Source organism: Orbicella franksi, chromosome 8 (genome assembly GCF_964199315.1).
Source record: "Orbicella franksi chromosome 8, jaOrbFran1.1, whole genome shotgun sequence".
Taxonomy (NCBI): domain Eukaryota; kingdom Metazoa; phylum Cnidaria; class Anthozoa; order Scleractinia; family Merulinidae; genus Orbicella; species Orbicella franksi.
In genome coordinates, this window is record NC_138152.1 from 2,853,484 (window position 1) to 2,923,880 (window position 70,397).

A 70,397-nucleotide genomic window follows, 5' to 3' on the forward strand; every position below is an offset into this window, starting at 1 on the left:
CGACGAAAACATCCACGCAACGCGCGCGGCATTAATATCGTCGACCAAACTGGATACCATGTCTAAAAATAACTTGAAAGGAATTACTTGGTAGATAAAGCTTATACCATGTTCAAATGTTGATGTTTATAGTGGTCGATGCGCTTAGCTACACCTAGCTAGTTCACAAGCATGCCACTTAAACTGAAAGAAACAATATATATCAACTAAACATATTAGGTTTAAAAATCCCAACTGGCGGGATAACGCAGACCAGTTGGCTACTTACAAGCATGACTGAGGAGGTGAACTAGGGTCTACTGTGAAACAACTCCAGCTTAGTGGTCAGAGCGGGACTTTTCAAGTCCAACGCGCTAACCACTCTGCCACGCTACCTCCTGCCTCCTGCCTCCACGCTTCCTCCTTAACTATCATTAGCCTTCATCCTTTCTTAGCCTTTCCCAATTGCAAGAACACAACCGAGCGTTAAAACCTGAACGCGAAAAAAAGAAGGTGCAGGAGTTTCCCATACTAAAGGACTTGCAAATTTCAATTTGTTCTCAGCCTGCTTAATTAAGATCAGTGTGTCACCTTAATATTCTTGTTACTGTAGTCTTTCCAGAGATGCCCATCATTGCTCGATGTGATTTGCATCCATTCAATCGGCGCCTTTGAATTCGGATGACCTTGAGCTGATATCTATCAAATATATAATAACTGTAAGACGAGCGTTGTTAGTTATCATTAAAACGATAAAATGTCATCCAAGTCATTCAGTTAATTATAGATCATTTATGCTGAAGTTCTAAAATGGAAAGAATTGATATCTTGAAGTAAACACAAGTAATTTTTTCGCTAAAGCCAGAGCTTGAAAGCGTGTTTGAAAAATGTTTATAGGAATATATCTCGCTTAAGTACGGAAATCTAACACACAGACCATAAAGCCGCTGGGTTTTTCACAAATAACATTGTACTTTATTTGCACGTTTTTCAGGTTTATCTTACCATTTTGATGTCTTTAAGACTTCTGAAGTCGACCTGAACGTACTGCCTTCGGTCATGTGAAGAGAGACCGGCAGCTGGTGCCCAGTACTCCTCTCTATGTAATCCGGCGCCGTATGGCTCTTGACCAACTTTATGACTGAGTATTTGGAACACTGAGGAGACAATCAGCTGGCTTTCTTTGATGCTTCCGTCTGTCATCCCCAAGGGACCAAAGTTCTCACAGTCTGAAGAATTTAAATTAAGATATACGGGTTACTGACCAACCTTGAGGTCAAGATGGCTGGATATTGGCCAAGCTCTTTTTTTCATGTTTATGGACCGAGACGGAGTCGAGATCTATAAACGCGCACACAGCAGAACGAGCAGAAGCCAATTTCCAGCCATCTTGACTGAACAAACTTTGTCAATAAGGGATTTATTACATTTTCTTGTGGGACACAGCGCGTAATCCCAAGGAGTTGCCAAGATAGCGCCATCTTGACCCCTCGGGTAACCAATCACAGCGCAGGGATTCGATTCATCTTGCCCACTCACGGAACTAGCCGTATAATAAAAATAAGTAGCGTAAGTATTTCCTCGTTTTATTGTCTTTTAGGTTTTGTTGCGTTTGTTTGCTAGTTTCTTTGTTTCTTTGTTGTTATGGAAGGTGTTTAGAACAGCGCATGCCTTAAAATTTTAGAGAAAGGAAGCACTATATAATTTGCGAAACTTTGCGAAAAAAGTAGTATCTTTGAAAACGTTGGATTGAAAACGAAAAATGGAAGTACCTGGGCGCAATACAAGTACAATAAAGGGTGTTATAGCAGATACGGTTTTACATCATGTGTTCAATGAATTGCCTCCGCTATGATTGGTATTGCACTTTGAGTTCATTACAGCGCCAGAAAGCACACGTCTTACATCACTCAAGTACTGCATTGAGTTAAAGTGGACCATAATAGTGTACACAAGCTACGGGAACAAAAAAAAATATGCCGACTGCCGGAAAAAGGCTATGTTTTGTTGTCTAACCTGGGTTATACACCAATATTTCAAAGTTTCTGTAGGTGTGGAGACTTTGAGAGCACCCTTCAATTCCTCTTTGGTACAAAAGATCCACGCGACCTGCTGACGTACTCTCCTTTCCATTCGGCACGCGGTCTTGTTTCATCACGAGAAGCCTAATGTCGAGGTTGATGTTTTCAGACTTCTTGAAAGACGAAAACTAAACGCAATACCAAAAAAAATTAAGTTTTGATAATTGTCAACAAAGTTGCTAAAGGAATCTGGAATTGATTTCGTTTTGCTTCGGGTCGTTCTTTGGTTGGATTGAAAGTAATTTTACTGTTCAAGTTTAAGATTTGTTCGATTTCTCACAGAAAGTTGTAGTCTTAGTCGGACTGCTATGAATTTGTTGTTTTGTAGTGACAGCTGCGTCACCAAGCAACATGAGATTACGTGACTTGTTGGTGTCTCCAGTCTGAGTTATTTTTGGCCACATATAGGATTCCTCAGGAATATCCTAACACTTTGAACTTAAACTTTTCAGCGGAGGAGGTCAGAATCTTTCATACTACACAGGGTATGTCAAGCGATCTTTCCCCCAAAACTTTTGTATTTCGGGTTCGTCACGCGATCTTTCCACCCTGAACGACTGCTCGACAAGTACATGGATTGTTTCGAGCTCCATTTTCGATTTGATAAACCTTAGAAAACGTATTACAGAATTTGAAGACATCTGATTTACTACGGTTGCTTACCTGGAATACCAGACGGCCAGTGTTGTTACGAACTGAAGATAGCTCAACGGACCCGGACCTGGTGAAAGTTCCTTGGTAAACCAGGAAGTAAGGAAGGTTAAATGTCATTGTCAATGCCTGGATATCCTTTTTGTTGTTGTTTGTATCGTGACAATCCACATGAAGAGTTGCGTTTTCTCTGGAATAAATCGAAGCGATAAAAAGTTCCCACTGCTCAAAAAAGCACACCTTCGAATAAGCTGTCATTTGAAGTAAGCCCTTCTCCCCCCCTCCCCGATGATGCATTACCTTTTTTGCTTGAACATTAGTTATTAACTCAGGATCAGCAGGTTACTATTTAGCATGGTACCACGTGCATTTATAATGTGATTGTCTGAAGCAGATTTACTATTTTCATATGGCTCATGAAGACAGACTGTATGAAAAGTCCCACATTCTGTCTAAAGTCCGGTCATATGTCTAGTATCTGGATGGAGTGACATTAATATCCAAGAAGGATAATGATGCAAGTGGTAGTCTGTATCAGTCACTAGGACTATGTGTAGTCTAATAATAATCTTCAATTATATAAGACCTGAAAGTGTTTGAAGTGTGTTAAAATATGTTTATAGTATATTCCAACCAGGTTTTAGCCAGGATTTGAACAGTTGGTGAACCAATTTTTTTTTTTAAAACAGTTATTTGATAATGAGCATCTTAACAATCACCCTTGTAACAGGGAGCTTTAGGGAAACATAGTAGTCGGCCAGTTCAGAAAGCTTCCGTTTGAATAGTGTGGAGTTTGCAGAGTCAAGGTGTATGGACTGTATTTTCTAGCTCAAATTTTAAATATTGGGACTAGCTGCTGAGTTTTAGGAATATTTTATATTTTAATATTGTATTTATCTTAGCGAATAATTATAGTAATTGTAAGTAGTAATGTTATTGTAAATAGTTGTGCGTTTTTGTCATGAGCCCCTGGCTCGGGAGACTGGGCAACCACTCCCTACGTTTACGACTTAAAATAAAGTTACCTTACCTTACCTTACCCCCACCCCCTCCTCCATCGTTCTGCACTAAATTAGAGGGTGAACAATGATGATACTTAACCATTATGTAAACAAATCGCTAAAGCTTGTCGTGGGAAAGAGACATTTGTTTTCTTTTGTGAAGCCCATTAGGAGGAGTCTGAATATCACACGTCCCGTTTACTTTTGCTTAAATATCCCGCATCTCGTTTATTTAATATTTCAAACATTAGCAACTTTCCTTCTTTATATCCCGAGATATCTGTGCTCAGTACTTAGTAATTGGTGAATTCTTTGTCAAAACTTTGAGTTTTTAACCCGCGTCGCAGAAGAAGCATTCAATACATCGAGCTCAAACTCCCTGGAACAGTTAATCGTACTGTGTCCTCAGTTCAATATTCAGAACTAATGCTTTTGTAGCACCATCAAAAATTGTATCGCTTATGCTGCTGAGGCATATTGCAAACAAAGATTGTAAACAAAGGTATATTGTAAACAAAGATTTTCATATTCTCTGGCTATTTTCCATTCTAAAACACAACAGTGGGCAGGCATTATAATTCAATGTAGCTTACAAAAAGCTGTGGCTATTACAAATATTCTCACGCGATGTCTTAATGAGTGTATGTGATTGGTCAGTTTTTCAAAATCTGCATTAGAGATCAACTTGGTAGAGTTCGAAGTTATCTGTATTTGATTCCTTGATATTGTCTTGAATTACAATGAACGAGTTTATCCGTTGAAACTATTGTGCACCCTTCAAACAATTTTACTCCCACTGCGAGTTATAATAAGAGTGTTTTAATTTACTTTCTAACCTAACAATGTATTTATCTTTGTATGTAAATGATTTCAGCACAGCTATAGTCTGCTCTTTGCAGTTGGACAATGATTTCAGTTGTCTTGAAGAAGAAACAGAAACGTTGCGAAACAGCTGCTGCAAACCAGACTGCCAGATTGTTTTTAAAACTTAGGAATCAATTTTCGCTCTTACAATTTTACGTATCACTCACGTATTTTGCGGTAACCTTTGAAATACAGAAGTGTTTTTAAGAATCCAGCTCTATCGCTGACAATGCTTCATAAAACATTCCTGACCCATTTCTTTCAGGCAAGGGGAAAACAAATAATCTTGGTAACAGTGGTTGTACAAAATCAGGATAGTTATTCACAGAAAAGGATCCGTTTGTATTCTCTTTTTATCGGTATTATTCAGCGTGAAACTTCGAAGAAAAGAAGACGACACATGATCCTAAATCTTAGACAGAGCTTGATACAACCAAGGCAGCAGCTGGTAACTGACGCGTCAATACTTTCAGCTTTTTGCACGAACTTATGAAGAACTACAATGACTTCAGAAAAGCAGTTTTTTTGCAATACTTTTTTAACATTTATTTAGTTGCAGGTGCCCTGCAAAGTGTCCAACAATATACTGTCTCGCGTCGGTCTATATTTCCTGGCTATATTAATTGCATCTACGATTTCTGCCTTGAATTTTCCGGCCTTATTCCGACAGCAACTTACCCCGGAATGAGAGGCTGCTGTGTTGTGATCGATAGTTTGACGTGCAAGTCATCTGTCCCCTGCCACATATGCTGAGCTGTCACCTGCAGCACCTAAACGAAACATGCTTTTATCAAAAGGTATACGAATCCAAAAATAGGAAATCTTACTTTTTTTATGCCACATTAATTCTTGCTTTGTGCAAAAATAAGTTAAAATGTGCCATATCCAAGCATTTCGTTGGTTAGAAAAACAATTTTGCGGCATGCACCTATAGGAAATGTCAACCCATGCATACTTTTTGTAATATTAGAACTTGAAGTATTTCGTCTGTCTCATTCGCTGAAAAATCAAAAGTTCCCTGTGTGCTTTCTGAAAGTAAGTGATCTGCATTTGCATTTATCCAGGAGATTTACAGAAGTTAAATTAATTTGTCTGGAACAGTGCCGCAAACCTTTGCGGTTCGCTATGACTGATTCGTTACGTTGAATTGAACTGTAAACTTTAATAAATTCTTGTTAATTTCTTTGGAAATTGTTGATGGTTGCTAAACCGATTTGTTTTTAGCGACGTAAAATTCCTTATCTTGGCTTAAAAAGGAATAATTTTGTCTATATTGAAAGCAATAAAACATGGAAAAAACTCACGTGAAAGACGAGTAATCCAAAAATTGCAAACATGATTTTACACGGTCCTTTCTGGAATGGGAGTCAATTGGGTTTATTCTTGAGACTTAAATTATTAAACTAGATGACTACACCCATGGAAACAATTTACTGAAATGGTGACAATCCATTAATCCTGTCAAAGGACTTTTTAAGTGAACAGAGCGATTCGTTAATTATTTACTTGTCGTGTAAAATAAACCCTAGCGATTCAATTGTATTTATTTTCTCATCTTTCTTCCCAGAGTTTCTCACCTGCTACTGCTTAGTTCACAATCATTGATATGTAAATACATTTACTTATTAGCTTATTTTTGGTAGCTTTATTAGGGGGGGGGGTGGGGGGGGTGGTGAGGTGATGCACGCTTCTTTAAAATGGGATACAAATTTAAACAATAGGACATGATTTTGATTATTCCTGGTATGAAACAGTCAATGAGTTGTTTCAGGTTAACAATTAATTATAATGTTTGGAAGAGCTGTTCTTTTGAACGGTTAAATCAATTCAAAGTTATGAAGTACGGTTTCTTTTAATAATTCTTATACACGTTTAGGAGAGGTGTATACGAGTTCGGAAATCTGAAACATGCCTAGGCTGTCAAGAGGCGTTTGCCCTTGAAATATCAATTTTAGATGTTAGTTTTCTTTCAGATAAAGTTTCTCGGTCATTCATTTTATTACCCACCGCGTGCTGAACAATACAATGAAAAGAAATAGTGGAAGCGGCCACTTGTACAGCTTTGCGTGGAATTAGATGTCTTGAACTGAATACTCGTTGATCCCTATTTTCTTTTGATAGGTCATGCCATTATATCTTTCTACGCTTTGGGCACAAACTATTTTTTTTCCTACACGACATAGCCTGCAGAACAGGCAGATTTGCGGGGCAGGGCGCAATATGCGATACACGAGCGCGACGCTCTCGCCTGGCGCTGTACGAGGGCTGAAATGCGTCTTGAAGGGCTAATCATAAGGAAAAAGATGGAGACATTTAAAATTATTGACGCAATAGACCGGTCCACTTCTAGAAATTATAACTACAATACCAGAGTTTGTCTCCGTCGGACTCATCTTCGACATTTTTTATCTAAAACCATGGAGATCATGGTGCATTTCTTTCAAACTTTAAGTTATTTTTCAATACTTCAGTGACCCCCATTTTATCCTGCATTTCAGTAAAGGTTTCAAAAATCTGGAAAGAATTTTGAATACATCGCGTCGAGATCGAACGCTAAGGACTTTAGATTCGCAATTTAAAAACACTATTGATTCGTTAAAAACAGCTCTTGTCGATTTTCATTTTTATTTTCTCTAAATCGCTGTTTCAAAACCCTACGCGTTTAGTAAATTTCTGTCTGGAAAGTGACGCGTCACTCATCCCTTATCGGTAAAAAGAGTCCCCACCCTCCCCTTCCTCACTTAAATGGGTTCTGGTACTTTTAAGGGGTGTGGGCTCCCACCATACTGGTAATACGAGTTAACATACTTCAAGATATATCTCCTTACAACACCGCTTTTGAAAAGAAAAGCAAAATACCGTGCAGACTGTTCAGACTCTTTCTGTCGACAAAGCAAAAAGGAAGCGAGAGAATCAATGAAGGAAGCGAACGTGACTCGTGATTAGGCAAGGGAGGGTTGCGGGTCCTCTATTGGTTGCCGCTGCCCTCCCCTCCTACCCCTTGCACTTTCCAATCCTCCGTAGGAAAAACGATGGCGGCAGCACATTTTACCACAATACCATGTAAGCCTCGCACAGCCCATAAAGTACAAGAAAAGCAGTATTTTTGCAATTTATGTCCGAGGGCTAACGGCTTTAAAAACCGACACATGCTAATCGGTATTTGGATTTTCGCTCCCACCATGGGGAGAAGCACAAAACCGGCACTGCTTTACCCTCTTAAATCCGGCGTATAACCTCCCAAGTACAACTGAGCTAAAAGACAAAGAAATTAAACACTTGAACCGTGCTTTGGAACATCTTAAAGAATAAACCTGCCATAGAAGCAATTCCTTCCCCCAGAAGAATTAATAAATAATTAGCTAAAGACAATAACAAAGGCGATTATTATCGTTTGCGAAAAACTCTCGAGTCTTAGCATTCTAACTGCCATGATTAACGAAGCGGATAATAATTCTAGACCACTAACAAGCTAGACAACGTGCTATTCTTTTAAATTAGTCTCTTTTCATTATTCGAATTCCTGTTTGTTTTCAATTCCTCAATTACGCATGTTTATTCTGTATTTTTCACACTTTTTTCTGCTTATATTCATTCATTCGCGTCTTTTTGATCATTCGTCAAAGGCTGTAGCGTCTAGTTCTCTCCGGATTCTCAATCAAAGAAAACTATTGTAGAAGGAAGTAGAGGGCTGTAAACAGTCTATTTTCACGGTATGATAAATGCCTAAAGCCATTTTCATTGCGTGCAATATGTATGTCTTGGCGCACGTTTCTACCGAAGACCATTTGGTTACTTAGAGCAACAATTTTAATGCTAAGCTTGCAAATATTAATTTTGTTGATCCAGAACATTTAGACTTGCGACTATTAGTCTCCTGCAGGGATGGTGCTTGAAGTTTTCCTCTTTTTTTTTTTTTAATGAGTACGGAAAATGCTGAATGAGTTCAGGCCAAAAAGACGTAAAAACATTTATTTGTACTCCCAAAGTGTTGAGAAAATCTCAGATGTGAGGACATCTGCTCTCTTTCACATAACTTGTCTTTTTCACGTTATCACTTCATATTTGAATTTTACAAAATTATTTACATTCGGAAAATGTCAATATTTGGAGCTCTCGTCTGTATAAAGATTGTTGGAAATTTACCAATCACGAGGCACGTGCTTGTCATCTGTATTGACAATGATGTCAATAGGGCAATATCTATTCATTACAGGTAATACGTTGCTACAAAGAATAGAGACGATAACAACGAACGTATTTTCCTCAAAAGGCCTTTTTGGCTGTCGAAAAAAGCTGTATTACCGAAGATTTTCGCATATATGACGCAATAACATGGAGCTTCAAGTTACCTCTGGAATCGGTGATTGGCTTACTTGCGAGTTAAGATGTTTTGCTTACTGGGACTGCGGACAAATGAAATGTAAATGATTGAATGAATTCTTCATTTTGCTGAACTCCATTCCCTGTAAAATCAAGACTATTTGCGAAGAAGAACCTGAAATGTTGAAGGCAAAAGCGTTATTTTCCAGCCTTATTTCCCACAAAAGGTAAGGAAACGTACATAGTTACGAATCAAATTACGAATCTTTCCCGAAGAAAAATCGATTGATTTTTCGTGACGTCATCGTATGTTTATAACGCCCCCAACCAGGCCTGTTTGAAGGTTGTGAACTATTTGCATGGAAAAAAACATTTTGGAGAAAAAAGGTTTGGTTTTCGGCTGATGCGCCCTTAGCCTTCCTCCAATTAAATGAAAGCGTATTATGTACAGCCTTATAAAAGGCTATATATCGAGGTAAGACAGCTTTCTGAAGAGAACAGTCGGATTATCGTTCAACCTCGTGGCTTGATGTTGTTGAACTTCCTCTATGGTGGAACATACATCTGTAGATTAATTTATGCTCATTCATTTTTCCTGTTTAATAAGTTCAAACGCAGAAGAAGAACAAGAATCTGCATTCACTGAAGAAGCTGTACAATCTGGCCAGCTGAAGGCGAAGCGAGCAGGTTTCCGTTCGACAAGAAGCAAATCTGAGACTAGTGCTGTCGGTGCGGACGGCAATACCGCTCGCTATCTTTCATGGGAAAATGTGTCCTTCCTAGGGCAGGAGTTAAGAAAGACCGTTAGCAGAGGATTTCAGTGGATAGCCTCCCCTTCCCTTGGTAAGACTGAAAACTTAAAGGGTGCATCGTCGCATTTAAACAGAGAGCAACTACTGTTTGGTTTTAAGCTTGCTAGCGCTAGACGAAATCTGTCAAAGGATGTCATCTGAAATTTAACATACATGTCAGACACAATCTGTCTTGCAGACAATTTGCCTTTTTTTCATCGAAGTTCATGTACCTCGATAGCACGTACTGTTTACAGAATGTTAATTTATTTTCTGTGTATTTGCTTCTTAATAAACACTGTGAACGCAATGCTAGTTTTACTCGTATTGAACTGGCGTGGGTTAAAATTCACTCTAGCAACGAGAAGCCCTCGCAAAACATGCGAGTGTTGTTGTTTTCATAGTTATTTTAAAATACAATTATTTATGGTGGAATTAGGAAGATAAATAATTTAATAGACGAGATTTGTTTTCAAGCCCTGCTTGTGCTCTTGGAAATAGTCTTCTTGACATGTTTCGAAATGGCGTCGCTTTTGTTCCCTCGTCACAAACATGGTGGATGTTTATGCAACACAGCACCCAGTTGTACAGAGACTTCTTGTGAACGATTGATTTTACAGGGTCGTTTGGAATCTCTTAATCCATATTTTTAGGAAGCAGTCGGATATATTTTCATGGCGAGCAATATTATTTGTTATTTTCAATAATGTCAAGGGGAAGCCATTTTGTACGTTGTGGTTGCCAGCTAGAAAAGAAATCCTTAGCTTCGTGTTAAAATAGTTTTTGTCTCACAGATAGCGAAATGTCGGTGAAAGTTAAAAGAAAACCACCAGAAGGAACTAAGGAGTATCTGGTAAGTCTGCTTTGAGTGTGTAAAATATCTTATTTTCCTAAATTTGTTCAAGATAAGCTTAAGACAGCTCATGTCTTAGATCTTGGTTTAAAACTCAGCTTGAGATTGCTTTCAAAACAATGAACAGCTCTTACAATGCACTGTCTAATGTATATTTCGCACTTCCAAGCAATTGCATTTTGTAATTTGGCTAAAAGTTCGTCTGCCACCATTTTACAAATTTGTATTGAAGTGCTATATTTGGACTAATATTGGTCTTTAAAAAGTATGTACAGGACTATTATTTTATGTTCATTAATAAAACGCATTTTTATATCCTTAGCTGTGTTTAGTTAAATCTAACACACATTCTTATTGTTTGATTCATGGCCACATGGCAATGGCTAAATGCCGCCTAGTGGTCAACAGTAGATCTTTCCCACATTTCAACAAACAATAGTACCAAGTCAAATGTCTGAAAATGTCCACCCCAACCTCGCTCTGGAGCCATTGTTCGCACGCACTGAAGTGGAATGCGGGAAAGGTCTATTAAGCAATGGTTGCCCATATTGCCACCAATTAGAGGTTACTTTGCCTTCTTGACTTATTTCTTTACACTAAACTCCAGCTATACAACAAAACACTTACTGTAATTACTGGTCCCTTGGGAAACAATTAGATTTGTTTTCCCTCAAATCTCAGCTCTTCCCTCCACTTGGTCTGAGGAAACATCAAGATTCTCAGGGAAACAAAACTAACTTTTTCCCTTGGGACCAGTAATTAAGTGTATAACATTTGCATATTAGTTTGATATAAACTATATTCAATTAGTTAATCCCAGAATTTCTTATTTGGACTTTCTTTTCAGTTTGCATCTTTGGTATTGTAGTAGTGTTCTCCAGAAGTGCCAGCGGCCGGCATTTTCACCAGCTAGTTGCATTTCAAGTGCTGGCTATTTTTGTTAGACAAAACCACAGTAAATCATTCTTCTGTTTCTGTAAGACAGTTCTGAGCATAGCTTGAATTTGTGCTTAAAATCTCAAATTGCAAAAACAGTAAGCAAACATGTATTTCTGAAGGAAACGATAGCCAATAGCTATCTAGTGTCATAGACAAATAAGAATGAAAAATGTGTCAGATCGCGTCTCCAGCCACGTAATTTTTAACAATTTTCCGGGAGGGCAGGGGGTGGCATGTCCCTGTACCCCTACAATCTTGTGTCCTTCAGACGCTTGATTTGCAAGCGCTGGCTAATTTAAATTTTAAGCTGACTACTTTAAAATCTGTGGAGAACACTGCTGTAGATAAATATTGCAGGCTTGCTTAGGGGTCTCAATTTGATACTAATATTTTATAATAATTTGAGTTGGGTTTTACATGCACTCTATACAGGTTGATGCAACTGACACCTTGGCGAAGATTGCTCTCTCATTTGATACTACGCCTTCTGAGTTGACCAGAATTAACAAGCTTGCCTCGCGTATGCTTTTTCCAGGACAGGTGAGCAACTAATAGTTAAGGTATTTTTTCCAAGGTGAAGAAAACTCGGGGAATTTACATTATTATACATTAGTTTTGTTGATGACAGTAGCAATCTTGTTGACTGTAACCTTCCTTGGGTTTAGAGGTAGAGCAGAGGGCTATGAGAGATGTTATTTTCTGGAACCACACGGCTAGAGTCAATGGAGAGACACTGTGAGGGCACCTGTGTATTATTCCTCACTCAGAGTTCTCTGTAAGGACAAGTAACTGGCAAAACTTGTCATCCAGTAGTCCTGGCTGTGCCAGCTACTCAATATATATTTTTTTTTCTTTGAAGATGCTAAATGCAGACAAGAAACTCTCTGAAAAAAAATTCTGAGACTTTTTTCTTCATTGCATGTACATGTACCTCACCATGCTGGAGACAATGAAAATTTGGCTGAGAACTCAAAAACAAAACAACATCTGCAACTTTTGTCATGTGAATGAACAAAAAAACAAGACTCTCTTTAGTGGTAGCAGTTTATAGCTCATGTAATATATTGTATTGTGATGTGTACATCACATGAGAAAATGTGTTCTCATGGTAGTAACCACAATAATGATTTGCAGTGGTTACAGTGCCAAGTAAAGGAATTTGCTGAAGAGATAAATGCTTTGACATTCATTTAATCTCATGGAATAAAATGTTGGGTATTATCAGGCTTCCATGAAGCCTGATAAAAGCTGACATTTTATTTTCCCTTGCTTCTTTTTTGATCAGAAAGCTAAGAAAATGCTACGAGTGCCAGCTACTTCAAAATGTTCTCTGTTTACTTCAAATTTTCCAGAAAACCTGCTTGTCTAAAAACATACAAGGATTTTCGATTGTCACACATGAGATCAGATTTCTAAGGGTGCTTTTATTTCTATCTGGTAAAAAAAATCCTGTTTGAATTTCGGGGAATTTCCTGTGACAAGTTGGACAGCTTTTCATGGAATTTCTGGAAAAGTGGACAACCTTGTGAGGTATATAGAAATTTTCAGAAATTTCTTGCCTTGAATTTTTGTTTGATTTTACTTTCATCCGATTTCTGCGATTGAATGGTTTGCTTTTTGGGCATGCAACAATTTCCAGGTTTTCTGGAAAACTTTGCCAGGAAATGTCCATACCATTTTTCCCATTTCAAAATTTTCTGTTTTTTTCATTGAGTGGAAAGCACCCTAAATAACCTAGAGACTAAAACTGCAGATACATGTACACTGTAAACCAAGGAGCTGCTTTGTCTTCCAGGTCCCAGTTGTACAAAGGTTGGATGATGCTATCCACAAGATAAATCACTAAATCCAGTAGATAGTGCAGTTTGTTTTGTTAACACTTATCCACTATGTAGTGATTTATCTTTGGATAGAACTAGTAATATATATCTTCTTTTCAATACTATGTTTATGCTGTATACATGTACACTGTACATGTAACTTTTCTTTTTTTTTGGAGGGAAACACTGTTGAGAAATAAAAGCTAAATGAATGTGGAGTGAAAAAGTTACTCTTGGCTATCATTTTATGGCTCTGTAGTGATGAAACTTTCTAGCTTCTTTCAGGTGTTGTATGGTGGCAAAAATAAATAATTGAAGAGTGTCACAGGCAACTTGTTCAAACTATGGGATATCTATTGAAGAAAAAAACATGCAAATTAGTCTGATCACATGTCTTGTAGAATTTTCTGTGAGCCATGATAATTGTAGAGTGTATGTGGCCGAGGATTAACATGAAAGCTTGCTTTAGGGTATGTGATTGGGAAGAGAATAATTATAAAAAGGCTGTTGTTGTTTAAAATCATTTTCACTATTCTTGTCTCACATTATTTTGTAAGCTTTAAAGACTGTTTTAAGATTACTGTGGGAGACTTAAGTGCAGTGATGGAAGCATTTCCATGTCTTGAATTCTCTCATTAAATTAAGTTGATATATTTTCATGTATGGAACAATAACTTGGTTTGAACTTTAAGAGAGCACTAGCTTCCTTCTTCACTTGTAGATCCGGTCTTGTAGTTTCATATGATTGCCTTAACCTCAGCCAAGTCTTGTTGCCAGTGTTTTGTTAATATACCAGGTGCTCTTGTAACACCATGGCATCCACAATTACACGATACCATAATATAAATTGATAAGCTACATGTAGGTTTTGTTTCTGATATTTGTATTTTGGCTTAATGGAACACTTTCCACAGGTTTTTTTTTTTTATTTTAACTAGTATCCCTTCACATTTGAGAAGGCAGGTTGCAAGATTAAAGAAGACCATCAGCGTGGTGTAATTGGCTTTATGTGACATGAAATTCTCAGAATGTTTCTCTGAAAGTGTGAAATCCCAATCTAAATTAATTAAATTTGATTTTGTTTCCACGATACCAAACCGTCTTGTGTTCTTTGTATCATTTTAGCCTTTAAGTACTTTTGTTTTCACTTTAATGACTTTATTATCCAACTGCAGTTAATACCGTCCAAATAACAGTACAAATATACAGCAATATTGTACAGTTATTTATACAGTAGAAAACCTGTTTTCTGTACAGGTCAGCGTGTGCACGCAAAACTGTCACACTCTCCCTATTTCATTGATAAATTTATTGACTATGGCAGTTGGATAATAAATCTCTTATTAGATGTTTTGGTGTGTAGTATCGCTTTATATTTTTACTCGTTGTTTGTATTTTGACTCGCCCTACTGGCTCGTCAAAATATGGCTTAACTTGTAAAAATATACAGCGATACTACACACCAAAACATCAATAAGACAGATGTACTTACTGTGTAGGTTTAAATAAATATCAGAATTAACACTGAAATTTACTGGAGATAAGCTGATGGCCCTGGCAGAGGTCATTTTGCTCTGTTCTTGGGTAAGATTCTTATCTCAGACAGTGCCTCTCTCCAGGTAGAAGTTTCCTGGTGCCAATTGAGTAGTTGGGGTGACCAAATGCTGCCTGTGTAAGCCAGTTTTGTGAAAAAAAGAAATGCTCAATAACTTGTATGGTATTTCCTTGAAAGCATGTTGAATTCAACATCATTAATTTGAATTCAAAACAGCAAGTTTGTTGGGATTAATTCCTCAAGATGCACCATCCAAGACATAGCAACTTTGACCACTTTGTTTCTTTTGTTTTTTACTTTTCAGACACTTTCTCCCTCCCAGACATAGTGCCTTTAACTAGTTTTTGTTTTACTTTTCAGACACTTTTTGTACCAGACAAGAGACTGGAAGCAAGTAATTCTGCAGGAGAGCCATCTTCTTCACTGCCTGTTACAAACCCCCCACAGCCTTTACTAACAAAGGTATTCAACATGCATTCTGTACTGTTTTTAAAACATCACATTATACATGTAAGTAGATCACGTGGTCCTGGAGACCCTGACTAAAATAAGGTGGCTTTTCTTTACCAACAGTTTAATTCTAATTAGTGATTCTAACTTGATTATGAAACTCAACTCTTACAAATCTCAAGACATGAGACTGGAAATTTTTTTGCTAGTTATACCAAATGTTCTATAATTTCCATCAGGAGAATGGAAATATGCGCAATGGTGAACATGAAACTGTCAAACTGACTAAAGATGTGTCATGGGAGGAAGAGGAAGAGGAAGTGACTGAGCATTACCTCAAGATTTATGCCAAATATATCACTGATGGCCAGGTGAACAGTACTTTTAATTAATCATATAATCCAACAGAATTCTTTTAGGTCCTCTAGATCTCTTTAACTTGTCTAATGCATTGTACACAGGGGTTTCATTGATGTTTTTAGCAGGAGGACACAGGTGGCCAAAACATTTTGAACTGAACTTCCCTATGTGAAAAAACTTTCCTCTAGATGGTCAAACTAGGTGGGCAAACTTCTCCTCACCGCTGGTCAATTTGTCTGGTGCCCGGGCCTTAATGAAACCCGTTATTGTACAATGTCTCAGATAAACCTTGTTCATCATCAGTTTGAAATAAAATAAAAAATGGATAGGACTCATCCAAAATATGTATTAAACTATTTGAAATTTCTGAAACATGTCCTCTTTACTTGTGATGGATTTGCTTCTCATCTGGGGGCACAGTGATAACAGAGAGATTAAACATGACGTTAACGGCAGACAGCAAACAGCAAAGACAACTTCTGATTTTGAGTTCTTTTCTTCTAATCTGTAAATAAAGCACACAAAAATGGAATAACGTCTCCTACGATTCATTGCAAATACAAAATATAATTTCACTCTACTGTACGTACAGCTAAATAAAGACGGCAAAAGTTTCATTTGTGTCGTTTTCCGTTTGCTATAAATGTCATCCTTAACCTCTCTAATGATATAAACTTGCTTCTTACTACACAAACTACTAGATAGAACTTATTTTGTGTTAACAAACCATTGACCGTGGCTAGAACAAAGCAAGATTATTTTTTGACAAGTTACTGTATGTGTATTTGTATGCGCATGTATTGTTAACAACTTGGTCATGTAAGATGGTTGTGTTGACATCTTTTACAGGGTATCGCAAATGGTGTTTTACTGATCACACCACACTCTGTCATGTTCAAGCCTAATGTGTCTGACCCGCTTGTGATGGACAGGGGTCAAGACACGTACAGCATAGCCACACTCATGACATCAGTCACAAGTGCCGCAATGTATACAGACATTGCTGCTATGGCAATCCATGATCCCTTAAAACCCGGCAGGTAAAGAGAGCAGTTCTTTTAATGTACATGCCTTCCAAGTCAACCAGTAGGGAGGAGACTGTTTTGAGTGTACACATGCATGTACATGCACATGGGTAGGCTGAGGCTTGCGCCTTTGTTTTTTGATGTACTCATGGTTCATGTGTAGCTATATGGGCCTGTAAAATACAAGAGGTTTTGGGGAAATGATTATGAATTTACCACAGAGTTTAATTTGCACATAAACACAGGTTTACTTCTGGCATTGCTGCATGTCTCTACATGTAGCATCTACATGTAAAAGTTTTAGTTTCTGTTGGCAACCATTTTTTGTTAAAGATGTTCTGACTTGTAGGAGGTGTGTTTTTACAGTGTGGTTAATTAGTTTTTGTAGTTTTTCTGTGGCCTTCAAGTGAGAACTTCTTGTTCACATGCCCTGTCACTTTAAAAAGGAGCTGGACATCAATTCCAGTATTGTAACTGAGTAGATATACTTTACAATTAGCTCATCTATCCAAGTCTTAGTGCTCTTCTATGTTATTCCAATGACAGTCGCACAAATTGCTTTGTTGTTATTTCCTCTTGCAGGTTTTATTTAGATGCTGCAACTGCACAGACATTGAGTCGTCAAAATAGCTCTACAAGTGATACAGAAACAGCATCTTCTTTGTGTAAAAGTTGCGGTGAAGTTTCTACTAATCTCAATGAGATCACTGAACCATCACTCTCCTCACAGGAGGATAAAGTCAAACACTTGAAAAGTGAAAGCCAGACCCCTGACTTTGCACAGAGTTGCATGTGTAATGCTGTAAATGGTTCCCCAGCAGTGGATGATGAAGGCATAAAAAATGTTATACATGAAGTGCTCAATAGTATTATAGATCAAATAGCGGAATGCCAGGATAAGCATGTGGGGGAAAAGATAGCCAAATCTAAAGGAAGTCCAATGCTTATGCAAGAAAATCTCATGAGCAGAGATATTCACTCAGTGTCGCCAGTATCAGAAGATTCTGGCATTGGATGCTCTCTGAGCCATGCAGATGATGGTAAAGCTGAAGATGCAGACCTCACTGAACACTTGGAGCACAGACACAACAACCAGGTCAATGATTCTGCTGTAATGCAGGCTTCAAGTGACAGTGCAAAAACTGAATGCGATGAAAATCAATCAGCTCACCCTCATGAGGACTCTGAAGGGTTTGGACTTGATCACCCAAGCTCATCCTCACTATTTGCTGCTTTAAGTAGTAATGTGAAATACTGGCTTGGCCAAGGAACTTATGGTAAACATGGTAAGTTCTGCTTGTTCACATTATTATTAACCCGAGGCATGTGGACTGGATTAAGGGAAGATAAGCTGGGATTCAATTAAGTTCTGGGCACAAGGCAAATTGACCAGCTGCGAGGATGATTTTTCCTGCCTCGTTTGACCATCTAGAGGATAGTTTTTCTTATCAAGAAGTTCAGTTCAAAAATTTTTGCTTGCCTGTGAAAACCAGTTGCCTTTCTGCTGAAAACATTATTGAAACCCCTAGATAAGTGAATGTATTGAAGGGGAAAAAATCAATACCCTAAAAATTAACATACTGTACTCATCTGCAGTAGTTTATTCAAATCCCTTAAAACTAAGTAAGATTATGGCTGCATGAATTCCAAGCATCTCATCCAATTGCACACTTAGTTGTCTAAAAAACACAAGAATTTGACCAGTTAAATTTGAAAAAGAAAAAAGGAGAAAAGAAAAGAAAAGAAAAGAAAAGAAAAGAAAAGAAAAGAAAAGAAAAGAAAAGAAAAGAAAAGAAAAGAAAAGAAAAGAAAAGAAAAGAAAAGAAAAGAAAAGAAAAGAAAAGAAAAACATGTGAGATTTTGACTTACTTTCCAGTACAGGGTGTAATTTGAAAATTACTGGATCACATGTTTGTAAAGAGGTCATATTATAGGGAATGGCATGACAGGTTTTTCATTATTATTATCTTTTTTCATCCCAGAACGACATGGTAGTGAGAGTGATGATGACAATACACATATAGTGCCAAAGCCTGCAGCCCCTTTGAACCACCAGCCCCTCTATCTGTGCTTGAGAATCAGTAAGAAACACTGGTGTCGTCATCACAGTGCCCCAGGTAAAATACTGCAGCAAGGAGAAGAGCTTCATGATCGAGATCAGAAACGGAGAGAGTTCTGGTTTGCTATCCCACCATCAAGGTTTGTGGCATAATTATTTTCCAGTACATGCGTGTGCATACTTTGAGTACATACCAGAGCTCGACGTTGCAACCGCTGGGGTTGCCAATGCAACCACTTTTTTTTTTCACTGGTGACTAACAATCCCTGCTTTTCACTGATTGAAACACTTTTGCTGGCAACTAAATCTGAAAACTTAGGGGCCAGCTGCCCTGAGGTTTTTTCCTGAAAGTCAAGCCCTGCATACAGTTCTTTATGGCACTGTGGAGCAAGGGTGGTACAGGGTTGGTGCAGAGGCGAGGGTGCTGACCTCCTGCCACTGTGGGCTGGGTCAAATCCTAGTCCTGGTACTAAGTGGGCTCCCTCCACAGAAACTGTACATTTACATGCATTATGTTTTCCTAAACTGTACAATACCATCAATACAATACAATCCTTTATTTACCCACACAACGTTTAGGAGTAATAAAAACTTGTTAAAACATGTGCATGCGAAAAAAATTGGAAACAATAAAGTAGTCATTCTTGGTACATGAATACTTTGTAACAAGTTAATGGGAGTTCTTTCCTGCTTTGTCGGTTATTACATTGTATATTTATATACAGTGTATGTTACTAACTGACCTCATGAAACAAGTTCTTTTACCCTTCAAAGCTGCTTGGGTATGAATGTTCACGTACAGTGTACTTGTCTACAGGCTATTTTGTACCTTAAAAACTCTTAAGCTCAATGTCTTTAGTTATTTATATATGCAGCTGGCATGTACATGTTTGTGTGGGCATGTACCTTGAGGCTTTTATTTATTTATTTTTTTGTTAATTTGTTTTTCGCTTCTTTTCTTTTTTTTTTTTTTTTCATCATAACAGAACAGAACAAGTTTACAGGTTCTTTCAGCAGTGGTGCCCCAATATCCACAATGCGACAGATGAAGAAAGTGATGATGACATAGCTTCTCCAGGATGTTGTGCGGCGGATGAAGAGGTTGGCGTTGTTGATTTAACATGTTGATTGCATGTTGCTGTAATGCACTCAAAAATCCTAACATTTCTGTAGACTTTCCAAGTACAGTGTGCATTGCTTAAATTTGTACATTTCTACCCACAGGGCTTACATTTGGTGGAGACATTTTATTCCAATAGTCCCCCAACTCATTCACATCCCAAAGTAAGTAAAGTGTCATGTACTTGTAAGTGCGTCTGTGTTGTGTTCTTGTATTTCAGGTGACTGTAGACCACTTAGTTATTTCATTTAATGGTAGTGTAACTCCGGTTATTTTAGGTTTGGTTCAATTGTCAAATATGTGTCAAATGTAATTATACCCATTTGAGTCGTCTCAAATAGTTATGTTGAACAGTTGATTCAGATAGTAAATGGTTTGAACCCAGGAGTATCAGTAGTTCGTATAGTGTGATCGTCCGGGTGAGTGTAGTTCTGAAAAGAACTGTTGTTGGTGACTAACGTTTCGACAACCTGAGCGGAAGTCATCTTCAGAGTCAAGTGAAGATGACTTCCGCTCAGGTTGTCGAAACGTCAGTCACCAACAACAGTTCTTTTCAGAACTACACTCACCCGGACGATCACACTATACGAACAGTTGATTCAGATGTTGAACCTAATGGCGTCAAATGTAATGGCTAAAATCTACACAGAATCTTAGAAGTAAAATGTTATTTAATATTAAGTATCCGTAATGTATGTAATCTCATTAGATTCAGCACATGTCAAGTTCCTTGTCTGAATCAAAGTCCAACTTTTGCTTGTCCTATTCGACTGCTGTAGGTGAAAAGAACGACAAGTTTGACCCAATTACAACTGAACTATGTTGATCACAGTTCTGATTCTGACATCCAACTTTAGGTATACGTAAAAGTGACAATAGGTTCAGCACGTGTTACTAAGTTCCACATTTGAAACGCCTTAATGAAATGATTGTCCTTACAGATCTCTAGAGCATTCAGTGACAGTGACGTGCTCAAAGTGAAGAAAGGTTTACGCGGATTTACAACAAAACCTGGAAAAGCTACGAAAGTTATGACAAGGTAGGTTATTCCGACCATCGCCTTTGTGGATTTCTCAACTTGCTTTATTGTGGATCGTATCCTGCACCATGATTGGCCACCCGAGCAAGTAACCCTAGCCTGCCCACTCAGGATTACATGCTGTGTCCCGCAAGAAAATAGTGTTCTTTTCCCATATAGTAAATCCTTTGTTCACCAACCTTGTTCGGTCAAGATGGCTGCATGGAAAAAAAAAAAAAACTTGCACAATATCCAGCCATCTTGACCTCACGCTTGGTCAATAGCCCATATGTACAGTGTATATATCGTCCTGATGACAGTGGCCTTCGTTAACGGTGCTTTGTTTCCTGTTGTAGGCCTAAGCCATCACCTGACTTTATTGAAGACCTTCTACCAGACATGGATACCAAGTCTGAAATCCTTAGTGAAGAGCATCTGAGAACAGTAAGTTGGTATTGACTTAATGTATCTCCTGCATGTCTTCTGATTAGGCCGAGGGTGGGAGATTACTGCCATTTCGGGCCGATCTGAAACACTGCATTTTACTGTTTTGTAAAATGTAGCCAAGCCTCTGCATGAAAGTGAGGTTTGGGCTGATCTTGTAATGATAAAGATCTGTTTAACAAACTGACTTCAGTTTTTCATGCATCTGCCCTGATATTGACATTGCATTTTGTCGTAACGTTAAAGTAGTCTGCGAATCCACTCGGCTATCACTAATAACAAATTGTCAAATTGTCTCCTCTCGCTCATAGACGCATCACATAAATGATAAATTCATGTGTTTGTCCACTTATTGACAATGGAAATTAGCCAATGAGCACGCAAGGATTCCTGCAGTTGTTTTTAAAAAGTACTTAGGTATGATACATCTAACAGATTAATTTACTTCCTCCACAGGCCTGCCAAACAGAAAAGAAATAAATTAATTGTTCCACTAACGAGAAATATTTTTTGATTAATCACTAAATTCCCTGAAGTAGTATTAGAAAGTATGTCTATAAATCAGTAAGGAGAATTCATGTCTTGAGCTGACATCTTGTTCCGTCATACAGTTAAATATCAACCTTCCCTCGAGGACTATTGGTCACTGCTGGGTGCTGGTATACAGTACATTTCAACATGGCTTCTCGCTCAAGACGCTGTACAGGAAGATGGAGTTTTATGATACCCCGGTGCTGCTTGTGGTTATGGATGATGCACACCAGGTAAATACTAACGCAATGCTTTCAAGTGGTTTACCATGGAATATCCCACAAGTCACTTGTATTTTCTCTGTATGCACCTGATTGAAAAAACGTTGTCTGAGCAAAAGCAGAAACCATAAACTATACATGTACGTCTTTATAGAATGATGGCAAGACTGAGAGAGAGCATGTGCATGATCTGGATATTCAAGAGTTTTTCTTCGTGGCATTTAGTAAAGTCCGGTCGGCTGCCCAAAGTGGTGATCTAGAAGAACATAGAAACTGCCCATGCCTTCCTACACACTGTAGGTAGCTACATGTAAGCTAGAAAACAAAAGAAAATTTGAATGCTTAGAGTTTCGATATATGCCCAAGTTTGCAACAGTACCGTTAGCGAACACGAGATTCGTTTTAATCAAGAGGCAATCTTCATCTGTTGGTTTTAATGCATGTACACGGTCTGTAAGAATGCAAACTAGTGCATCTTAGTTCGTAATTTTCCCAGAAAACCACTGTGTCGTATCGTTTATGGTTTATACTTTTTTCGTGACATTTCTTCAATCAGGTGTACACACATGTCTTTAGGCGAGTGTGTATACAGGGAAAAAGCTAGTGACAAGTGGGATATTCCATGGCATTCAAAGAAAGAGCATTTCATAACCATTTTATACCATGCCCTAGAAAATACAGTGGACAAAATCATTCAAGCGCACAATGGGAAGGCTGAGTTTGATACGGTCGAGTATACAACGTTTTTTTCCTGTATTCTGAGTAGCTGTATTTTTCATGGTGTATTAACGTACTGTAAAATGCTTTTAGGTTGTTACATTTCATGTCATTGGCCTGGATTTCTTCTTTGCTGCTAAAATACCAAAATTCTCTCCTGTTTTTGTTGCCTTACAGATCTTTGGTGCACTTTGTTCTTGTCCACTGAAAGTCAGTGAAGGGTTTTATGGCACTGGAGAATCCTTTCTGTACAAGTTTGATCAGAATGTCATACAGGTGCATGTACAATGTATTTCTTTTTCAATGATTACTGTTTGTTTGGTCAATCTGGTCACTGCTTGTTATTTATAGTCAGTTAGTCAGCTTCCAGTTGTTTGTTCACTCAGTCAGTCAGTCAGCCGGTCAGCTGGTCGATAACTTTGCTTTTGTTTGGTTGACCTATCTGTCCATTTGTAAATGCTGGTCAGTCAGTCAGCTGTCTGTCTGTTATTTAATCAATCAGTCAGTCAGTCAGTCAGTCCGTCAGTCAGTCAGTCAGTCCGTCAGTCAGTCAGTCAGTCAGTCAGTCCGTCAGTCAGTCAGTCAGTCAGTCAGTTGTCTCTTGGTAATTCCGCTGTTTATCAGTCTGTCGTATATCTGTCTCTCTGTCTGTATGTCCGTCTGTATGTCAGACACTAGAAAAATTATAATAATTAAATAACTTTAATTAGGTGTCAAATGTATTAAGCACTTTTGCACTAGTTGGGGACACTCTAAATAAATAAACAAACGAATGTTGCAAATAGAACGTAAACTGTTAAGAATCCCAACTGGTAGAGACTAGCCAGTTGGCTATTTACATGACGCGGTCGAGGACTACCGAGAACAAATCCAGATAGCCGTAGGGAGAAGGATTGTCTTTCAGACATTCTTTCAGGCAGTCAGTTATGTCGATGGTGAAATTGTTTCTACCTTCTTTTGTTCCAGTCGTTCGGATGGTCCGGTGACAACCACTTTTTTATCAAGGGGTCCAAAGACAGCTTGGCTATCGGTAGTGGAGGGTAAGAGAACAAGGAACACTTGTCATTTTGTTTTCTTGATCAATCCGTGTTGGTAAAGACTTGAAAAAGGCTTTCAAACCTACATCCAAACGCAGTTCTACCTAGGCGCGATTGCCAGCCGCTGTTGGAGAAAAGGAGTCCACACTCCTCAAAGTGTGTTCTGTGCCTCATAGTGGCAACCTGTAAGAAGCATGACGCTCCGAAAAGACGACAAATTTTTACTGCGTTTTACTTAGGGCCATTCCGTTATACAGGATTGTGTGGGTGTTTTTGTCATCTTTCTAGCCTGTGTTTTCAGGTTTTCGGTCGGTAAAAGTCTGTCCCGGGTCAGGGGCCAGTTTCTCGAAAGCCTCTTAAACTTTTCGGGCCCGTAAAGCCGTTTTTAGTTCATCTGTGTCAAAAAACGGAGAAGTGTATATGTCTGAAACTTCTTGTATGAAGGGAACGGCTGTTCATATTAAGAATATGTGAATAAAACAGTTCTGTAATTATAAGGTTTGAGATTTTGCTATGGCTTTCTGGGTGCGAAAACTTTTCGGGACCTTCGAGAAACGGGCCCCAGGCTCAAAGCAAACCACATACTACTGCAGACTGACAACCCGGGTACGTGTGAAGAATTTTCTAGCACTCTCTGTGGTGATTAATCTCGGGCTAAAAATCAGCCCAGGCCCTGTGAAGAGGCCCCTACTGGTGACTTATTTTTTCTCGTCTCCCATCCTAGACCTGCCTCGAGGATACCGGAGGAAATTTATTTTTTATCCTCAAGTAGCGAAGTCACAATTTCACATCCTTCCCCCTTCCGGAAGTTCCCATAACCCCCCCCCCCCCCCACCCCCGGGACAAACAGTTCGTTTGCCCCTGCCTGCAACCTGAATCGTCACTTGCCAGAGATGTTGTACTTTTTGCAACCTTTCCTCGTTACCACCTCGTATATACATCATGGTTTTTCTTTTTTTTTTCCTCTCCCCAGTGGAAACTTCGGTCTGTGGCTGGATGAAGACCTGTATCACGGCAGCAGTCATCCCTGTACCACATACAACAACGTACAGCTGTCCTCGCGCGAAGACTTCCTGTGCAGTGGACTGGAAGCGTGGACGTTCGTCTAATCCTCCACCCCACCCCACCCCCCAAAAGAACACTCCACTTATCGCCGTGTCTTGTCGTAGAGACAAGTCATTGAGCGGATATGAAGGCTTCAGAGCCCTCAGCCACATTGATCACGTGATATCACTGAATTGGTGGCAAAGATTAACTTAAATTAAAGTAAACATGACGTAAATTTTCCATTGTAAGATCGATAGGCACGATTTCAGACACGATTTCTGTGATAGAGTCTCAATGCTACAGGTCGTTGATACCGTGAACGTCTACAAGGTATCTGAATACGTTGCGAACTCCACCCCTGCGGACACCCGGCTATTATTAGTTCCCGCTGTTAGAGCTTACTAAGTTCAAACCCTCGCTTTGGTTTGTCATCAGTTTGTCGAGCGCTCTGTGCAAAATTGAACATTGGGAGATTCATTTTGTTCGGCCCAAGCTCGATGAGAATTGAAGAGAACACCTAATGTAAATTTTAGCCTTGGACTCTCGGCGACTGTTGTTCCCGAAGGTGTTCTTAATGGCAGAGGCTAGTTGTATTCAAGTGGTTTTTTGTATCTGGACTGCGTGCTTGAAGAATAATTCAGTCTGACAGTGATATTAGCTAAAATTAATCTTCGTAATACCTTTCGTAACTAATCAGCTCTTTCTTATAGTTTAACCAGCTGGTAACCACACTTGGTACACGTTAAGAGATTCGACTGGAACTTAACCCTGTCCTGATTTAAACTAACATTTTCAAATTGCGTCGCTCGAAGTGCGTTCTACAAGCCTTCTCCAATCTCAACCATCCTTTTTTCTCTATCGTTAGTGTTTGTCTTCTTTTTTCAAATTCGTCGTTTGTAATCCGTGGAAATCTTCTCCATCCTTAGCCATCCTTGTTCCTTTATGGTTTATCATTATCTATTTGGCGTTTCTCTATCTTATTAAACTGTTATTTCCAGGTTTCCTACCATTTAAAGTTAATTTTGTATGTGGGCAAAATAACTGAAAATACCGTGACGGAGCCCCTTTCACATTCAGTAGTTAACGTGAAGATGTCTACTAATCCTTTCGGCGTTGCAACATGGCTGACTCTTGTTGTAATATTTACTTTGTGATGGTTGAAAACATTGTGGCGATGTTTGGTGTTGGAACAGTTTAACCCAAGTGTAGAATTTCTAAGACCTGTTCATACGCACAAGTATTTGCTACCTGTTTTCGCTTTCTCTCGAAAAAGTTATAGGCACTTCTTTCTTCTACAACGAAATTTTGGAAAGGAAGAGGGAGATATTTATATATCAGTTCAGTTAGTATTTAAGGTTAAAATAATATCAAGAGGAAATATTGGCGAAACGATGATGTAATTTTAGAATAAAAGAACTGAAAATTTCCATTGTGTAGGTGACCTTGATAAACACAGCAGAGAAAGCCAAAATGTTACCATGATACCATTTTGATGACAAGATGTCAATGGATTCTGTCTAAGCCATATGGCTCCAAGGAACCTAAAACTTGTTTGACCGGGAGAGGAGTAGAGCAGACAATACAAGCAGGCTTCGCACCCAACCTCCCGCGAGTTTACCAAAAGTCTGTCCAGACCCTCTCTTTCGTCTTGAGTTTGTCGACATCGCAATGAGCAAAAGTATTAGCCGCAGGGGATTTGAAAAAGCCTGAACGCAAGGGGTGGCGCTGGGGAAAGACAAAGAGCGCTCGCACGCTCCAAAGAGAAACGACTTGTGGTAACAAAATTCAACGGCTGTGGACAGATAAGTTTACGAGCGACGCTTGGAGGGCTAATTGACTAGCACCATCTCGTCTCGCGGCTTCGCCACTCGCACCAGTGGCCCAGACACGACTCTTCTGCTCGGCTACGAGATTCCTAACTGGCTTGTAGACGCCTATTAGTTTCTATCACGCGGAAAAATAGTGGAGTTCTGCTTGCAGGTTAAGGGACTGCGGGACCATGTGACTGCGGACTGTGTAACTTCGGGAGCAGTTGTGTAATTCTTCACATCGAAATTACTTTTAGACTTCCATTCGGGAGTGCGGGACTGACCTCAAAATGAGCTATAAGACTTCACTTCGGTACCTTAGGAGCAATACGTTGATAACATTTAAATTAAATTAACTCTGACAAACTCGCTTGGCTAGCTTGAGGGTAGAAATTTGTCACTAATTCCTGGACACCGGTGATCTGCGGTAACTGGACAGACCAAGGACTCACACTGAACTTACTTCACGTACAGTCGAACCTCTGGTTGCGACCTCTCCTCAGCGACCAGTTTTCCAAAATACCAAAAGTTTTCAAGTCAAATCACTACATTTAGAACCACTTGTAAGCGACCGCCTCGTAAGCGACTGCGACCACTTTCAGCCTGAGCCCAAAGTTTGAATATTTTTTTTGTTTTTAAACTCCCACAAGCGACCACTTGGCAGGCAATAGAGTGGAAATTAAATAATAAGGTGTTGTAACATTATCGCGTTCCTGGATAGTACTAGAGACGGAAATTTCTTAATGGGAAGTGCCGTATTTTTCCCGAAATTGACTTTTTATATGAATAAAACATATAATGATAACATGGGTAAGTCTCTGAAGTTACCATATGCTAATAAGGCAAAATTTTGACCCGATATGGTCCAAACCTTCCGTAAGCGACCAGCTAGGCTTGACGTTTTGGGTGGTCGCTTACGGGAGGTTCGACTGTAGTTTAATTCAGTCTTCTCGACTCAGATCAAGGTGTACATCCGAGAGTAAGTCCGAGTGTGATTAAATCGAATCATAGTTTATACAATGCGGCTTGATTTATAGCAAGTAACGGTTGCATGATATTATCTTGTTATATAGCGCGATACTGAAGCACTGAATTTGGGCAGGCAGCTGTCCAAACACCGTTCAGTATTGGCTCACGAAGCAATACATAAAAGATCCAAACAATGCCCCTATCTCTTGGAACAAAAGAAAAGCTACAGGTTACTAGAACCAAATTTTGATATCTGACCGAGCCTCTTCCCTGAAACCTGCTTATCTTGTCTATTTTTCTCTTCTTTACGCGTTTAACGCGTGATCACTTACGCCAAGATGTCGTTACAACGTTTACTTTTCCTCGGTTACCGTCGGTTTCTGAGCTAAACCATGCCTGGTGAGGCGTTCAACTATCGACGAACCCAGTTTGGCTTACTTTTGATTTCGCCGCCATTTACTGAGACTTGCTACTGTGTTGACACGATTAAAAATTTCACTTCAGTAAAGTTAAAACAAAACCAAGGTACACATCTCTCGTGAAAACACTCAATTTGGAAATTACCACAGTTTCCAGTACTTCTACCAGACCACTTCATCATTAACGGTACAATCACTATTAAACTGTCAATAATTTCACTGAAGTACTTATAATTAGGACACTAACATTGAAATTTATTCTCTAAGTTCGCCCTTTCAAGTAATCGATAAGGTTTGAGATTTTACAAAGGTTGTGAATGAGAGTATGGGTTATTAACCAAGCGTACACTAAACGTGATATCAAAATGGCTGGATATTGGCCAAGTTCTTTTTTTTTTATTTTTTGGCGTCTTTATGGGCTAAGACGGAGTCTCCTCAGTATTGCATTGCGCATCCCTACTGCGCACGATTTACGCGTCATTACCGTGCGCACACGACCGCGTGCGCGTTCACAACGTAAGAGATTTCCCTCAAGCTAAGTTCGACAGCGAAATAAATGCTCGTTTTTTGTGACCCCCACTTTTAAATGCATGAATTTAAATTGAGTTTAATGACTCTGCTTAAAAATATTTTGATTTGAATGTTTTGTATTTTAAAGAACACGTCTTTAGGTCGTGCTGGGTATGTGCGCAAGCAGAGAATTCTTAAATTTGTAATATAATCGTAACTCCTGTTTAACTAACACCGTTTAAAATGTAAGGTCAGGATCTATTTTGTTTAAACTCTAATAAATTAATCCAGTAAGTGCTTATCTTAGAATTTCTAGTGCCCCTTTCTGCTAAGTAAGGTTGAGTAATGACAACCTCGTCGATCGGTCGCAAAGTTGCTGTAAAGGCCATTCACGTTGCGCAAAACCGAGCAGGGTGACCCCTACTTTTTAATGCATTTTTTAAATAAACATAACTTGATTACGAACTGGATGAAGTTTGAGAAAGTTTTTTTAAAAGACTCCTTCTTTTTAAGTGGAATCACCCTAATAAAAAGTAGTTACGCTGATACAGTAGATACTAAAACTTCTGTTGGTGAAGCACGAACCGTCATCAGTTCTTGGGAAGAAACGAATCGGTCTTAAAGACATTACATCAAAATGTTATATGATATCTCGATCAGTATTACAACATACATGCAGAAATAAGGAAACCAGTAGACATCTATTTTAACGAGATCAGCTTTTTCTTCCAATCCTTTGTTTTATTTTGTAGTTTGTTTTGTTTTGTTTTGTTTTGTTTGTTTGTTTGTTTGTTTGTTTTTTTGAAGCGCCAGTTGTTTTCCTGTCCGCTTTTCAGCAAAGGGTTTATGACCGTAATATCGCCATCAAGGAAACTTGATCATGGTGGGCATGGGCTATTTAAAAATCAGCCTATCACGATCGACGGTCGATTTTCCGAGATTGACCACCCCATCAAGCTTTTCGCTGGCTTCCATCGCGTTCCTTGTTCAGTTCCTGTTTTCTAGGCTAACCGGAATGATTTGTACTGTCTTTGGCTTCACCTCTTATTCATAGCCATCCGTCTTCGTTTGATGAGAAACTTCATGTACCATGCCTTGGTGCATATGGAAAGCCTGTGGACCCGAACAATGCATTAGCTGGCTTGACAGGCAATACCTACAATAACACTACAACCATGATTATTACCTTTGTGGTAAATAACTATCAAGACCAAAGCAAGATGGCCGAAGTAATGGCTTGGGAAAAATCCTTCGTAGAATACATGAAAGAGTATATCAACGACAGTTCCCATGCCAACCTCACCATCCCACTACTCCACTGCAGAAAATGTCCAGCATAAATCAAGAGTGTGATGAACATACCGGGATCTCGCGGATTGTGATGAACGTGATCACTCAGAGTGGGTTATTTCGTCCATGTTCGTAGCAATCGGAGCTTGCTGAATATTTCTTTGTCGGTGATTTAGTTAACTCCAATAGGGACAATGACAATACATAATTACTATTGTTACTCATAACCGAAGTAAAAAAAAAGATAAAACCAAATGTAAACATGAAATGTACTTAGCACCACGTTAGTACGTATGTATGTAGTTTGAATGTAATTCTAACCTTTGATTGCCTATGGTAATGATTAAAGTGTCACTAAGCTCAAAATATTTTTACCTCAGTATATCTTGTAAACAGATTTCCTTGCCTCAAGGATCACCGATGTGAAAACAACTTTGTAGCTATTTGCTGTAATTTTCCATCAATGTTCAAAGTTCGTAGTCGTACTCGGTTGTGAGGGAGGAGCTCATGGCTGCTGCTCAAGATTGAATACGAGGCAACAAAAATGGCATTTAATGAGCTCCGATGAGGCGAGACTGTAAGTGCTGTGGTTGTTTCTGTCACTTATGGTCGCTTTGGTCCCTCTTTGGGGTGAAAACAATTTCAAGCCACGTCCAAAAAACATGATCTTGGTACCACTCTGAGGTTCTTTTCAGAATTTCCAACGAGCACCACCGTCCTTTCTAAATAGGAGTTCCCCGGGCTTGCACCCACTCTTTTCTTCCCCCACCCCTTCACCACGCTAGGGCTCGTAGGGTCGCTTTGAACGTTTCGTAACTCCTGTCGATTCAGTGGCATCAGGCATCCGGCATCAATCGCGTATCTGGAACCCACGTTCTTTTAGACCCGCGGTCTAGGAAGGAGAGAATATGAGAGAAGCACGGTGCTTCTGCGCCTTAGCGTTGTCGGAACGTTCCTGGACTAAATCGATTTAAGTCGATATATGGAATCCGTTTTCAAGTGATTGTGTGCTATTTTTTTTCAGTTTTTGTTTTGTTTTGTTTTGTTTTTTTCAGCTGTAAAAAACACTTTGAAGAAATAATAGCTGCTGTAGTCATCTCTTGTGAGAGCAACCCCCTTTGTCCCTAGTCCACTCGGTCGAATATCTATTTCTAGTTCATTAAGTGAAATTTACAACGCAACCAATATCAATAAAGAGCCAAAGGTTTTATTAGCCTCCCTGTTACTATCCTGTGACTTCGGAAGTGTGGGAGTGCGGGAGTGCGAGAGTGCGGGAGTGCGGGAGTGCAGGAGTGTGGGAGTGCGGAGACACTACTTTCACTGCCCTTTCTTTGGATTCTACTTCGACTCCGGGAGCTGGGCGGGGCTGCAGGGGCACTTGATTTACTGCCCTTCTTCTTAATTTTCCTCCGAATCCGACTCCGGTCCGGGAGGAGCCCGGAACTACGGGACCATTTGTTTCACTGCCCTGCCTTTTAGCTATAATTCGGCTATTAGATGGCGCATGCTAACCTGCGAGTAAACGCCTACTACTTTCTCTCACGCGAAAGAACAGCAAAGAAAAAGTACACGTCTGCACACATGCAGGCTACGGAACTGCGGGACTGTGGGAGCAATTGTGTTAAGTGCTCGCGAAAACATCAAATTATAATTTACCGTAATACCTAGAGAATAAGTTTTTGTACCCGTTTCCCTTTTTCACTGTTGAAACCGTCAGTTAGATAAATGTGGTTTGTCAACATCGCACCGGGTTGTTCAGGGGCAAAATGCATATGAAATGCGTTTCTTAACCGTACCTTTTTGAAAAAGGTTGCCGAGTTTCCCTTAAATTCTGAGCTACAAGTCGTTGATTCCTTCACTTCGGAAGCAGGGAAGTAGTTCATTAGTAATGCTCTTGGTTGAAGTTGCTCTAAATTTCCTCACCATCTGTCCCCTTTTTCGAGAGCTCCGGTGTTTTTCCTTGTCTGACAAGCGCCCCAAGGCCTTCCTTTCAAGTAATTGATACGGTTAGTGATTGCTTTCTGTGGCCACTAGAAACAATAATTACTGCTGACGTCACCATCATCATGTCTTCATGCATGACATCTCTTCAAAACGACAAAATTATGATATCTGGTTTAATATTAATACTTGCAGAAATAAAGAAACAATTAAACACTCAATTATTTGCTTTATTAAAAAGAAAAATCGGGTAGGCTTTTAATTCAGATCGTTTGTTTCCTTCTGGCGCCAATTTTTTCTTTTCCTTTTTTTCTTTTCTTTTTTTTTTTTTGGTCCGTTTTTCGGCAAAGGGATCGTGACTGTCTTAAAAGGAACTCAATCATGGAGGCACGGGCTGTTTACGAATCAACCTATCACGACGGTCAATTCCACGTGATTGACCACGGCATCAAGCTTTTAGCTGGCTTATATCGCGTTGCTTTTTCAGTTCCTATTTTCTTGGCTATAACCGGAATGTGCGTATTGATATAACAGAGACATAACGATACGGCTCATTTCTTACTCTCTCCACGATTCAGTCTTCAAAGTGTTTTTTCGGTAAAGGAGTCGTGACCGTCATGAAAGAAACTTGATCATGGATGCACGGGCTGTTTACGAATAAACTTGTCACGACGGTCAATTCCACGTGATTGACCACGGCATCAAGCTTTTAGCTGGCTTATATCGCGTTGCTTTTTCAGTTCCTATTTTCTTGGCTATAACCGGAATGTGCGTATTGATATAACAGAGACATAACGATACGGCTCATTTCTTACTCTCTCCACGATTCAGTCTTCAAAGTGTTTTTTCGGTAAAGGAGTCGTGACCGTCATGAAAGAAACTTGATCATGGATGCACGGGCTGTTTACGAATAAACCTGTCACTACGGTCAATTCCACGTGATTGACCACGGCATCAAGCTTTTAGCTGGCTTCCATCGCGTTCCTTTTTCAGTTCCTGTTTTCTTGGCTAAACGGAACGATTTGTACTTTCTTTGGCCTCGCCCTTTTAGGACGATCCTCAAGTAACTGAAGCCAACATGGCTGGGTCTGCTTTGATCGTTAAAATCTTGACTTGTGGAGCGTTTCTTCTCTTCGCAGGAGTAGATACGGTAGGTTATCTTCATTTCGCGTCTCACGTAGTAGTTTCGATATAATCAATAAAATCGAGATAACATGCAATAGTTACCCGATGCCCGTTACTCGGCGAAGGCTGCCTTCTCGCGTAAATTGTTTTAAGCTCATATCTGGGGTCCACCGGCTCAGTTACAAGCCGGATTGCGAAGCATGTAGTACAATAACATTGCCTTGAAGAGTACTCTTGAGATGAATGGAACTGGTTTTTTGTTTTGTTTTTTTTTTTGTTTTTTTTCTGCGCTATTCTCGTTTAGATTAAAAGCGACAAAGTCCCAATTCACAAGAGGGGTTATTGCGTGTGGTATGGTCAATGTACGTCTGGATTTAAAGCTAAGAACTGTCTGTACAACGGACCGGCGAAGAAATTAACCGATCCCAAGGGTTTGAAGCTGTTGAACACCTTCTGCCCTGAATTAAGTGGTCAACATACTTGTTGCTCGACGAAGCAACTGATCGCTTTGTCCGCGATCAAAGTATTCGTTGGCCCGCTGACAGCTCGTTGCCCTGCCTGCTGGAGCAACTTGAGAAGATTGTACTGCCAGCTGACTTGCAACCGTGATCAGTCCATGTACATGGACCCCATTAACGTCGATAATAGTACTGGTCACGCTACAATATTAGACATCAACTACTATGTTTCCCCTATCTTCAAGCAAGGTCTCTTCGACTCTTGCAAGGACGTAAGGAACGGGAAAGTGCTGTCTTTGCTTTGTGGGACGTCAGCGGAGAAGTGTACAGCAGAAAAGCTGCTGAGGTACATGGGAAATACAGACAATGGATTCGCGCCGTTCAATATCTATTACCCGGAATCGCTGGTCGACGACTTGTCTTGGATGGACATAACTGTTTTCAAATGCAACAAACCGTTTATCGATCCCCAAACCAAAAAGAAAGCGAGTGCTTGCAGCTGCCAAGATTGTGCAGCGTCCTGTAAGTTTCGAACAGAGCAGCTGATCATCACATCAACACATCCCAGCCCTACTGGACGTGTCCGCCATAGAGACGGAAAGTGGATTCCATTTGGTCCCATATTTCATCTGGAGTTGCTAAATCAGGTAATTACCTCTAGCGAGATCAATTTCTAGATGGAAGTTTTGCTCCCGTATACAGCTATTTAATATAAATCTGCCAGCGCTCTATCACGAATGGCGTTCTCTAATTTAGGATTTAGATAATAATTTTAAGAAAACGACAAAACGTTTGAGTTTATGGAACATGTTTCGACTAAAACTTCTGTTATCTTCAGTTAATCTAGGTACAAAGCGATGGAAGTTGAATTTATATTTAGTAGAAAATGCTAATTGTGATAAATAGTAACAACAGAATGATAATTTTAATTAGATTAACAAGGTGTAATTGCTGATTCAAAGAGGGCTGTTCTCTCTGAATATGAATAGCCTCTTTTATCTTAAGTTGAAAACTGATGGAGGCGTCATCCAAAACATGGAAACAATCTGCTGAACACGAGGCGCGACAATGTTCAGAATTTTGCAGATGTTTGAAAATGTAAGAGGCCCTGTCACTGGCTAAATGCTCTTTCACTCGCGAGGAAAAATGCCGGACCGTTTCGCCGACGTAACAGCCATTACAGCCCGCACATGCAAACTTGTGAACCACACGTGAACGGAGCCCGCCATGGATATGGTCTTTCACGCCAAACATGTGACTGATCTTAAAAGAAGAAAAAGCTAATTTGATATCTAAATCATTGCAATAGCGCTTGACGAAATGGCGAATCTTTTTTTGAGTAATAACAGAAAAATGGTCTATGTAGGGTAGCTTAAAGCAAAACGTGGGTGAAGTGGTAGGAAGAGAACCCTGAGGACAGTGATTACTTTGGGTCCCAGTGATGTAACGATTTATAACCTTTTCAATTAAATGAGCTGAAATAAGATTCTTTTTAAGGATATCCATAAGCTTAGTGATATCCTCGTGAAACCCTAACCAGGCGTCATCAATCTTATAGCCACTATCAACGAGAGTTTTATTGACACCCACTTTGTAAGAGTACGAGGTAAAGCTAAAATAATTAGTTAACAGCCCAGTGAAGTTTTTCTCATGGTAACCTCTGGTTAGAGTAAAATTGGGGTTATTACTGTCGATCAAGACGTCTAAAAAGGGTAATTTGTGATTAACCTGTTTTTCCATGGTAAACCTGATGCTGGGGTGCCTTTAGTTGAGATAGTCGAAAAATATAATGGCATCGTGCTCCGAGTGAAATAAACAATAAGTATCATTAACATACTGGCGATAAAATAAAATTGTAGAGTTGTGAGTAATCATAATTTTTCATGATGTCTCATAAAAAGATTAGCTAATTAAGACGGGAGTAAGTAGGGACCCCATGGCTAACCCATCTACTTGATCATAGAAAGAACCGTTGGATACGAAATGAGTCTGGGCGGTACCTGTAGTAAACCACAATCTCCAAGCGCCACACATTCCAACTGATCACTGTGCCACTGACACTTTTACTGTCGCACAGGACATCCAATCGCTATCCATGTTGAATTCACTTCTTCTGTCATGATTGGGTGGGATTTTAAAGATTCAAAGATCACACTCAGAACATATGAGTCAGTTACGTCAGACCCGAAGGAACAAGATCCGGGGAATTTTTTTATTACGCTATGTACTACATGTATGAGGTCGCATTCTGCAACAATCCATGTCTCGTAAATTTCTGGTTTCTTTTAATATGGAAAGTCTCTTTACTAACTTACCCCTTGAGGAGTGTATTGACTTTGCGGTCTACTACATTTGCGAGGGTAATCCAGACCTCAAGTTAAGTAAACCTCAACTTAGAAGCCTCTTTTCTTTAAGGCCAAACGTTTTGTCGTTTTCTTAAAATTCTTGACTTGTCTGCTACTATCAAGAAGATTAAGGTAACGTTTTGGACGTCTACTAGATTTCTAAGCGTGATAATCATGACTCCCCTTACCAAATACACGATAGAAAATACGCTCTCATAATTCATTCAATATATAGTATACAGCTACTGAACAAGCTAAATTTTTCTTGCCGAGTTGGTTTTTTGTTCTTGTGCTTGTTATGTGACACCGACTACCGAAATTGCGATGCTGACAGCTCATTTTATCGATGATACACATTTTAAGATCCGGCTATTTTGCTCGACTCCAGCTTCGTCGCATAAATTAATTAGCTGGTGTAGAAAGCTCTGAAGAACTTGAAATTCTTCCATGATTGCCAGAGTTTTAACCAGTCGTCTAACTAATCAATTTATTTTAAGCGTCATCGTCGATTATAGAATAGAAAAATCCCACATTGCTAAATCTGAAGGTCACATTTTATCCCCTCAGGTCGCCAGACTAGAGAGATCTATATATATGTGCTCGTTAATTTGATGGAAAATGCACTTGTTACAAGCGAGTGTAGTTCCAAAAACGAAGATCGAAGAACCGAAGACCTGCTACGAAACCAAACATCCACCGCGAAAATCACTTTTGGAGCGAATACCAAATTATCTTGAAAGGTTTAGCCTCAATTTGATTTTCAAGTTCGTCGTTTGTAATCCATGTTAATTCTCTCCATCCGTAATTAACCATCCTTGTTCCTTGATGGTTTATTATTATCTCTTTGGCTCTTTTCTATCTTAGTAAAGTACTATTTCCAGCTTTCCTTCAATTTAAAGGTAATTTCGTACATGGCCAAAACAACCAAAAATGGTCGAGCTCTTTTAAGGATGTGTGAAATATCATCAGAATGAATATTAATTCTGAAACTTTATCCTCATAATTACCGTTTAGACATGCCCTATTTCTTACAGTTCTAGATTAATTCCTTTTGTTTCGTCGCAGGAACCGTAACACTTATCAGCCAGAACATCACAGTGACTGTTTATCGACGATCTGCTAGAACTGATACATTTAATTTTCTCCCCATAGGCTTTGGACCTCCAGAATCACATCACCAACATGAAGGTTCCTTTTGAGGGTTCCTACATCACTCTCCAAGACATCTGCTTTCAACCACTGGCACCACAGAACAAAAAATGCGCCATTCCAAGTATCTTCCAGTATTTCCAAAACAACAAAACCAGGCTGAACAAATGTCTCACCAGTTTGGGCTACAACTGTTCCGATCCACGCGCGAAATTTGACTTTCGTATGGCTGATTTTCATGATCATCTTTTATTTTGTCCAGGGTAAGTTTTGTGTATCGTATCAGAAAAGGGGATAAACACCAACCAAAAATTCATTTATAATCAAATGATTTCGAGTTTAATTTGGAAAGAGTAAGCAAAAGTAAAAAAAAAAAAAAATTCAAAGCCTAAATCTCTTAGAGTGCATGGACCACTCTCCGCTAAGACGTTTGGCCTGTAAGAGTCCTTTACCCGCTCTCTCCACCGCAGAGGCTCGATCAAGGGTTTTTTTTTTCGAGTAGGGAGAATCCGCTTAATGATATGAGTGCAGGCGCAGGGTATTCGACTTTGCGTCTGCAGACACCTCACACAGCGGCGTTCTATAACGAACGTTTCGAACCTCTGCGGAGGAGATAGCTTTACCCCCCTAAGGCCAAGCGTGCTACACAAAAAATCTCGTTGTTTAATTTGTTGCCCATTCCGTAGTAACCTAGGAGGACAGGCGAGGACACGAATTTACGCTGCGCAGTAGGGGAGCGTGAGGGAAATGGGGGGGGGGGGGGGGGGCGAAAAGAGATAACGTGTTCTATCGCAGGTGTGGAAAGAGTAGGAAAATAAAGAAATTTCCGAGTGATCTGGGTGTCTAGTGGGACTTTACGGAAAAGTACTTTGTTTCAGTAATAGATCACTAATGTCGCTAACGCGAGAGCTCAAGCGAGGACCGCGAAAACTTTTACACGAGCGGGGAAAACAAGAGACACTTAGAGCATTGTCCATGCTCCTCGCAGCTTTGCCTCTGCGTAAGCTAAATAATCGCGAGGAGAGAGGATGAATCGTGAGGAGAGAGATGCGAATCTTATTGAGTAAGGGAGAGGGCTGGGGGCTAAAACTTAAATTTTATCCTTATTTGTGGCTTATTTATTTGTCATAGCAATCCGTCTTCGTTTGATTGGAAACTTGGATTACCGTGCCTTGGTGCATTTGGATGGCCTGTGGACCCGAACAATGTATTAGCTGACTTCACAGACAATGCCTACAATAACGCTACAACCTTGATTATTACCTTTGTGGTAAATAACTACCAAGACCAAAGCAAGATGGCCGAAGTAATGGCTTGGGAAAAATCCTTCGTAGAATACATGAAGGAGTATATCAACGACAGCTCCCATGCCAACCTCACCATCCGCTACTCCACTCCAGAAAATGTCCAGCATAAATTAAGAGTGTGATGAACATACCGGGATCTCGCGGAGTGTGATGTAACGTGATCACGCAGTGTGCATTGTTTCGTCTATGTTCGTAGCAATCGGAGCTTGCTGAATATTTCTTTGTCGGTGATTTAGTTAACTCCAATAGAGCCAATGACAATATATAATTACTATTGTTACTCATAACTGAATTTAAAAAAAAAAAAAAAAACAAGACAAAAACAAATCTAGACATAAAATGTATTTAGCACCACATTAGCACGTATGTATGTAGTTTGGATGTAATTCTAACCTTTGATTGCCTACGGTAATGATGAAAGTACCACTAAACTCAAAATATTTATACCTCAGTATATCCTGTCAATAGGTTTCTTTGCTTTACTGCTAACCGATGTGAAAACACTATCGTTGTAGCTATTTGCTTTAATTTTCCATCAGTGTTCAAAGTTCGTGCTCGTACTCGGTTGTGAGGGATCGAGGAGCTCATGGCTGCTGTTCTGGATACAATACGAGGTAACTAAAATTGCATTTGATGAGCGCCGACGAAGCGAGACTGTAAGTACTGCGGTTGCTTCTGTCACTCAAGGTCTCTTTGGTCCCTCTTTGGGGTGAAAACAATTTCAAGCCACGCCCACAAAACATGATCTTGGTACCACTTCGGGGTTCTTTTCAAAATTTCCGATAAGCACTCCCGTTCTTCCCCGAGCGTACACCCACCCAAGGTTTAGGTCCTTTCTTTTATACAGAGGATATATTTCGTAGTTATTAAATTGCGAAGTTTATGGTTCTTTCTATTATACAGAGATAGTATTTCGCAGTTGTTAAATTGCGAAGTTTATGGTTCTTTCTCTTATACAGAGATAGTATTTCGCAGTTATTAAACGGCGAAGTTTTTGGTCCTTTCTTTTATACAGAGGATATATTTCGCAGTTATTAAGACGAATTTTTATATGGTTGTGTCTCACGAGGACTAGGAACTAGCGAATTCACGATTTTGATTGACTAAAATCGATATTGAAAGCGGTCTAGATTTTCCCATCTGGACGGGCATCTAGACCGGTTACATTTTGGGGTGAAAAAGTTGCAAACTAAAACGCAAAAATATTGACTATATTCTTCTAACAATTTTTATTTATGAAAGTGCCAAAAAGCCTGATGAGAAAAAAGTAAAGAGCAAACTTTAATTTGGCAGAATTAAGTTCGCCTTACCGCCGCTCGCGAGCAAAATGTTAGTTAGTACAAACCGGCTAGTTACAATAAACGAATTAAATTGTTCTTGTTTGCCATATAGTAAACATCTTATTAACTGAGCTTAGTCGGTCTGTATGGGATAATCTTGACCTCGGTCGTGTGTACAGACCTCACTGCGTTCGGTCTGTAATTATTAATTCATTTTCTCTCCTTCCAATGGGAAATTGTTTTTGGTGTTTTTTCAGGCAATTATTTATGTATTTACCTTTAAGAAAATGCAAAAATGACTGTAAAATACTTAAAATTATTCTGGTACCAGATTTTTGTCCACTAAAACCTGAAATTGCTCGATTTTCTATCGGATTTTCGTCTTAAATTGCGAAGTTTATGGTAATTTCAATTCTACGGAGATAGTATTTCGCAGTTACTAACCGGCGAAGTTTTTGGTCCTTTCTTTTATACGAAGGATATATTTCGCAGTTATTCAATTGCGAAGTTTATGATTCTTTCCATTATACAGAGATAACTACACGAAGTGTTTGGTCTTTATATAGTGGAAATATTTCACAATTATTAAACGACGAAGTTTTCGGTCCATTCTATTATGCAGAGGAAATATTTGGCAGCTTTTAAATGGCCAATTTTTTGGGTCCCTCTATCATGATGAAAAACACGACGACCCCTATATTTTATGCATTTGCCTAATTTACATAACATAATTACCAACTGGTAAGGTTTGAGAAATTTTTAAGTGGCATCAGTCACCTTATAAAAGTAGTTAGCGCTGATACAGTAGATACTGTATAACTTCTGTTGGCGCAGCACGAACCTTCATATCTTTGGGATCGGAAGCAACGTGATTGGTGTTGTTATCAACAATGCATCAAAATGTTGCTTTTACCTCAAATCCTTTGTTTTCTTATAAAACATCTTTTTTTTTTTTTTTGTCATCTTTCCGCTAAAGGGGTCAAGACCGTAATATCGTCATGAAAGAAACTTGATCATGGAGGGCATGGGCTGTTTACAACTCAGCCTATCACGATCGACGGCCGAGATCACCCCATCAAGCTTTTAGCTGCCTTACATCACGTTGCTTCTTTTAAGTTCCTGTTTTCTTGGCTAACCGGAACGATTTTCACTGTCTTTGACTTCGATCGCCCTTTTAAGTCGATCCCTTCCTCTCAATTAACTGAAGCCAACATGGCTGGGTTTGCTTTGATCGTTAAAATCTTGACTTGTGGAGCGTTTCTTCTCTTCGCAGGAGTAGATACGGTAGGTTATCTTCATTTCGCGTCTTATTCAATAGTTTCGAAATAATCAATAAAATCGTGATAATATGCAATAGTTACCCGATGCCCGTTACTCGGCGAAGGCTACTTTCTCGCGTAATTATAATTTGTTCGTAAGTTTATCTTTGGGGTCCACCGGGTATTACGGGCCGGATTGCGATGCATGCAGTACAATAACATTGCCTTGAACCAGTACTCCTGAGATGGATATAACTGTTTATTTTACTACACTATTCTCGTTTAGGTTATAAGCGACAAAGTCCCAATTCACAAGAAGGGTTATTGCGTGTGGTATGGTCAATGTACGACTGGACCCAAAGCTAAGAACTGTCTGTATAACGGACCGGCGAAACCTTTGACCGATCCCGAGGGTTTGAAGCTGTTGAACAGCTTATGTCCTGAATTAAGCGGTCAACATACTTGCTGTTCGACAAAACAGTTGGATGCTTTGTCCAGCAATTTAGACACCATGGCGCAGCTGACAACTCGCTGCCCTGCCTGCTGGAACAACATGAGAAGATTGTACTGCCAGCTGACTTGCAACCGCGATCAGTCCATGTACATGGACCCCAGGAAGGTCGATCATTATACTGGTCCGGTTAAAATAACGCAGATGAACTACTATGTTTCTCCTACCTTCAAGCAAGGTCTCTTCGACTCTTGCAAGGACGTAAGGTTTCCAGGGAATAACGAGAAAGTGCTGAATTTGCTTTGTGGGCCGACAGCCGAGAAGTGTACTGCAGAAAAGCTGCTGAGGTACATGGGAAATACCGCGAATGGATTCGCGCCGTTCGATATCTATTACCCGGAATCGCTGGTCGACAACTTGTCCTGGATGGACATAACTGTTTTCAAATGCAACAAGCCGTTTATCGATCCCCAAACAAAAAAGCCAGCGCCTATTTGCAGCTGCCAAGACTGTGCCGCACCATCCTGTCGGAACACTACCACGCCAAAACCAACTTACGGCCCTGAGTTTCGAACAGAGCAGCTGATCATTACGTCAACACATCCCAGCCCCACTGGATATCGCCGCTATGGAGACGATAAGTGGATTCCGTTTGGTCCCATATTTCATCTGGAGTTGCTAAATCAGGTATTTACCTCAGCGAGATCTATTTCTAGCGAGATATATTTCTAGTATTTCTCCCGTATACTAAACATTTAGATTATGAGCTCGAGATTTCTATTAAACAATTAGGTTATGAGCTCAAGATTTCTATCGCGTGATAGTTGACTAGAGCGCAGCCCGAATCAACTATCGCGCGATAGAAATCGACGGGGGCGCTTATTTGATTTTCCGAAATCTTACGCGTGGTCAGACTGAAAATCAGTTTTTTGTAATACCTGAATATGTCAGACCCTCTGAAAGTCTCAGAAGGATCCTGTCTCTCTAGTAAACAATTTGATTATTAGCTCGAGATTTCTATCACGCATAGAAATCGAGAGCGAATAATCTAATTGTTTTAGTATAAATCTACTAGTCCTTCAAAACGTTATCGAAATCTTCTGCACAGACACTTCGAAAACGCCAAGAAACGGCCGTTATTTTGTTAACAAGGGCACACTGCTACGCTACTCACTATCTATCACAGAATAGATAGTGAGTAGCTTAGCCAATCAGGGAACGGCATTCGTGACAGAACGCTAGTAGATTTATACTAAAACGTGATAGTTGTTTAGTATAAATCTACTAGTCGTTCAAAACTTTATCTAAATCCTCTTCACAAACGCCAAGAAATCTCGAGGTCATAATCTAATTGTTAATTAGTACAATCTACTAGCCTTCTATCACGATAGTGAGTAGCCTAGCAGTGTGTAGCCCGCGAGCAGGCTGCCGTCGGAGCACAAGCGTAGTCGAGCAGCGAAGCTCTGAGACCCAGACTCCTTCCCGCCAGATCGCTTTGCAAATAGACCAATTTCGACATATTAAAATTCAGCCTAAAACGATAGACCTCAATACGAGTCTCCGGGGAATAACTACAGAGTTTGTGGGTTTATTCCCCGGAGCCTCGTGCTGAGGTGTATTGTTTTAGGCTGAATTTTAATATATCGAAATTGGTCTATTTACTCTTCGCCGCTCGCGCGTTGGACTCAAAGTAGCCTACGTGTAGCCGTACCCAACCCCCGATTTGAGCCTGCTCGCAAGCTAAGCAGTGTGCCCTCTTTAACAAAATGGAGGCCCCTCGCCTTGTTTGCGTTTTCGAAGTGTCATAAGATAAAATTTTGAACGACTGGCAAATTTCTTAGCTTGGTAATTTGATCTCATAATTCATTAAATCAGAAGCATATCTAGGTGATATGGTTCTGATTAAATAGTACACAGCTATTTCTGCGAAGGAACCGAGGTTTTCGGGGCAGTTAAGGTAATCTTGCTGAGTTGTTATTCTTCTAGTGCTTGTTATGTGACACCGAGTTCCGCAATTGCGATGCTCTAAGCTCATTTTATCCACACTGCACATTTTAGAATCCGGCTGCTTTGATCGACTGCAGGTTCGTCGCATGAATTAATTAGCTGGTATGGAAAGCTCCGAATCGGCATTGAACTTGAAATTCTTCCATTGTCAGAGTTTTTAACCAGCTCTCCAACTAATTTATTTTTAGCGTTTTCCTCGACCGCGGAATAGACAAATCTCACATTGCTAAATCTGAAGGTCCCATATTGTCCCCTGTCGCCAGACCGGAGAGATATACAAGTGTACATGCAAAATGCACTCGCTTTTACCAGCGAGTGTTGTTCCCAAAACGAAGATCGAAGACCCGAAGACCCGAAGACCTGCTACGAAAACAAAGGCCCACTGCGAAAATCACTTTTGAAGCGAACACCAAATTAAAGAAGCTACGTGAAAAAGTTCAGTCTTTAACTTTTCAAGTTCGTCGTTTGTAATCCATGTTAATTCTCTTTGTTAAATACCGTTTGCGTTACTGTTGCTTGACATCCCTTAAGTCTATCCTAAGTTGTAATTTGATATATTGATTTTGTATATAGTAAATCAGTGTGTTGCAATCACTTTGGTGTGCTTTACTTGGACTTATTGACCTGGATTTAGGCCCGAATCCTATCATCGTTATCGACCCTTGGCCAAAACAACCCAAAGTACCGTGACTTGATATTCATCAGAGTGAAATTTAATTCTTAAACCTTAGACTGATGATCACCGTTTAGACATGCCCTGTTTCTTGCATTTCTAGATCCTTTCCAATTGTTTCGTCGCAGGAACTGTAACACTTATCAGCCAGAACATCACAGTGACTGTTTACCGACGATCTGCTAGAATTGATACATTTAATTTTCTCCCCATAGGCTTTGGACCTCCAGAATCACATCACCAACATGAAGGTTCCTTTTGAGGGTTCCTACATCACTCTCCAAGACATCTGCTTTCAACCACTGGCACCACAGAACAAAAAATGCGCCATTCCAAGTATCTTCCAGTATTTCCAAAACAACAAAACCAGGCTGAACAAATGTCTCACCAGTTTGGGCTACAACTGTTCCGATCCAATCGCGAAATTTGACTTTCGTATGGCTGATTTTCATGATCATCTTTTACTTTGTCCACGGTAAGTTTTGTGTATCAGAAAAGGGGATAAAAACCAGCCAGAAATACATTTGTAATCAAATGATTTCGAGTTTAATTTGAAAAGGGGAAGCAAAAGTAAAAAAAATTTCAAAGACTAAATCCCCTTTCTTTCCGCTGTGACGTTTGGCCCGTTGGAGGGGAAAAAGGGATAACGAGTTCTATCGCAGGTGTGGAAAAGGTAGGAAAATAAAGAAATTTCCGAGTGATATGGGTGTCTACCGGGACTTAACGGAAAAGTTTATCGTTTTAGTAATAGATTTACTAATGTCGCTACCGCGAGAGCTTAGGTAAAGCCCGCGAAAAGGCTCCACGAGCGGCGAAAACTAGAGACACCCTTAAGCCAAACCAATTCCTGACCAAACAGACTTGCAAGTAGATGTAGGTTAAAAATTAAATTTAGGTCTACTTGCAACTCCGTTTGGCCAGGCCTTGCGTGCACTTTTCGAAGCAAGTTTTCTATTGTGTAGCCACCCATCTCAAGTCAACGCAGGTTGAGTGACGTCCATTAATTAACCTATTAGTAGCCCCTGAAAAACAGGATATGTCTGCCTTGAAATCTTTTTTTTTTTTTTTGGCCACCAAACGCAAGTCTCGACGCAAGTTCAGCTTGCGGCTGCTTACGAATTCCTGCGATTCCGTTTGGTCAGGGCTTTATAGTATTGTCCATGCTCCTCGCGGCTTTGCCTCTGCGCAAGCTAAATAATCGCAAGGAGAAAGGGTTAGTCAGGAGGAGACAGATGCGATTCTTAATGCGTGAGGGGAGAGGGCTGGGGGCTAAAAGGTAAATTTTACCCTTATTTGTGGCTTATTTATTTGTCGTAGCTCTCCGGCTTCATTTAATGTGAAACTTCAAATACCGTGTCTTGGTGCATATGGAAAGCCTGTGGATCCGAACACTGCATTAGCTGGCTTCACAGCCAATGCCTACAATAACGCTACAACCTTGATTATTACCTTTGTGGTAAATAACTACCAAGACCAACGCAGGATGGCTGAAGTAATGGCTTGGGAAAAATCCTTCGTAGAATACATGAAAGAGTATATCAACGATAGCTCCCATGCCAACCTCACCATCCACTACTCCACTCTCCACCCACTACTCCACCCAGTGTGAAGGACATACCAGTATCTCGCGGAGGGTGATGTAACGTGATCACGCTGTGTGGATTGTTTGGTCCATGTTCGCAGCAATCGGAGCTTGCTGAATATGTCTTTGTCGCTGATTTAGTTAACTCCAATGGAGACAATGACAATATCTAATTACTATTGTTACTCATAACTGAAGTAAAAAAGAGACAAACAAATCTAGACGTGAAATGTATTAAGCACCATATTAGTACGTATGTATGTAGTTTGGATGTAATTCTAACCTTTGATTGCCTACGGTAATAATTAAAGTACCACTAACCTCAAAATATTTGTACCTCAGTACATCTTGTCAATAGATTTCCATGCTTCACTGATCACCGATGTGAAAACATTATCTTTGTACTTGTAGCTATTTGCTTTAAGTTTCCATCAATGTTCAAAGTTCGTACTCGTACTCGGCATTGAGGGAAGAGCCGGCATGGCTGCTGCTTTGGATAGAATACGAGGCAACAAGAATGAGATTTGATGAGCTCCGATAAAGCGACACTGTGAGTACTGCGGTTGTTTCTATCACTCATGACTCAAATGGTCGCTTTGGTACCTCTTTGGGGTGAAAACAATTTCAAGCCACCCTCACAAAACGTGACCTTGGTACCCCTCGGGGTTCTTTTCAAAGTTTCCGACGTGCACCCCCGTCCTTCATAAATGGGAGTCCCCCAGGCATACACCCACTCATCTCTTCCCCCCACCCCTCCACCACGCTCGAGCTCGTAGTGTCGTTTTGAACGTTTCGTAACTCCCGTTGATGCAATGGCATCAGGCATCAGGCATTAATCGCGCATCGGGAGCCCGCGTTCCCCTAAACCCGCGGTCTGGAAACGCGAGAATCTGAGAGAAGCATGGTGCTTCTGCGCCTTAGCGTTGTCGGAACGTTCCTGTACTAAATCGATTTAAGTCGATATATGGAGTCCGTTTTCAAGTGATTCAGTGAATTTCTTTTTTTTCAGGTCTAAAACACACTTTGAACACTGAATCACACAGAGAGTAAGGCATGAAACGCACCGTTGTGTGTCTGTTATCACTGAATACGCACGTTTTATTTCAATTATATTGAAAACTTAATACAAATGTAAAACTGATCCAGTGGTAGCATTGGGTGAATCTAGGCGGATCAGTTATTATCAGATTACTTAAATAATAAGTCAATGTACTGACCGACCTTGTTTCCAGGCTTCTCTCCTTGGTTGGTGCCCGATGCGCGAGGGGTTGTGGGCCTCTTACACTCGGAAGACTTTTCCTCCTTCATTAAGTTAAATTCACCAAAGCAACCAATATCAATAAACAGCCAATGGTTTTACTAGCCTCCCTTTCACTATCCTGCGACTTCGGGAGTGCGAAGACACTACTTTCACTGCCCTTTCTTTGAATGCTTTTTGGACTCCAGGAGCTGCACGGGGCGGCAGGAGCTCTTAATTCACTGCCTCTCTTTTTAATTTGACTCCGACTCCGATTCCGACTCCGACTCCGGTCCGGGAGGAGCGCGGGACTACGGGACCATTTGTTTCACTTCCCTTCCTTCGGCTTCTAGATTGCGCATGCTAACCTACGAGTAAACGCCTGCTACTTTCTATCATGGGAAAAAAGGGCAAGGAAAGAGTACACGTCTGCACACACGCAGGCTACGGAACTGCGGGACTGTGGGACTGCGGACTGTGGGACTGCGGGACAGCAGGACAGTGGGACCGCGGGACAAGTTGTAAAACTCAACCATGGAAAAAGTGTGTGCGAGCGAAAACATGAAAGCATAACGTACCGTAATACCTACAGAATAAGTCTTAGCACCCCTTTCCCCTTTCCCCCTTTCATTGCTGAAAACTTAAGTTAAACTATATATTTTTTATATCGTACTCGTTTATAATTCCTACATTTTTATTTATGTATTATCAGAGTTTATTTATTTAGTTATTTATGTGTCACATGGCGAGTCAGCGCTTATCACACTGTACTACATGTGCATAAGTTACCGGAGTGTGAAAGTATTAATGATTTATTTACGAACCGCAGGCTCAAATGTTTCGCTCAGTCTATACCTCAGTTTGACCAAACAAAATGATCTCGCCGTTTTTGACTACAGCACAAGGAAGACATCTACAGATACATTTAATCAGTTGTAAAACGTGTAGGCAGGCCTGAGTAACAAACAGTTTCGTCAACGTTCAACTTTTTCATTTTGCAAATATCACAACACACCCCTGAATGGAAAAAGGCTTTATGGGCTTGTTCGAAAGCTAGACCTGCCCTCACATCACAAGTAGTTCCTCAATGAGCAATGCCTTATAGCACCCTTTCATAATTTATTTTCCAAGTTCAATGGCTCACAGGCACATTGATCTTGTTACCCCAGTTTTTTTGTTTGTTTGTTTGTTTGTTTGTTTTGTTTTGTTTTGTTTTCGCTTTTCGGTAAAGGGGTCATGACCGTAATATTGTCATGAAAGAAACTTGATCATGGAGGCACGGGCTCTTTACGAATCAACCTATCGCGACGGGTAATTCCACGAGATTGATCACTGCATCAAGCTTTTAACTGGCTTCCGTCGCGTCTCTTCTTCAGTTCCCGTTTTCTTGGCTAACCAGAACGATTTGTACCTTTTTTTGGCCTCGCCCTTTTACGACGATCCCTCCCTCTCAACAGAACGCGACATGGCTGGGTTTGCTCCGGTCATTGAAATCTTTGCTTCTGGAGCGTTTTTCCTCGTTGTAGGCACAAATACGGTAGAGCTATGGTCGACTCCACACAGCTTGCACAATGAAGGCATTTGTGACTCTAAGTTTCGAAGAGAGCAGCTGATTATCACATCCACACATCCCAGTTAGACTGGTTATTACCGCTATCCAGACGATAAGTGGATTCCATTCGGTCCCATTTTTCACCTGGAGTTGCTAAATCAGGTAATGACCTCCACACTAGATTCATTGCACTGGTATGCACACGTTTAAGTATAGATCTGCTAGCAACTATCACGAGATAGAAATTTCGGGCTCATAATCTAATTGTAAAATATATAGTATACTTTATTAAACGAACCGAGGTTTTACGCGGCAGTTAAGCTAATCTTGCTGAATTGTTATTTCTTCTAGCGCTTGTCATGTGACACCGAGTCATCCGAAATTTCGATGCTCAAAGCTTGCACTTTGCTCTCTGTCCCCAAACTAAAGGGATATGTGCTCGTTAACTCAAAAAATGGAAAATGCATTCGATGATATACCCTCTAGCTATAGTGCGGAACGTGTCAAATTGAGCTGCAACAATTGCTTTGTTTTTGTTGCCAAAGTGTTGCAAAAAAATCAGTCGAGAATGTTGTTGTGTATCTAGATGCGTGCTGTAATGAAGATGTAAGGTCAGTCATTATACCACTTATAAACTGAGTTCGAGGTCTGTACTGTAAGTTACGGATCGAGTGTTTTTTCTCTTAATTCGACTAATGGCAGCAGTGGCCTAAACACGAAGTGGAAAAAGTGATGATCTAAAAACTTACAGTGCGGAACTAGATGAGGTTAGTAAGATATTTTTTCTTCTATCTTTACTGGGTGTGTGTGGGAAGTGTTCAGTAGATCATTTAGTTATGCAAAAAAGCTTCAAATAGCTGACGGACGTCAAATGCAAAACATATTTAATCGAAATCATTGTTGAGTTGTTGTGCAATAATTACGTTGAGTGATTCTTGGTAATTCCGACCATTTGACGTCACCAAGCTTATCTGAGCGCTAGCTTCGCTGATCGGTCACTCATAAGCTCGTATCGAACGGTAAGCACGCTAACCCAGCCTTCCCTCCCAGGGGAGCTATTGATTCAGTTACGACCTTTCGCGTTACTCAGTGTACAGCGGTCGATTCTGACTCAATAAATTGTTGACCCAAACCTCTTGTCGTGTAGTTATTGAGAGTGCGTGATAAATACGACTTTTTTTTGTTTTGTTTTTAAAGCGTTTTTGAGACTTACCGTCTGAACTTACTTTCGTAGTCCTCTTCGTTCATTTATCCCTATTTTGTGCAACATGTTACACCTCATCCCAAGAGATTATGACCATCACACTGCTCATTTCAAATGAGTTTTACCTCATTGAGATCAGCCACGACAGTTCGACGCCAGGTGGGTTTTGGCCGGCCAGGTTAACGCTAAGAGCACTTCAGATTTTAATGGGCCGTACAATAGATTACGGCCAGCTAAATTAGCCAATCACAGCGCGTGTGTAACTGAGAGCTATAATAACGTGAGGTTAGGCTACTATAAATATTTTTTTTAAAATAAAACTAACGCACGATAAGTGACCGATCGTTTCATAAAAGAAAAAAAAAATGGAAAAGCTGTCGCGTGTCTGGACTCTGTGGGTTAACATCGTATAATAAAAAAATATAGCTGATAGACTTCGTTGTCAGAAATGATTGGATTGGGTTGCAGCGAGGAGTCTTGTAAGTAATTGTGCGGTCAGTGGCATGACGGCACAGCCTAGCCGAAAATTCTGAAATCACCATTTTCGTTTTTCTAAGCCACTCTTTCAAAAAGAGTCTTCCCGCAAAACGTTTTCGTATGAAAATGACTTTATTTCCATCACAATAATGGTAGCTAGGAGGATGGCGCGGAGATTTAACCTTTTAAAGGGGAGGCAAGTGCAAGCCTAGAAAGGGCGGAGAGAAACAGTAAAGAATTTGAGCACAAACCAAGAGTTCCAGCGTAGTTGATGGGATTTCCCTCATAATTCAATTTTTTTGTCGCAGCTAATGTTTCCGCCAACAAGAGGGGTGAGAGGGGAGAGGTAGTCTGTTCCAGGTTCTCGGTCAATGGGAACTCGCGAAAAAGCGGTCGGTTGACGAATGGGAAAAGGGCGGAACTTTTTTCTCATTTTCAGACCTCACTCGTCATCCGTCCGTTTTGGATAGTCCCTACTTTTTTTGTGTGTTAAATCAACTTTTATTGTACAAATGTCTGATATCTAGTTACAATGATTGGGAATTAAAATAGTTACAATGATTAGAATCATATGGGAATCATAGGAAATACAGATCTTTGACAAAGTTTCTATTATGAGAAATGGGGCTTGGGACCTTTCTCGCCCCAGGCTTCCCTACAAATTGTTGAGCGAAAAGTAAAATAATTCAAATTAAACCGGCTAAAATAAAACACTGTAGAGTGCCCCGACGAAGGAGACCCAGCACAATGGGAAATGAGAAAAATTGAATAACGGAAAAATAGGACGAAAGCTATAAACCCTGTGCAGTACACCAAAGAAGGAGACCCTGCACAGGAAGAAAATTAAGACTTAGATATGTATAGTTAAGGTCTGGTTCGCATAGGAACACAGAACATTACGGTGGGCCCACGATTTGAAGAAATCAGGACCAGGTGATATATGGTAAGCTGCATTGATTCGATGGCCAATACGCGCCTTAATTTTGGATATGATTGTTTGAACTGAGGGTCGTTTGGACTCGAAAGTGTCCAGGTTCCGAGCGGCCCACAGTTCATTTAAAGTTAGTTTTATGAGAAATGAGCTAAGCTCATTGAAAAAATAAGACTGGTTGCTCCGAGGAAGGCCTTGACGTAATAAAATTAAAGGATTTGTTAATAAAATTGGTGTGTCGTAAAGTTTGTCAATTAATTTCGACACCCAGCTCCACACAGGGGACACTAGGCGGCACGCGCAGAAAGCGTGGGAGATGGTTCCTTTCTCGCCATCCCGCACACCAGGCCGGAAAAAGGCCGGGATAAGCGCCCTGCGCACACCGATCACTCACAACCAGTCGGCGCCCGGTTTTTAGGTACGCCCGCGTCTTGACTACGCCGTGAGCGATCCGCCACGCGATGTCGCTTTCCCAGTTTGTACTAAGACCATCATAGATGTTACCCCATATGTTATCCCAATTAAATGAGCAGTCAAAGCTCCCTTCCCACTGCAATGCACAAAGCAGCCGCTGGGGGGAAGGGGAGGTGAGCTTTGAATAAAAGTTCTTGACACTGTGGTCCGGAAGTAGATTGAAATGCACCCCGATCCGGCCGGTCGAACAGTCTGGTAAACAGCGGTTAGAACAGCCTGGTAAATGGGGGGTTTGGCATCCCCTTGGTGTTTTGGGACCTCGTTAGAGCGTAGAAACGCCCAATTTTTCGGCGGCTCAGAGGAAAGCCGATCCAGTATCGCGCGAAAAATACCCATGTTAAATCACCCACGGGCGGGGCGGGGGGGGGGGAACCCACCTGAGTTTGAGGGCACGCGATTTCTCAAGGAGAATTACTACGGACAAGCCTCCGTGTTGCCACGGAAGACGGCAGGTATCCCCCATTCCACAAAATGTCCAAATTGCTTTGGACACTCTTGTGTGAACCCAGTCCGACATATTGACCTCTGTGGCCGTGTACCAGAGGCCAGACGCTCCGAGCGTGTTTGTTATCATGGACTTGCTTTTTAAGGACAAAGTCCTAGTGCGCCAGAGGTTAAGGCGTTTTTTTCGAGTTTAGACACTCGGTCAGCCCAATTAGCTTGGTCAAGATTAGTGTTACCAAGATAAACACCGAGGATTTTAAGCTTATCGGCTATCGAGGTGATGTTCACAGGTCCTGAGGTACGTCCGGCTTGGGAGCCAACCCAGAAGCCCTCTGTTTTCTTGGGATTAAGCCGGGGGCCGACATTAAACTTCTCGAGAACATGTTGAAGGAAAATATGGTTTACCGATCAAACGCTTTCTCTTGGTCTAGGCTTATAACAGCTGCAGGGAGCTGTTTAAACCGCACGAAATCCAAAGGAAAAGGTTTTCAAATATGCTGCGTCCAGGGATGCTGCAGTTTTGATCCTCACTGAGGATATTAGGGAGAACCTTGCGAATGCGATTGGACAAGGCTTTTGTCGCAATCTTATAGTCAAGGTTTAGAGGCGAGATAGGTCGCCAATTTTTGAGCGATAAAGGATCGTCTTTCTTGAACAGTAAACGCAGGATTCCCCGGCGCTGCGAGTCCGAAAGAAAACCCTCGCGGAAAGAAAAATTGAGCGTATCCATTAAATCCCGTCTGAGGAGACACCCCCGAGGAGACCCCAAAACCGGGAATAAAACTCGGCAGGAAAGCCGTCTGTTCCCGGCGATTTACCCGATTCCATTTGTGAAAGAGCAGCGTGATATTCAAGAACAGTCAGCTCTCGCTCGCAAAGTGCCTGATTTTCGGATGACAAAGTGGAATCGAGCTGTTCTAAGAGCCAGTTTTGACTCTCGCGGTCGGTCAGTTCCTCAGTGTAGAGATTTTTATAGAAAGCGTTGCATTCTTTCACAATGCCCCCGGGAGTTTTTAACCGTAGTGTTATTGTCAACGCGTAATTCGTGGATCGCGTTGCGTGACTGGCTTGAGTTTTCCAGCTGGTAGAAATACCGCGTCGGTTTTTCACCCAGCTCAATCCACTGTTCCTTGCTACGGAGTATACAACCTTCAATCGCTTCATCGTCCATTGCCCTTAAGAGATCTTTGATCTCGAGCAACCTGTGACAATGATCGGCATTGTTTGGATCAGCGCGTGACTGAAGGTTGCGAAATTTCGTTCTAATATCTGGACTGAAACCAGGGGGCGGTCTTGAGGGCGTTCACTAAACGAAATCACGTGTGCAAACAGAAAACAACATCGATTATGAGAATAGAATTGTTGATCACAAGACTGAACCAGAATCATTTGCCGTGACGCGATTCTTCTGGTGTCTTCATCTGATTGTGTACATTTGTTTTGTTACTGCAATCACTTTGGCGACCTTTGAACAGAGATGAAAAGCTCTTTGGGCTTAGAACAATGAAAGTCTCGTGACTTGTGCTACGTCATCCGATGAATGAACCAGAATGGCACGCATGATCGTCTGACGACAGTTGACCAATCAGCGTTGAGAATTTGCACACGACTGATCACAGCGAGCTTTAGTTAGCACGCTTACCGTTCTCCGGTTTCTCTTTCTTGAATCGGATTTGACTGCAAAGTATTTGGCGCTTTCTACAAGTATTTGTCAGCAAACGAGGGAAAAACAGTTGAAAAAAATTGTCAAGTAGCAACCGTATAAGTAGTATTTTTGTATAAGCTTGAGAAAATGGTTAGGACAGAAACATTTCTTCGTCCGATCGTTCTTGTTATGGCTGCTTATACCTTCATGGCGTTGGCAGATCAGGTGAGCTAGCCCTGTATTGCCTAATTGTGAGCTTCGCATCCATGCACCTCCGATAATGCTGACCAAAATCTTAGTTCGTATTTAATACACCGGTCGTGATAATATTTACTCAATGCGATGCGTTACTGCGCTTTGGGCAGTTTTGTTGTGTAAATTGTCGCTTCGTAATAACCTTAAATGAGGCTTATCTTTGGCTTACGACAACATCGTCTTGAACGAGCACTCTTGAGATGAATATAACTGTTTATCTCACTGCACTGTTCTCGTTTAGGTTATGAGCGACACAGCGCCAATTCACAAGAAGGGTTATTGCGTGTGGTATGGTCAATGTACGACTGGACCCAGAGCTAAGAACTGTCTGTATAACGGACCGGCGAAACCTTTGACCGATCCCAAGGGTTTGAAGGTGCTGAACAGCTTATGCCCTGAATTTAGGGGTCAACATACTTGCTGTTCGACAAAACAGTTGGATGCTTTGTCCAGCAATTTAGACACCATGGCGCAGCTGACAACTCGCTGCCCTGCCTGCTGGAACAACATGAGAAGATTGTACTGCCAGCTGACTTGCAACCGCGATCAGTCCATGTACATGGACCCCAGGAAGGTTGATAATTATACTGGTCGGGTTAAAATAACGCAGATGAACTACTATGTTTCTCCTACCTTCAAGCAAGGTCTCTTCGACTCTTGCAAGGACGTTAACTTTCCTGGGAATAACGAGAAAGTACTGAATTTGCTTTGTGGGCCGACGTCAGCCGGGAAGTGTACCGCGGAATTGCTGCTGAGGTATATGGGAAATACCGCGAATGGATTCGCGCCGTTCGACATCTTTTACCCATCGCTGCCCAGAAACTCTACCATGTCTCCGATGAACATAACTCTTTTTAAATGCAACAAGCAGTTTATCGACCCCCAAACCAACAGGACAGCGAGCCCTTGCAGCTGCCAAGATTGTGTGGCGTCCTGTCCCGTCCGTCCTACTCTCCCACCCCAACCAACGCCTCGCAAAATCTTAGGACTCGACCTTCTCTCATTCAGTCTTTTGGTAGCCTACATAGGATTACTGGTGATTTTCTTTCCAGTCAGTCTTATATATGCAATGAGAAAGAAGCAGAAAAGTTATACATTGGTGCCTGATAATGCACAGGCTAACCTCAAGTACAGTGGTGGCTCCTACCCCCCTGTGGCAAGCTCCTCGGTACCAGTTATGGTAGACTCTTCACCTGGACTGTGTGAACGGTTGGGAAGCAAAATGGAGTCTGTGCTCCGTCACAAGTTTACCAAGTGGGGTGTTTACTGTAGCACCCATCCATTTCTTGTCATGGGCGGCTCTCTTTTAGTTGTAGCAGCTTTAGCATGTGGTCTCGTCCGATTCACTGTAACTACTGATCCTGTGGAGCTGTGGTCTGCACCTAACAGCATAGCACGGAAGCAAAAAGATATCTTTGATTCCAAGTTTGGCCCTTTCTATCGCACAGAGCAGCTTATCATCCGGTCCACCTATCCCACACCTGCTGGTTACGAGAGATATGGAGATCAAAAGTTTATTCCATTTGGCCCAATCTTTCATTTGGACTTACTAAATCAGGTATTGCCAATAATATTATTCTCCCATTTTAATAGCTTCGTTTTTATGATCTAGCTTTCGATTAATGTAAAGCATGCCAATTAGTGGATTTGGGGCTATATAAATACTTTTATTATTAGTATTATTATTATTATTAGTAGTAGTAGTAGTAGTAGCAGGAGCAGGAGCAGTAGCAGCAGCAGCAGCAGCAGTAGCAGTAGCAGTAGCAGTAGCAGTAGCAGTAGCAGTAGCAGTAGCAGTAGCAGTAGCAGTAGCAGTAGCAGTAGCAGTAGCAGTAGCAGTAGCAGTAGCAGTAGCAGTAGCAGTAGCAGTAGCAGTAGCAGTAGCAGTAGCAGTAGCAGTAGCAGTAGCAGTAGCAGTAGCAGTAGCAGTAGCAGTAGCAGTAGCAGTAGCAGTAGCAGTAGCAGTAGCAGTAGCAGTAGCAGTAGCAGTAGCAGTAGCAGTAGCAGTAGCAGTAGCAGTAGCAGTAGCAGTAGCAGTAGCAGTAGCAGTAGCAGTAGCAGTAGCAGTAGCAGTAGCAGTAGCAGTAGCAGTAGCAGTAGCAGTAGCAGTAGCAGTAGCAGTAGCAGTAGTAGTAGTAGTAGTAGTAGTAGTAGTAGTAGTAGTAGTAGTAGTAGTAGTAGTAGTAGTAGTAGTAGTAGTAGTAGTAGTAGTATAATGATATAATTTTGGGGGACAAACTATCCAGATGACATCATTGACATTTCATTTTTTGGTTTCTTTATCATATGAAACAAGCAGATTCCATGTTGCCCTACATCTGTTTTTTTCTTTTTTCTTTTTTTTTTTTTGATGGCTGTTTGAGTTGTCGGAAAGATTGAACAGCTTTCCTTTGAGTGGTGCTTCCCGTTAAGACCTTTCTATTGGCTTAAAATTTATGATATTGCAAAAAATATCAATGGCAGTGATAGTCCTCTAGTGCGCAAGACTGGAGCAGACTAATGTATTGCAGTGAACACAATGTGGATGTAGAGCTTGATTGTGACTATGATGTTTGTGTAGAGCTACAGAAATTTACCATGTGCATGTACTGTATATCTTTTTCTAATAGGCTTTGGACCTTCAGAATCACATCACCAACATGAAGGTTCCTTTTGAGGGTTCCAACATCACTCTAGAAGACATCTGCTTTCAGCCACTGGCACCACAAAAAAACAAGTGTACCATCCAAAGTATCTTCCAGTATTTCCAAAACAGCAAAACCAAGCTCAACAAATGTATCACCAGTCTCAACTACAACTGTTCCGATCCACGTGCGAAATATGACTTTCGTAAGGCTGATTTTCATGATCATATCTTACTGTGTACAAGGTAAGTTTTTTTTTTTTTTAATCAGTGTAGCTGTCAAAACAACCATAGTACCAGCACAACATATACTGATATGCTCTCTCACCTCCAGTGGGGTCCGAAATTGCAACCAGTTGGTCGCCAATGTGACTGAAAATTGAGTGTTAAGGGCTCGAAATTGAGACCCACTGGTCGCCAGTGCAACCAAAAATTGAGCACTGGTGACTAAACTTTCAGAACTTTTCGCCAGCTGGCGACTCGCGTTTTGTCTGATAACTAAAGAAAACCACGACACAACTTTTGTTTTTAAATCTTTATATTAGGAAATCAATTGGATATGGTAGCTGGTATATAACTCACTTTTCCGTCACCAGTAAAATGTCTGAATATTACAAGATGATAGAAAAAATTGAATGTATTACGACACATCGATACTGCGTTCACGGCGCGCCATACTGTTTCAACGGCTTCTTCCAAAACTGGGATCGCAGGCACACTTCAACACCATGTGCTTTTCATTTGCTGCGAAAATGGCAGCAGATACCAATCAGTTAAGGAATTGTGTGAGTTTTTACGTGCAGGGAATGAAATCCAAACTTTGAATCCTTCATCAGTTGTTGACGTAGGGAAAGTGGATTTCACCAAACTGCTGAAGGAGATAATATCCTAGCAACTAGCTTAATTCCAGGCATCGAGGAAAGCAAGTCGAAAATAAAGAACGTCATTTCGAAGAAGTAGCAAAAGGAAGATACACAAGGACCCATGTTTGTCTCACAATGAAAACCACAGACTTAAAACTTTTTATGCTTTGCTTCATTTAAAACGACTATGGAGACAACCATCACCTTCAGACCAGAGACATATTACCTGAGAACAATGGTAGCTTTATAACTAAGTGTTATTCCTGTTGTTTCTAATTGTTTTCGCTCTTCAATTGTGATTTTTCTTGCATGCAAAGTAACGTATAAAATCGTGTTCTTGTGTAAGTTATATATAAAATAAGTTGGCAACCAAAAGTTACAATCTGGCGACCAAAGTTTTTCTGTTAGTCGCCAGCTGGCTCCCGAATGAAAAAGTTAATTTCAAGCCCTGGTGTTGGCGACCAGAATTTTAAGGCTAGTCGCCATTAGGGGACTAATTTTTAGAGTCTTGAACGGTGTTCAAGGAATTGGTTTTGTTTTAAATCGAAAAACTTTGTGTTTGGTTTCAAGCAAGAAACTTAGCCCTTGTCTCTTTGAAGTTTTGAACCACAGAAAATAATTTAGATCAAAAATGAAGGTAAGATTACTGTTAAATAATTTAATTATTAACCCCAAAACAGTTATAATCAACGCACTGTAATCAACATTTAGTGCTGCCATGTTTTCAGCGGTTTCAACTGCCAGCCATACCGTGGGCGCATGGCAGAAACACATGCTTTCCTTTCGAGCAACATGGCCGCTTGCTTCGTGCATGGCTTCTTGGAGATTTCGTACTGATGGCACGTAGGAAGAAAATGATGTTATGTTCAGTCTCCAAACTAAGCGAGCTATCTATTTGACAAAAACTCCATTTCAACTGAATTGTAAGCTACACGATATTTTAATGCCTTTACATGTGGAATCTGACTCTTGCGATCATTCAGGTGTAGGAATATTTTCACACAAAGAAGTGTCTTGAAAAACTTCACATGGTTTGTCTTTCGCTCTGAAGGAAAAATTTTCTTGGCACCTTTTGGTGACCACATTTTTCCATCTGGTGACTGAAAAAAAAATTTCAGTCGCCAGTTGGCGCCTGCCTAAAAAAAATAATTTCAGGCCTTGTGCTGGTGGGAAAATTAAAGTAAACAGCCACCTACAAGAAGCTAGTGATTAAGAACCTGGCTCCAGTTGTTCAAAGGCTGGATAACACTATCCACAGGATAAATGGCTCTCCAGTGGATAAATGTTAACGAAACAAACCATGCTATCCAGTGGATAATGATTTATCCGGTGGATAGTGTTATCCACCTTTCACACAGTGTCCCCGATTAGTAAGCTTAAGGCCAGCTAGAAGACTAGACACTCAAATAAAGTTGTTGTTGTTGTTGTTGTTGTTGTTGTTGTTGTTGTTGTTGTTATTATTATTATTATTATTATCGTCCTCACGTAATGTTTGCTTAGAGTCCTTAGGGCCGAGACCAAACCATGGTCCTGGGGCACTAGGGGATAGCCAGTTTTTAGCTTGATTATTATTATTATTATTATTATTATTATTATTATTATTATCATCATCATCACACAACCTGGGCCTGTTGAGCATAAAATTTGTAACAGGTTCTTACGTTCTTGTGTATGTGTATACATGTACATCTGTTGCAGCACATTTACACATACAACTTGAAATAAATCAGGGGATTGAGAATGATGTCTAACTTTGTACTCTACTTGGGTAAATAAGTGTCATTTATACTGATTTATTACACTTGTACATTGGAGATTCCTTGTAGGTTGGTGTTTATTTGTTTGAATAAAGTGAAAATTAATCGCTTGAAAGAACTCTTGGAGAGCAAGATTCACCGATAAACACTAAGACACAAACGACTCCTTTAGGAGCCACCAGTCATGAAAAAGTCAATGAACAACAGCAACACGCTCTCAGTTTCTTTTATGTTTATTTCTTGACATCTGAAGAAGTTTTATGGATATTAATTAGGTCTTTGAGAACTCCAAACACAGATGTATCTGTGGATAAACAGCACCCTTGATTTTTGGCTTCAATTTTGTGAAAAAGAGTGCTGCTTATACATGGATGTTTACAGTACATGTCAGACACATTCTTAAAGAGTCCGTGAAAATGTGGCATGTAGGATTTATCCTTATCTTTAGGTGTCATGTTATAACCAACAGTCCTTGATAAGGAAGAAGATGTTTTAGTCTGAAAAAATTAATTTTGATGCCATACAATGTAGGAGTTACTGGACGTATTATTTTAAATTGAAGTACATGTAACTAATACTGTCGGCAATCCTGCCTTCAATGGGGTCTTGAGTATCCTTCCCTACCTAAAAAGAAATCGATGGATTCTGAGGGAAACAAGACCTTGAAGATTGCTGAATTGTCCTCTAAAAGTCCTTGTATAGTCCTTGGAAAAAAGGTTTGACATTGGAATGAACCATGTTGATCTGTCTAGGAATTGACTATTTTGGGATTACTGTAACTGTAAGCTTTGCTCTTTTAGTTCTCCAACGTCCGTCAATGACACCAAATTAAATGAACCATGTCTTGGTGCATATGGAGGCCCTGTGAATCCAAATATTGCATTAGGCGGCTTTGATGGCACTGCCTATGAGAATGCTACGACCATGATTATTACTTTTGTGGTTAACAACTACCAAGAGAAAAGCAAACTCGCCAAGGCAATGGCTTGGGAAAAGGCCTTTCTGAAGTACATGAAAGATTATGTCCGGAACAGCTCCAACGCAAATCTCACAATCAGTTTTTCAGCAGAGCGTGCTATTCAAGATGAGTTGGATCGTGAGAGCAACACTGACATCATCACCATCTTTGTCAGCTATATGATCATGTTTTTGTACATCACAGTCGCTCTTGGACAGTTCAAGAGTTGCAGCAGAATTTTGGTAAGCAAAGAATTCCTTGCCAAGGACTGCTTAATGCATGATGCACATCCTATAGATGTAGTTTCACTGTTTTTCTTTCATCTCAGCATTAAATAATACGTGATATAATGGATTGAAATATGAATCTGGACCTTTTCCAGAATTGTTTGTTTGATATTGCCAATTTATTCTTCCCTTTGTTTGATTTCAAAATCAATTCTTGCTCAGGATTGGCAAAATTTGTTTACATTGTATGTACAGTACTTGTTGAACATTGCACACTCTATGTAAACACCCCATGCTCTGTAGAGCAGTGAACCACATTAGGGACCTTAAGATACAAGGACAGGAAGGCCCAGATGGGAAAGGGAGTGCATGCAGGAAACTTTCACAGATCCCGTCGTGTCGCCAAAGACAAAATGATTAAGATGAGTATTTTTGCAATAGACGGCGACGTCAATAACTTGAGCTTCGTAAGAGCTATTCACAAAAGCAATGACATCCTTTAGACTAAAGAGATCGTAGAAATCTTATCCTATTAAGCTGAAGTGATGCGTAAGCAGTCGGTGCTGAATTTATTCTTCTTTTTAAGCAAAGCAATCATCTCTGTCAGTATCGAATTAAGAAACCAGAATTTCCATATGAAAAAATAAAGCGAACATTCTGATCTGATGGACCTGCTTCAGATGGCTTTTTACCACCAGAGCATTCGAGAATCCTGTCGCTGGAGAATCTGGACTTTGGGTGAACATTTCAATTTCCATCTGTAATGGTAACAAGCAGTATAAATATATAACAAACACTACATCAAGTTCTGGGTAGTATAAAAAAAACAACAACATCAGTTTGAAAATGTGCTTTTTATTTGCTTGATAGATGTTTTCATGGCACTCATTCTTACAACATTTTATCGACTGTACTTACACTGATGTATTCTCAATGCATACAGTTTGTATTTCATTTTGAACTTGTACACTCGTGATGGCGACTGAACAGTGACTGAAACACAAATGAAAAGACAAGGAATATTGATATTCACATTTTTTCGTATTTCTGCATAGTATTTCTACACCACAGTCATGAGAAATGTCTGCCTAATAGACAGTCCCATCGATTTGAACATTTGTCAGGGAAAAACAAGAGCAAAATACTGACATTTTCAATACAATGGCAAGTCGGGCGAAATGGCGTCTTCGACGAGACAAGGACGGCAGAGAGATGAGTCGAGATTTCTTGTGCACATGCCCGGTTGAGTAAATTTACTTCCAGTAGCCATCCTAGCTCGTGCCATCTTGGTATCTTAGGGTCCCCATTGTATTGCCAAGAGATACAGTGAGTAAGTGACCCCACAGATGTTCTTTAAACTTTGAGAAAGCTATTGTGCATTTAAGATTTTGATGATGAATTAACATATCTTTTCTGTGTCCTCTTTTTTTTTGTTGTTTTTTTTGTTGAAAGATCGACTCTAAAATTACTTTGGGATTCAGTGGTATCCTGATTGTGTTATTCTCGGTTGTGGCATCACTTGGTTTTTGGAGTTACATCGGTGAGCCTGCAACACTCATTATCATTGAGGTGGTTCCTTTCCTTGTCTTGGCTGTGGGCGTGGACAACATCTTCATTCTGGTACAGGCATACCAGCGTCAGAACAATTACATTGACGATGATGTCCCTCACAAAGTCGGACGAGTGCTGGGTGAAGTAGCACCTAGTATGCTTTTGACTTCTCTGTCAGAGTCGGTTGCCTTCGCACTGGGTGAGTAAATTATTATCTTCTGGTTTCAGGTGGCTCCATAGGGTACAGATTGATAGACCTCATGAAAAACAAGAGCTAGCTAAAGAACAACTTACATTATGGACATTGTACCTACAGTGTAGAAAGTTCCTGACTAGTTTGCACCTGTAGAGTCTGTGTCTTTGAATTGGTTTTTTGTCAACAGTGAAAAAAATGACAGTGAAGGCTAGCAATAGGTATTTTAGAGCATGGTTGTCTTTATTTATTCTCTTTATACATCAATACAGACTACATACATGTATGCAGTTCAAACTGAAATGGAAAATGTAACTTACCCACTTGCCACTATGGGAAAGAGCTGTCACAGTCTAAGGATTAGTAGACTTCGTGATCATGAATTACAAGGTGTATTCACAATTGGCACTATGGGAAAGAGCTGTCACGATCCAAGGATTAGTAGACTTCATGATCATGAATTACAAGGCAACATTCACAGTTGGTGTATATGTACAATGTATGCACCTTCACTAATTTACAGGTTGATGCCTGTTCTTACCTGTGCAATGCTGTGGTACAATGTACATGTAGATGTATGTATACAGGCACATGAAACCAGAGCTCTGAACTGTAGTAACCTCACCATATCAGGTGATGAACAATCAAGGGAAATAATACGTCATGCTATAGTTTTGAATAGACTATTGTTGCTTTTGTTTCATGATACTATTATTATTTTATAGGTGCGATGTCTACAATGCCTGCAGTTCGAATATTTTCCTTGTATGCAGCAGCGGCAGTGTTTTTTGACTTCCTGCTACAGATTACAGCTTTTGTAGCTCTGTTGTCTCTGGATTCCAAGCGTCAAGAGAACAACCGCTTGGATGTGCTTTGCTGCATCAAGGAACCTAAGTACAACACCCCAAGTGATCAAATGACGTGTGTGTATACTTTTATGAAGAGCTATTTTGCAGAAGCTTTGCTTTCAGATTTTATTAGGCCAATTGTGGTGAGTAGTTATTCACATCAATGAAAATAATTGAATTCAAGAAGCATAAAAAGGAAATAAGCTATTGCTCTGCTACATGGCTTTCATTTCAAAACCTTGATCTTAATGAGCTATTTGACTGTTGGTTGGTAGAGTATATAGGACTACATGTAAATGTCATTTAGGCAAGGTGAAAGTGAAAACAATTCTGGCCGGTGATCTCCTTTGCTAATGTGGCTTCATCTTTGGGTTTTAACAGGGCTCTTGAATTTACAGCTTTCCCTTTGAGGTCAAGCCAGTTTACTTGCTTTTTTTCTTAGCTTTCAATCTTGGTGAAAACCGTTAACTTCCACTGAGCTTTCATGCACCTTCCCCACAATCATCTTTTGCTAATGAGTTCAATTTCAGTTTTACAGTTTCTAAGTACATTGTACATGCCATTTTCAGGTGTTTAATTTAATTTATATGGTACAGTACTTGTTCTTCATACTGAGATTTATGATTTTCACAACACAGATTGCCCTTTTCACTGGATTGCTGTTTGCAAGTATTGCTGTTATCCCAAAGATTGATGTAGGTCTTGATCAAGAGCTTGCACTACCCAAGGTATCTGCAATAAAGAAAAACTTGAGTTATACAATAGTACATTCAACAAATCGAACGTGGCTTAGGGTGGTCTGTACCCTTATCGACAACAATACACGTCATCACAGTGATCAAAATAATGTGGACTCGCCAGGCGCAGCCGAGTGAGTCCACAACAAATTTTGACCATTCTGATGACCGGTGTCATTGTCAATAAGAGTACAGACCATGCTGAACCACATTTCGATTTGTTTTTTACCACAATATCAACCTCAAAGAAAATGTTTTTTTTCAGAGTGCAAACTGAAAAAGGTATGCGTGATACATTGACGCGAGCAGTGTTGTCTGGACTCTTATTGACAATGGCAAATTAGCCAATCAGATTGCGAGATTAGTAGCAATTATAGAAGAATAAATTATTAACACCTATGTGCACGCACGGTATTTTGGTTGTCAGTATGGTTTCAGTTATACTGGCACCAACGTAACTGTCCTGGTATATTTAGGTTTTTGGAAATCAGGTTGATTTTTTTGTGCATGTAATGCACAACTGTGTGTAAGACTAAAATCTTGCTCATTTTCTGCAGTTGAACATTCCAAAATTACTCTTTCTTACAACCGTTGTTTTGCCGTTTATTCAGGACTCTTTCCTCCTCAAATGGTTCAAAGATATGAAAGACTACCTACATGTTGGTCCTCCAGTGTACTTTGTGCTGAATGATGGGTATGATTATGAACATCCCAAGGGACAGAACATGATCTGCGGCTCAGCTGGGTGCAAGGCAGATTCACTGGTACAGCAAATCTATGTTGCTTCACTGTTACCTGAAGAGTAAGTGGCAGGCCTTTCTTGAACAACTGGTAGATTTATACTAAAACAATTACCCATCAGTCAATTCAAGCAGTGCCCATTCCCCCCCCCCCCCCCCCCCCCGGGCAACTGTGGGGCATTTGCTCACTTTGTCAGTCCTGGGGGTGGGGCAGTAGCAATTTTATTGTGGCCCGGGGCCCGGGCATTTGCATACCCTGAGACAATCCCCGGGCACTTGACACACATGTTTTTGAAAGTGCCATGGATGAGTTCATCGGGAAAGACGAGGCACTTGTCAAACAATGGCTTGTCCGTCAGGGACTAGAGAAACTTGTAGATGTTTTTGAAGGTACATGCATGTTTTCTGAATTTTAAGTATTTCTTCAACGAACTGTTTATAATCAAGTATTGAAATAAAATATTAAAGTTGTGAGATTTCTAAAACAATGATAATTGTTTTATTGTAAACATTGTTAAAGGGATTGTCGTTATTCTAGTTGAAATATTTAAAACGTGGTTTTTATACAAGAAAATATTTAATGTCACACTATCCTCCAGCAAACTGTCAAAAACAAAATATAAAGAAATAAATATAATCAGAATCAACTAACACGTACTGTTGTCCCTGAAGTCTTACTGTTGCATTAAAATACTGAACTGTTGAAGGCTTTATTCACTGATTAATAAAAAAAATTGCAGAGGTGTAGGAAGGTGACGATCCCAGGGGTGGGGCATTTACCTTCTTTCTTTGTCCCCACCCCAGTCATTTAGACAGTTTATGTGTCCCCACCCCGTGAATTTGCCCATTTTTTCTTTTTTTTCAAAAAAAAAAAGTGCTAATGCCTGGGGGTTAGCCTGGTAGAGGGGGACGGGGGGATGGGCAATGCTGGAATGTAGATCATGAATGTGCTCTTGATTTCTATTAGTAATAGTTGATTTGGGCTGTACCCTTGTCAACTACATGTATCATGTGACAGAAATCTTGAGCTCATAATTTAATTGTTAACTAGCAGTAAATGAAGTATTAGAAATTTAACGCCCAAGTCGCTAGTGGAGGGAAGGTGCCTACGAAGCCCGGGGGCTGCAACCGCAGTCACATCCCCAAGGCGCTAGAACACCCGACTGGCCTGCCCAACCCGCAACCAAGCCATGAGCCCCCCGCGCCAAGCCCCCTACAGGCACCCGTCACACTCAAGCCAGACGGCATTGGTGGAAAATAAATGAATAAATAAATAAATAAGTAAGTAAGTAAATAAATAAATAAATAAATAAATAAATAAATAAATAAATAAATAAAATAAAATGCTGAAAAGAAAGGGGGGGGGATAAGGAGGGAACACCGGGAACCGCTAAACTATAATTCAATCCACAATGCCACACTAACAGAGCGATGAACACACTGCGAGCACATGGGACGACAACACATGTACTAACCAAATATACCGCTGGACAATGTCAGCCCCAGGGCTCTCACGACCATATGACTGTTGCAAACGCTACAGAAACGCACCAAACGCTAAACAAATGCTAACAAATGGCCAAGGCACTAACAAACGCCTACAAAAATGCTACTGACCAGACTGGCTCCTGGTCATAAACTATGTAAAATTTCATTGAACTATATCAAACGCTACAAAACGCACCAAATGCTAACCAAACGCTCACAGACGGCCAAGACACTGACAACCGCCTATAAAAACGCTACTGACCAGACTAGCTCCTAGTCGTTAACTATGTTAAATTCCATTTAACTATATTTAAATTATCGTATCAAATTAATTCCAAACCAAACAGGAAGGGGACTCTTGTAGCAAAATGTTATTTGACCATGAAGTACTTTATTTTTTAAGAAAATTTACCTTGCAACAACTAGAGGACCACGGAGGAGTAAACTTGAGGCAAAGATGGAATTAGCACTCACTGACTGCAATCTTAGTAAATGTAGCTCAGTACAAATTAAACATAGTTGTTGTGGCATGTTTGATACATGCCTTGTTGACATATCATGGTTTCTACCCCTCCACCCCACCTCTTGTCTTTCCCTCTCCTGTCTTTCCCAATGCATGGCTGTTACAAGCAGTGGCATAAGTATTAACTCCATTGAATACTTTTTGTGTGACGCAGGTATAGAAACTCAAAATTGTATACAGAATGGATGAGCTCATTAGCGCTTTTGTCACCTGGCAGAAATTTTGCAGTTTTTGAAAGACAATTTCTCCTCAAATGTTACACCCAAAGAGCCAAAAATTTCTCTAGTGACTAAGCTTCACAAGCTCGTTAATGTTTGTAGTCAATTCATGTGTAGTGTAATGCCTTCTCTGCGCAAAGTCATATGTTAACGAGGATAAATGTAAACAATGACCTCAGCGAAGTCTCTTATTGTGGTCAAGGATCACACTAGCGACCCTGTGGCTCTTCATTTTTTAGATCCAAGATAGCCGTGTCAGCATCCTCTTGGTTGGACGACTACTTCAGCTGGGTGGCACCCAACGGTCAAGCCAGTTGCTGTCGTATGAAGTACATGAAGAATGGAACATGCTTCTCATCAACAGTCAAGCCACCTGGTGGTAATTCAACAACGCCTGTGCCTAAAATGATCTGTTACAACAAAACGTTGCCTGTCTCACCTCATGTATTCTGTAATGCAACAGGTTAGTTACTGTACTTGTACATGTACATGTATGCTACTGTACTCTTTAAATTGGTCTACATTTAGAAAATGCATCATTAACTGAGCAATATCATGAGCGATATCAGCCATGTATTGTAGTCATCTCTTGTTGACCAAGATTACTCTGGATCATACTGTACTGGAGACTATTTGTCCTTGATCTTTTTTGCGAGACCCTCACACTAGTTAATTCTTGATATATTTTGTACAGTACTGCCCAGAAGTAACCCAACAGGAAGTGCTTAACAGAGCACATTCTATTTTTGTTCCATGTACGTTTCTCTACCTGTTCCATTTCTGCTCACTGTAACTGTTATGTTCCTATTCCGCTCCGTTCTGTTGGCATCCTATATATTTACATTGTATATGCTCCATATCTGTTCCATATCCGTTTTATGTCCATTCTGTACTCATTTGTGAACACATTCCCTGTTAGGTTACTTGCAAGTGGTACTGTATACATTGTATGCACATGTGTCTGAGTTGTTGCCTGGACATATTCCATTCCCGTACTTTAAACAATAGTTTATTTAATAAGTGTGTGTTATTTTATAATTGCAGTTGATGATCCATTGTGTTTACCATGTCTTAATGCAAGCCAGAAGGGAGAAAGACCTACTCCAGAGCAGTTTGATAAATACCTGCCTTTTTATCTCAAAGACAACCCAGAGACAAAATGCACCAAAGGGTGAGAGAAAAACCATAAGACTTGAACAATGTCGTCATGTGACTACAACTATCAGAATTTATTTCATTTTCCCTTCATTAATTAACTTTTGAAGTCACAGTGGGGCCTAAATAACAATTACCCCAATTAGCATGAGAAAAGGAAAAAGCGAAGGATTCTGCTTAGTACATGTAATAATGATGAACAACAGCTAAGCAAAGCCGACAAGGTTTCAAACAAGAGCCCATGAATTTCATTACAGTGTACATTGTACTTGTACGTCACCCGTGATGGGCTGCCTTAGTGTCCTTCATGCTCTTCTCAGTCTGAACAATGTTTGAATTTAAGTGTTATCTGATTGAACATTGTAATAAATTATTCACCAGGGGTTTCATGAACATTTTCATTTCGAGGGCAACTGGTTTTCACAGGCGACCAAAACTATATTTGAACTGAACTTCTTTGTAAGAAAAGCTTTCCGCTAGATGGTGAAACCAGATGGACAAACTCCTCACAACCGGTCAATTTGCCCGGTGCTCGGCCCTTAGTGAAACCCCAGATTTACTCTTCCATTTTTTTTTGTCTTGTTTTTGTTTCTCAGTGGCCATGCAGCTTATGGACACGCCCTTCAGTTAGGTGGCCCTAAAGACAAACATCTTGTTCAAGGTAAACACAATCAAGCCATGAACACGAAATTAAATAATATCAGGTGGAATTCACCTTTCCTAAGTTTTGTTTTGAGCATTAAAAAGCTAATGGAAGCTAAGCAAATATGAATGAATAATGAACTGAAAGATTGATCAAGATGTTCCAAAATGATTGTACGGTACTACATTATACATGTATGCTATTGAACGTACAAGCCAGGGAGAATTGTGTTCATTGGTATGAGCAAAAAGTGACAAAATCTTCAACATTTCAAATCACAGATTTGCATTTTAACCAATGTCTGAGTACAGTACCTTTTTTTAAAGAGTTTGACTCTAAGTCTGCCATGTGTCTTTGGTTTATTCAGCATCTTACATGTACTTCATGTCTGTGTATCTTTTGTTTATTCAGCGTCTTACTTTGTGTCTGTGTGTCTTTTTTATTCGGCGTCTTACTTCATGTTGGTGTATCTTTTGTTTATTCAGCATCTTACTTCATGTCTGTGTTTTTTGTTTATTTAGCATCTTACTTTGTGTCTGTGTGTCTTTTTTATTCAGCGTCTTCATGTCTGCTTGTCTTTTTTTTTTTTTTTTATTCAGCGTCTTACTTCATGTCTTACCACACAATCCTCAAGACATCACCTGAGTACACTGCAGCTCTAAGGAATGCACGTGTGATTGCTGCAAACATCTCAGACACACTTGGTGCGGAAGTGTTTCCTTACAGGTGAGGATATCATTTGAGTGCGGTTGAATCTGACTATTTTGAACAATTATTTGGTTTCATGTATTTTGAATTCCACACACCATCTTCTCTTTTCAGTCATTTACCTCTGGCTACAGTATGTCAAACATCTATCATCTTTATTTTGTTGTTGTTGTTGTTTCCCTTATTTTAAGGGCTCGAGATTTTAACCTAGTTTATATTTAAATTAAGGGGGCCCTGCACAAGTTTAAGAGTTTTGTAATCATGTTTCTGTAAATATTTCTTTTTGTTTTTCAAGATACAGTCATGTACTTGCTTCTATTTCATGTTTGGCTCCTTTTTCGCACAAGAGCTTCCAAGTACTTTTTTTTTTTTTTTTTTTTTTTTTTCACCTTAAACCAGCTCACTCAATGTGTAATGTGTATCATGAATTTCTTTGGCTCAAGCAAACACAACAGACTTAGTTCATTTACTGTTCATTGTTTATCTTGCAGTGTATTCTATGTTTTCTATGAACAGTATCTCACGATAGTGAAGGATACTTGGCAGAATCTTTTGTATTGTGCAGGTAAGTTTTTGTTGGTGTTGTTCTTTAATACAGTCAAACCTCCCGTTGTCACCACCTCTCCTCAGCAGCCAGTTTTCCAAAATATCAAAAGTTGCCATGACAAGTCAAGCCACTATATTTGAAACCCCTTTTAAGTGAGCACCTCTCGTTAGCAACCGTGACCTCTTTTAGAGCCAAACGTTTGAAATTTTCTTTAGATTTTAACCTTCCATAAGTGACCATTTAACAGATGACATAGTGGAAATTGGATAATAAGTTGTTATAACATTATCGCATCTCTGGGTAGCACAAGAGAGTGAAATTTCTCAATGGGAAGTACCAGATTTTTCTCTCAAAATTTATTTTACTCATGAATAAAACACTAAAATATGAGGGAAGTCTCTGCAGTTACTATATGCTAATGAGGCAAAATTTTGACCCAATATGGCAGAAGCTCTGGTGAGTGACCAACTAGGCGTGGCATTTTGGATGGTTGCTTAGGGGAGGTTTGACTGTTTGCTTTGTTTTCTTTAGTTAAATGTAAAATGTACATGTAGGTGTCAAAAAAGTTCCTGGACGTTCCTTTGAAGTTTCTAACGCAGTTTTCTTTGTTGTTTCAGCTGCCATCTTTGTTGTCACTTTTGTTCTTATGGGATTTAACTTGAGTATAGCTGTTATCGTGACCTTCACAGTGGCTATCATTATTGTCGACCTGCTGGGTCTCATGTACATATGGGATATCTCTCTCAATGCCGTGTCGCTGGTTAACCTTGTCATGGTACGTTCAAGAAATTTGAATTCCACTGTATAACATTTACAGCATAAGACAAAAGATATTTTTAAAACACAAGGTGCGGTCGTTTGCTTTGTACAGGTTACATTTGTAAACTGTTCAAGTTTTCAAACCAATACTGTTTGAGTTGAATTTTCCTTGTTGTAAGAT

General features: G+C 40.1%; 5 protein-coding genes across 7 annotated transcripts in view; 4 read left to right on the forward strand and 1 right to left on the reverse strand.

The window, feature by feature from the left end:
* Positions 1-21: 21 nt before the first annotated feature.
* LOC145496077 (uncharacterized) lies at positions 22-5,922 on the reverse strand. The gene is made up of 6 exons (XM_081475694.1): positions 5,881-5,922; positions 5,255-5,346; positions 2,724-2,901; positions 1,996-2,188; positions 985-1,208; positions 22-678 (listed from the first exon to the last, which is right to left on the reverse strand). The coding sequence occupies exons 1-6, from the start codon at positions 5,911-5,913 to the stop codon at positions 559-561; spliced, it is 840 nt and encodes a 279-aa protein (XP_081331820.1). The 5' UTR covers positions 5,914-5,922; the 3' UTR covers positions 22-558.
* Positions 5,923-8,805: 2,883 nt separating this feature from the next.
* On the forward strand, positions 8,806-26,313 carry LOC145495984 (oxidation resistance protein 1-like). Of its 2 annotated transcripts, none has more exons than XM_081475586.1 (17): positions 8,806-9,126; positions 9,507-9,742; positions 10,485-10,543; positions 11,915-12,022; positions 15,218-15,319; positions 15,547-15,678; positions 16,517-16,707; positions 17,275-17,978; positions 18,675-18,891; positions 19,738-19,852; positions 19,976-20,035; positions 20,813-20,910; positions 21,246-21,333; positions 21,945-22,097; positions 22,980-23,078; positions 23,769-23,842; positions 24,813-26,313. In XM_081475586.1, the coding sequence occupies exons 1-17, from the start codon at positions 9,080-9,082 to the stop codon at positions 24,946-24,948; spliced, it is 2,619 nt and encodes an 872-aa protein (XP_081331712.1). In that variant the 5' UTR covers positions 8,806-9,079; the 3' UTR covers positions 24,949-26,313. The 2 variants fall into 2 exon arrangements, with proteins under 2 accessions (XP_081331712.1, XP_081331713.1); XM_081475587.1 differs by lacking the exon at positions 8,806-9,126 and adding an exon at positions 9,164-9,374.
* Positions 26,314-32,217: 5,904 nt separating this feature from the next.
* On the forward strand, positions 32,218-39,953 carry LOC145496012 (NPC intracellular cholesterol transporter 1-like). The gene is made up of 4 exons (XM_081475619.1): positions 32,218-32,973; positions 33,253-34,053; positions 36,904-37,163; positions 38,032-39,953. The coding sequence occupies exons 1-4, from the start codon at positions 32,902-32,904 to the stop codon at positions 38,327-38,329; spliced, it is 1,431 nt and encodes a 476-aa protein (XP_081331745.1). The 5' UTR covers positions 32,218-32,901; the 3' UTR covers positions 38,330-39,953.
* Positions 39,954-40,053: 100 nt separating this feature from the next.
* On the forward strand, positions 40,054-46,427 carry LOC145496009 (NPC intracellular cholesterol transporter 1-like). Its single transcript, XM_081475617.1, has 4 exons — positions 40,054-40,771; positions 41,033-41,884; positions 44,093-44,352; positions 45,195-46,427. The coding sequence occupies exons 1-4, from the start codon at positions 40,700-40,702 to the stop codon at positions 45,484-45,486; spliced, it is 1,476 nt and encodes a 491-aa protein (XP_081331743.1). The 5' UTR covers positions 40,054-40,699; the 3' UTR covers positions 45,487-46,427.
* A 6,931-nt stretch (positions 46,428-53,358) lies between these two features.
* The window catches only part of LOC145496285 (NPC intracellular cholesterol transporter 1-like), a 20,484-nt gene continuing 3,445 nt past the window's right edge, over positions 53,359-70,397 (forward strand). The window contains exons 1-14 of one of the 2 annotated variants that reach the window (XM_081475985.1): positions 53,359-53,648; positions 53,920-55,236; positions 56,288-56,547; positions 59,722-60,121; positions 61,559-61,856; positions 62,576-62,841; positions 63,337-63,426; positions 64,047-64,237; positions 66,644-66,867; positions 67,449-67,575; positions 68,156-68,220; positions 68,802-68,928; positions 69,402-69,475; positions 70,075-70,232. In XM_081475985.1, coding sequence (XP_081332111.1) covers positions 53,571-53,648; positions 53,920-55,236; positions 56,288-56,547; positions 59,722-60,121; positions 61,559-61,856; positions 62,576-62,841; positions 63,337-63,426; positions 64,047-64,237; positions 66,644-66,867; positions 67,449-67,575; positions 68,156-68,220; positions 68,802-68,928; positions 69,402-69,475; positions 70,075-70,232 — 3,675 coding nt within the window. In that variant the 5' untranslated portion in view covers positions 53,359-53,570. The remainder of the gene's footprint in view (positions 53,649-53,919; positions 55,237-56,287; positions 56,548-59,721; positions 60,122-61,558; positions 61,857-62,575; positions 62,842-63,336; positions 63,427-64,046; positions 64,238-66,643; positions 66,868-67,448; positions 67,576-68,155; positions 68,221-68,801; positions 68,929-69,401; positions 69,476-70,074; positions 70,233-70,397) is intronic. The other variant, XM_081475984.1, reaches the window with a different exon arrangement.

Excerpts from the sequence above, each read along its gene's own strand:
- LOC145496012 (XM_081475619.1), top strand. The coding sequence starts at position 32,902 with ATGGCTGGGTCTGCTTTGATCGTTAAAATCTTGACTTGTGGAGCGTTT. Across the intron at positions 32,974-33,252 it reads TCTTCGCAGGAGTAGATACG|ATTAAAAGCGACAAAGTCCC; the intron begins GTAGGTTATCTT and ends ATTCTCGTTTAG. Across the intron at positions 37,164-38,031 it reads CATCTTTTATTTTGTCCAGG|CAATCCGTCTTCGTTTGATT; the intron begins GTAAGTTTTGTG and ends TATTTGTCATAG.
- LOC145496077 (XM_081475694.1), bottom strand. The coding sequence starts at position 5,913 with ATGTTTGCAATTTTTGGATTACTCGTCTTTCAC. Across the intron at positions 2,902-5,254 it reads CAGCAGCCTCTCATTCCGGG|AGAAAACGCAACTCTTCATG; the intron begins GTAAGTTGCTGT and ends GATTTATTCCAG. Across the intron at positions 1,209-1,995 it reads AATATTGGTGTATAACCCAG|ACTGTGAGAACTTTGGTCCC; the intron begins GTTAGACAACAA and ends TAAATTCTTCAG.
- LOC145495984 (XM_081475586.1), top strand. The coding sequence starts at position 9,080 with ATGTTGAAGGCAAAAGCGTTATTTTCCAGCCTTATTTCCCACAAAAG. Across the intron at positions 16,708-17,274 it reads GATCCCTTAAAACCCGGCAG|GTTTTATTTAGATGCTGCAA; the intron begins GTAAAGAGAGCA and ends TTCCTCTTGCAG. Across the intron at positions 17,979-18,674 it reads AGGAACTTATGGTAAACATG|AACGACATGGTAGTGAGAGT; the intron begins GTAAGTTCTGCT and ends TTTTCATCCCAG.
- LOC145496009 (XM_081475617.1), top strand. The coding sequence starts at position 40,700 with ATGGCTGGGTTTGCTTTGATCGTTAAAATCTTGACTTGTGGAGCGTTT. Across the intron at positions 41,885-44,092 it reads ATCTGGAGTTGCTAAATCAG|GCTTTGGACCTCCAGAATCA; the intron begins GTATTTACCTCA and ends TTCTCCCCATAG. Across the intron at positions 44,353-45,194 it reads CATCTTTTACTTTGTCCACG|CTCTCCGGCTTCATTTAATG; the intron begins GTAAGTTTTGTG and ends TATTTGTCGTAG.